General features: G+C 44.7%; 2 protein-coding genes and 4 pseudogenes across 3 annotated transcripts; 1 reads left to right on the top strand and 5 right to left on the bottom strand.

The window, feature by feature from the left end:
- Positions 1-4,950, bottom strand: part of LOC136490052 (disease resistance protein RGA2-like) — a 10,006-nt pseudogene extending 5,056 nt beyond the window's left edge.
- Positions 4,951-35,165: 30,215 nt separating this feature from the next.
- LOC136488441 (disease resistance protein RUN1-like) lies at positions 35,166-37,687 on the bottom strand (annotated as a pseudogene).
- LOC136488440 (putative disease resistance protein RGA3) lies at positions 37,290-40,469 on the bottom strand (annotated as a pseudogene).
- A 4,506-nt stretch (positions 40,470-44,975) lies between these two features.
- LOC136490051 (disease resistance protein RGA2-like) lies at positions 44,976-51,076 on the bottom strand. 2 transcript variants are annotated; one of them, XM_066486547.1, is made up of 5 exons: positions 50,739-51,076; positions 50,015-50,277; positions 49,790-49,926; positions 45,461-49,429; positions 44,976-45,348 (listed from the first exon to the last, which is right to left on the bottom strand). In XM_066486547.1, the coding sequence occupies exon 4, from the start codon at positions 49,401-49,403 to the stop codon at positions 45,510-45,512; it is 3,894 nt and encodes a 1,297-aa protein (XP_066342644.1). In that variant the 5' UTR covers positions 49,404-49,429; positions 49,790-49,926; positions 50,015-50,277; positions 50,739-51,076; the 3' UTR covers positions 44,976-45,348; positions 45,461-45,509. The 2 variants fall into 2 exon arrangements, with proteins under 2 accessions (XP_066342644.1, XP_066342645.1); XM_066486548.1 differs by having other exon boundaries at positions 50,015-50,274.
- Positions 51,077-51,961: 885 nt separating this feature from the next.
- Positions 51,962-52,957, top strand: LOC136488439 (uncharacterized). Its single transcript, XM_066485371.1, has one exon. It carries the CDS (start codon positions 51,962-51,964, stop codon positions 52,955-52,957), a length of 996 nt encoding a protein of 331 aa, XP_066341468.1.
- Positions 52,958-68,036: 15,079 nt separating this feature from the next.
- On the bottom strand, positions 68,037-71,744 carry LOC136486244 (disease resistance protein RGA2-like; annotated as a pseudogene).
- Positions 71,745-72,089: the final 345 nt, after the last annotated feature.

The following is a 72,089-nucleotide window of genomic DNA, read 5'->3' as shown; positions in this document are numbered from 1 at the left end:
CCTCCCGATTTCCGAGGAACTGCGACTCGACGGCGAGCCAGGCGTGATGAGCTGTGGAGCCCTGGGCACGGATGATCTCGCCAAGATCGTCCGTGAGCGTGGCGATGATCCAAGACTTGACGACGCAGTCCATCCGGGCCCAATCGGGGGAAATTGGGACTGGAGGCTCTTCGCGGACATGGCCCTGAAGCGAAAACTTGCCGAGGATGAGCAGGAATTGATCGCACCAATGGTTGAAGTTACCGGAGTCGACGTCGAGGACGGTGGTGACGTGGTTCCGGATGTTGCTGACGGCGACAGCCTGGGAGTGAAGCTGGAGCAGCGCCACGGCCTCGTGGTGGAGCATGGCCGCTCGGAGATCGGCAGGCGTAGAGGCGCCTCCAGGCGGTGGAGAGGCGCTGCCCGATGGCTCAGGTGCGAGTGCAGCAGCGGCGGCTGCGCGTTCCATGGCCGCGCGCGCAAGGGCTTCGCTGGCGCGCAGGGCGGCGTCGTCTCGCTCCTTGGCCACGGCTGCGGCCTGCTGCTCGGCCTCGAGAGCGCGTGCCAGAGCAGCATCACGCGCCTCCTCCTTGGCCACGCGCTTACGCTCCAGGCGCTGCGCGGTGGCGGCGGCTTCGCTGGCCTGCTCATTGGCGAGGCGCCGAGCGACCTCGTCACCCTGGAGCGAGGTGGCGGAGCTATCTTCGTCGCCCTTGGGGGTTGGTGGAGGGGACGACCCCATGGGCGGGCTGCGCGGCTGTTTGCCGGCGCGCGAGGGCGCTGCGCGGCTAGTGCCGGCGCGCGTGGGGTGGGTTGGGCAGCGGAAGACCTAACCTAGTCTGATACCATGAAAGAAAATATAATTGGAGGAATATTAATATATTGCATTGGGCCTCATGGGCTGATTATATAGAGTACATGGGACTAACATCTTACATGATTAGGCAATGTGGTACTATTCCTAATACTCTAACAGCCCCTAGGCTACCAGCCGAATAGGCTTGGTGCCGGCCCATAGCAGGCCCCTTAGGCGCCTATTCTAACAATCTCAATGAGTTTGTTACAGGAATATAGCTGCAAAGATCGCAGATCTTGACAATCACCAATAGATTGAGGTAGACTCCTAATGTCAGTAACCATCAACAGCTCTAGAGTTCTCAGCTTCTTAAGCTTGCCAATAGATTCAGGTAACATTGAAAAGCCTTTGCACTGCATAATATGAAGCGCCTGCAAGTTCCAACAGCTTGAGATAGCTTCTGGAAATTTCGTGCAATTAACATTACATATCGTTAGGTAACCAAGAAATTCAAACTTCAGTATGAATAGAGGGAATGGTGTATCACTTGTATAGTCCAGAACAACACTACGGATGTTGCAACACTTCTTCATTGGTTTGTCAAAAGATATGTTACCACCAGAGACAGAGAGCATGGGCCTTGTCAAATAGGTTACTGGAAACCTTCTCGCTAGTTGAAGTCAAAGATAAATATCGGCATCTGAGAATACAGTTTGGTGCCATATTCTTCTGTAGAGATGTCACCATTTCATGCTGTAAAATTTGTCGAGTGAGATCATGAATCAGGTCGTGCATCTTGTATACTAGTTGACAAGTGAAGATATTTCTTGGTGCATCTTGAAGAAAGCAGAATTTTGTAAGAGAATCAAAGTAAGCACTTCCAATATCTTCTGGCAGCTCTTCATTCATTGGATTAATGAATCTATGGGCTATCCATTGGGCAATCAAGTGGCCTTTTGTGATTTCATAGCCTTTCGGAAATATAGAGCAAAATGTAAAGCACTGCTTCAGATGATCTGGCAAGTGAAAGTAGCTCAATTTCAATGATGCAAACACTCTGTCTTTTATACTATCAACATTCCATAAGTTACTTTCTCTTATGGCCCTCCAAGTGTTTATTTCCCTCTTGTCATAGAGGACACCGCCTAGAGTTCTGATTGCTAGCGGCACCCCACCACATTTATTCACAATCTCTTTTCCAACCTGTATAAACTCAGACTCCAAATCATCCTCCACCAACGCAGAATTCTCTAGAAACAAGGTCCAACTCTCGACCTCTGATAAGAAAGCCAGGTTGAATATATTTCTAGATTTTGCTGCTTCTGCAACCTTTTGATCACGAGTAGTTAGCAGAATCTTGCTTCCAGGTGCTCCACAGTTCACAAGAACCATGAATTGTTCCCAGTCAAGCTTGTCATCATGCCAAGCATCATCCAGGACAAGAAGAAATTTCTTGCCTCTCAATTTGCTTGAAATTGCATGGACCATGTGCTGTTGGGCATGGAGATCTGATTTTTGCTCAAGGATAGTTTCAAAAAGCTTCCCGATAAGCTCTTCCACATCAAATTCTTCGGACACATGAACCCAAAATATTGTAGATTTGAAGTGCTGCTTTATCTTGTCATCTTGGCAGATTTGTTTGGCCAGCGTAGTTTTGCCAGACCCACCTAACCCGACAATAGAAACTATCCAGTCATTCTCTCCTTCATTAGATTCTATAAGCTTTGTTATGATGCCATCCTTCTCCAGATTCCTTGTGGGTATTCTCGATTGTTCAACATTGCTCAACAAGGACATCTCCCCATTTGTCCTCTTTCTACTCAGAGCATGGTGATAAGAAGGCAAATTATTCAGTATAGTGCTGACATCGCTTCTTTGCTTTACAATCTCAGAGAATCTCTGTTTAATTGCCTTGATCTTATGGGCCACCTTTTATTGGAATAGAAATGACTTTGGTTTTGCACAGAAATAATCAGCTATAGAACAGTTATCACCATTGATGCCCATCTTGTGTTTCTCGGCCTCTATCAAGACTTCATTCAGTAAATCATCAATATCATAAGCAACATTTTTCAATTTTAAAACCCATCGACAGGATGGCTCACTCTCTATTCTGTCACGAACTGTGAACAGCCAGCTTGTAATCTCTGCAAGTATCTCCTGGAGCTCGGAGAGGTCTTTTGTTACACCCATTATGGAGGCAAATTCACCGGCAATCAGTGGAACTAACTTGCTGCCTGTGACCTTCAACAGCCCAGATGCTAAGGCAGCCTCTAGTCCGGTCATATTTCATAAATTCTCTTGTGAAATCCCTGTGGACGAAATTGCAACCATCAGTCATACTTAGTTTTACAAGCTTCTGCGACACTGCTACTGTTAATGTACAAACATTAATTGTCAACAAGAGAATAAATAAAGTTATGAACTAACTGTCTGTGTGTTCGAGAAAATTCAGCGATATATGTGTAACATCATCACGAACCACAAGCATATATGTGAGAATACAGTCAAAGATCAGCATACCAAAGGCTCCAGAAAACCCGAGCAACAGCAATCAGACGTTTGGTGTGTACAGCCTAGAAAACACGGATACGTGGCTGAGGGAGCGTATCACGTATCGGATACGTATCCGATACGGATACGTATCCGATACGGATACGCGGCGGACACACGGTCGATACGTATTGGTGGAGTATCCCATTTTTTATTATTTTTATGAATTTTGAGTACGTTTCTGGATACGTTTCAGTCTATTGGATACGGCCCAGCCCAACAAGTTTCCCTCTGTCCCGACGCCCTACCTCCTGTGGTCGCGCCGCCTCCCGCGAACGCGCGCACGGAAGCCCCATCCCTGCTCGCCGGCCTCCTGCGACGAGCCTCCGCCCCGCTTGCCAGCCGCCGGCGATGAGCCTCCGGCCCTGCTCGCTGGAGACGAGCCTCCACCCCCACCTCCGCGCACAGCCTCCTGCGTACACGTGCGCCGCCTCAGCAGGGGATGCAGATGAGAGGATGATTCGATTCAGCAGCAAAGCAAGCTGTCTACTCTACTTCTGCATGTTCATCCCCTTCCCCATTCTTGATCTATTCTACTTCTGCAGTTCTTAATTTTGTCTGTTCCCCACTTCCCCTTCTTCATTAGTGTTGCCCATGCTTCATAGATGGCCTCTCCAAATTTTGTAGTGCTGCACTGCACAAGCTGAGTGCTAGTGCTAAACTGCTAATCCTAGCATAGGATCTGTGGGCGCGGCTGTGGTTAGGATCTCCTGTGAAACAAGAAACCAACAAGTTTTAGACTTTCACAATTTTAATTTGTATTATTTATTCAAAAATAGTAAAACGTATCCGCGTATCATGTTTTCTAGAAAATTGCCGTATCCACGTATCCGTATCCGTATCCGTATCCGTGCTGCATAGTGTACAGCACCCACTGAGAAGATTCAGACGGGGGGGGGGGGGGGGGGGGGGGGGGGGGGGAATCGATTGGTTACTGAGCAAATCACATGAGAAAGATGTGCAGAACTATTAATCGGACATTGTGCTGGATCGAAGTAGGTACCTTGAATTTCAGCTCAGACAGCTTCTTTCTCCTACTCCAAAATTCGAGGCATGGCACTGCACTTCACGCTCTAAACATCACAGAACTTCTGGGTTCATGAATCAGGATGCCGGAAATCAGGATGCCGGATGCAGAGCCGCAGAAGGTAGGTGATGCAGCTTAGGGAGATAGCAGAGAGAAAAATGGTGCCTTTGGTAGCTCCCGACCTCCAGTCATCCAGTGGCAGTGAAGTGAAGCCAGTTGTGTCCTATAACTTCAGTGAGGAAGAGGCACTTCAACAAGTCTGTGAACAAAGCGAAACTTCCCTGCCAAACACAAGTCTAGTCAATAATGATAAAGAAAGGCAAAGCGAAACTTCCCTGCCAAACAAAAGTCCAGTCAATAGTTATAAAAGAAAGGCAAAGCGAAACATCCTGCCAAACGAAAGCTTGAAACCGTACCTGGGCATCAAAATGGTGGGGCATGAACAGCACCTCCACTACTAAAGGCTAAAGCACTCCTCTTGCTAGTACTTGTTGTCGGTAGAAAGCAGAGTAGTGAACTAATGACGCGTCCATGTTACAAATGTTTGTAGATTTGTCCATCCATCTCTTGATTATTCTCCGGATCTTTAATTTGAATGTCTGCAGATGTACATGAGTTTGCACTTCAAAAACAATGGAATATTTTGTGACGTGCCTTTTGTTTGCTTATTACAATTGCACAGGGATTTCCCCTCTCCGTCTCCACTTTTCCTTGGCGGCTTGGCCATACGAGCCCAAGTTCAGCAGAAGTTCCACAAGCAGAAGTCAGATCATAAGAATGATATATAGTTAACAACCTCCCTTATCAAGTTAAAGCATCGACCGATGTGTATAGCCAGATAGTAGTAGTAAACAACCTTGTGATGACGTTGCTGGATGGGATGGGATCCTCCCGGAGGATGCTAACGCCCCACTAGCAGCAGCAGTCTTCTTGCTGCTGGATGCATGCCCTGAGGCATTCTGTCGAACACACGGCAGGCCGGTGTTTGGGTTTTCTCCACAAACCAAACAGCAGGCATGTTCCGCCGTTGGACCCTCTTCCGTGTTCCATCAATCGGTGCTGGACCGCTGGTGAAAACTGAAGCGCAGGACGGGTGAGGACGTGGACCTCCATTCCACATTCCATAGGCCGCACTAGCTGCCGGAGAGCGGGTGTGCAGTTGGACACGGCCTCGTCCTTCTTCAGCATTCCGTCGAACATGTAGCGGGAGCCGGTGCTACCAGCGCCCAGCGGGAGCAGGAGCATGAGGAGGCGGAAAGTTGCCCACGCCAGGAAGAGAGGATTGCCGTGCCGGACTTTCTAAAGACGAAGACTTGAAAATAAAGCCCATATAAGAAACAGTTTAGGCCGTTATTGAAAACATGAATTTTTACATATTTACCATCATGTGGATGGGAGTGGTATAAAGAATATCATATCAGTGACTCATGTGTCAGTGACACAGTGTAAGATGACATCCGTAATAGTGGTAAATATGTAAATGCCCCTTGAAAATACTATTTGGTAGCCTACTTCCTCCATTCTCTTATTTGCGATGAATCTGCTTTGATATGTGACATGTATTTTGTGGTGGATTTGTGATTATATGAACGGTAATTTTTCGATCCAAGTGTCCAGACTCTTTACTCGACTATCGACCGTCGCGGGCATGGGGCCATGTGACACAACCTTTATTTAATATATTCAGTCAATTCATCCATCGCCCACTCCACAATATCCGGTCAATTAATCCATCTCCCACTCCACCGCCCCCGCTCTGCTCCTCCCCTACCGCAGCTCCTGCTGCTCCCGCGCGCTCGTGCCTGCAGCTCCTGCCGAAACTCCCGCGCCCGCTGCTCCGCATGTCTGCCACGCTGCTCCTGTCGCTGCTCCATGCGCCCACGCCCGCTGCTCGTGCCGCTACTCCGAGTGCGCGTCCTGCTGCCCTTGACGTTGCTCTTGCTCCGCCGCCCGCTCTGCCCAACGATGCCGACAGGTGCTGCCAGCGCAAGGAGAAGCATCGGGCCTTGGCACAGAAGCCCTCCGACCTCGCCTCTCGCTACGATTGCAGCGCTCCAATACAGATGGCGGAGGAGGCCGCACCGGGATATGATGCATGCTGCAAGTGTACATTTGAAATGTCTCACATGTTATAGAGGTATGTTTCAAATGTTCCAAACAAATGTTGCAAAAGTAGCTCGGGATGTTCCATATGTTGCAATGGTTGTACACGTACGTTGCAAGCATATGTCCCCAATGTTTCATTTGTTTTTTCAGATGTATGTTGCAAGCGTGTTTATCTGGATGTTACATATGTTTCACACATATGTTGTAAGTGTGTTTATCTAGATATTGTGTATGTTTGTAATAGTTTTCAATTGTTTTTGTAACTGTTTCAGATATATGTTTCGAATGTTTCATCTGTCTTTTTTTGTATATTGCAAGTGTTGCACCTGAATGTTTCAAAAGTGGATCGGGTGTTGCACATAAGATGCACGTGGGAAGCGGGAGGGGGCGCAAGAGGTCCATGTGCGAGCAATGTTCGGGCAGCGTGGGCCCCTGCATGGGCGCGGGTGATGCAGGCACAGTCGAGCGACGTCTAGGTGGCACGGGCCCACGCGTGGACGTGCGAAAACGAAGGGGAAACCAACTGCAGTCGTGGGTGTCCTTCTGGACATCTGGGCGCTAGCGACGCCCATGTATAATGGATTCATAGTCTTATAAGTTTTTTTAAAATATTTTGGATTCAACCATAGCACGATTAGTGGGCTTATGAAATCACTAGTTTGGTTTTGGTGAATTGATGAAACCCTAAGTGTTAACCTAGTTTATCTAAGTGATCATAAGATAGGTAGCACTATTCCAAATGGTGGAGCAATGGTGAAGATCATGATGATGGTGTGACCATGGTGATGATCAAGTGCTTGGACTTGGAAAAGAAGAAAGAGAAAAACAAAAAGCTAAAGGCAAAGGTGAAACTTGATAGGAGCTTTTTGGTTTAGTGATCAAGACACTTAGCGAGTGTGATCATATTTAGGATCGATAACCATAAAATTAAGAGGGGTGAAACTCGTATCGAAATGCGGTTATCAAAGTACCACTAGATGCTCTAACTCATTGCATATGCATTTAGATTCTAGTGAGTGCTCACACCCTTGAAAATGTTTGTGAAAATATGCTAACACACGTGCACAAGGCGATACACGTGGTGGTTGGCACATTTGAGCATGGGTGGAAAAGTTGGTGAAGTGAAGGAGTTGTTTGTCACTAAAAAACAGTGACCGAACGCTGAACTCGTGTTGATCGGACGCTGGGTGTTGCAGCGTGCGTAGTTTTGTGCATCGGACGCGGGGCTGGCGCATCCGGTCACTAGATTGGCACGTCCGGTCCTTCATTGACTTCAGCGCGAGAAGTTTTCGACCATTGGGATCGGGTGGCGCTCGTTCAATGCGATGACACGTGGCATCGATCCCACGACCGGACATAGGGGGCCTAGCGTCCGGTCGTCGCGAGAAAGCTGTAGTGAGGAGCCCAACGGCTCTATTCGTGGGGCTCTCTATTTAAGCCCCATGGCCGGCTCAAGCTCACTCTCTTGGCCATTTGCATTAACATGGCAACCTTGTGAGCTTAGCCAAAGCCCTCCCACTCATCTCCATCATTAATTCATCATCTTTGTGAGATTGAGAGTGAATCCAAGTGCATTGCTTTAGTGATTGCATCTAGAGGCACTTGGTGTTCGTGTTTCGCTACAGGTTTCGCTTGTTACTCTTGGTGGTTGCTGCCACCTAGATGGCTTGGAGCAGCAAGGATCGTCGAGCAGAGGTTGGTGATTGTCTCTGGCTCCGATCGTGGTGATTGTGAGGGGTTCTTGACCTTTTCCTGGCGGAGAGACAAAAGGTACTCTAGTGGATTGCTCGTGGTTTGTGTGATCCTCATCTTGTATTGGTTGTGTGACACCCAGTTGCGGATTTGGTGTGTGATGCCAATTAGCGTGTGAACCTCTAAGTGAGTGAATTGCCACAACGAGGACTAGCTTGTTGGCAAGCAAGCGAACCTCGGTAAAAAATCTTGTGTCACCTTGTCCGTAGATTTCTTGGTATTTATTGTGATTGATTGTGATCATCTTGTGATTGGCTCTATCCTCGACCCAACAGTATAAACATCACATCCCCTATGTTGTATTTATATTTCTAGTGTTGCTTCGCTCTTTAGTGTAGTTAGTCTTAAGAGCAAGCTTGTGTTGAGTCTAGAGGTTAGTGAGACTCTTTAGTTAGTCTTTGAGAGCTCACTAACTTAGTGTAGTGGCATAGCCTTTGTGTGGATAGAGACTATAGATACTAGAATTATGGTAGGTGGCTTGCATTTTAGTAGGCTAGCGCAACATTCGCTTTGCCTCATATTTGTCTAACCGGTTTGTTAAGTGTTGTTGTAGAAATTTTTATAGGATATTCACCCCTGCTCTAGCCATTAGGACCTTTTAAGTGGTATCGGAGCCATGGTCACCATGATTTGAGGCTTAACAATTCGGTGTCTAAATGGCTCAAATCAATAACACCAAGAAGCCACCCCAATTTAATGACTCCAATTATCCTTATTGGAAGGCTAGGATGACAACATATATCAAGTCAATCAATAGAAAGGTGTGCAAGGTGGTGGAGACCAAGATTGAGATTGCAAATGAGGAGGCTCCCACCGCCGCCAAAGAAGTGCTACTCCAAAACAATGACATTGTTCTTAGTGCCATTCATGATGCATTGGATGAGGACATTTGAGCAAATCAAGAACATTAAGAGGTCTCATGAGGCATGGAAGAAGTTGGAGTCATTTGAGGGCACTCAAGCCGTGAAGGGTGCAAAGGCATATATTCTCAAGGAGAAGTTGGCAAGCTTCAAGATGAAGGATGATGAGAGTATGCCGGAGATGTTTCATAGGCTTCAAGTGCTTATCAATGATCTCAAAGCATTTGGAGAAGAGGTGAAGGACAAGGACTTCGCCCACAAGTTCTTGAGATGCTTACCTTTGAGATTTGGCACATTGGTCACTATTCTAGTGAGGAGTGGTTTGGACACCATGACACCAAACCAAGTGTTGGGAGATGTGATGACCGATGATACATATAGAGATGATAATGAGAAGGAAGAAAATAAGAAGAAGAAAGATGAGAAAAAGGATGACAAGAAGAAGAGTGTGGCATTCAAGGCCACATCATCCAAGGGTAAGGCAAAGCAAGAATCATCAAGTGAAGATAAAGACTTGAGCTTTGATGAGATGGATGATGAGAAGATGTCTCTCTTTATCAAGAGATTTGGCAAGTTCATGGTGAAGAAGGGCTACCATGCTAGAAGAAAGAAGGCCTCATCCAAGAACAAGGAAGAGTCAAGAAGGTGCTTCAAGTGTGGAAGCAAGGATCATCTTGTTGCTCAATGCCCATACAATAGCGACAATGGTGATGATAACAACAAGAACAAGAAGAAGGACAAGAAGGAAAAGAAAGAGAAGAAGGACAAGATGACCTTCAAGAAGAAGAAGAAGGGTGGTTCATATGTGGTCACTTGGGATAGTGATGCTTCCTCAAGTGATGATGATAGTGATGATGACAAGACCACCAAGAAGAAGGCTCTTGCAAGCATTGCCATTAATGAGAAGCCTTCTCTCTTTGACACTCCATCATGCTTCATGGCCAAGGCCACTAAGGTACAAACTTGTGATGATGGATATGATGAGGAACATGATAATGAAAATGAAAGTGAAAGTGATGATGATGAACCAACTAAAGATGAACTACTTGACATGTTAGATGATGCTAAGGAGCATTTTGACATTAAGAGAAGGGAATGCAAAGACTTACGTAGAGAACTAAAAGCCCTTAAGCAAGCCTTTGATGAGCTCAATACATCTCATGAGAGGCTAGAGGAAGCCCATGAGAAGCTTGGCAAGGCTCACAAGAAGCTTGAGAAAACTCATTCCTCTCTACTTGATGAGCAAAATGTGAAAGAGCAAATTAAAACATGTGATGTAGGCTTAACTTGTGATATAATTGATGAATCATTCTATAAGCCTATCATTGTTGCTCCCACTAACCCTTCTTGTAGCACATCCACTTCTACCTCATCTAGTAGTGATGGTTTCACATGTGATGCCTCACTAATGGTTGAGAATGAGACCCTCAAGAAGGAGGTCAATGAGCTCACTCATGCCTTAGGCAAAGCCTATGGTGGTGAGGACCGCTTGCTTATGTTGTTGGGTAGCCAAAGAGCTTCTCTCTATAAAGAGGGATTGAGCTATACCCCCAAGAAAGGCAGGGTAGCCTTTGCTCCTCAGAAGACTAGTTTTGTGAAGAACAATGGTTGGTTTTGTACTAGTTGCAAGCAAGTTGGTCATAAAGAGCATGATTGCAAAAACAAGAACAAAAATGCTAATGTATCCTCCGTTAAGTTTGTTCTTTCTATGTGCTTACCAAGGGTACTAATGGTGTAAAGGAAAAGTTCATTGGTGCACCATGGATGGGCTCAAAGAAGAAAGCCATTTGGGTACGAAAAAGCTTAGTAACTAACCTTCAAGGACCCAAGCAAGTTTGGGTACCTAAAAAGAATTGATCTTCTTTTGTAGGTCAATTATAAAGCTGGAGGAAGGCATTGGGTTCTTGATAGTGGGTGCACTCAACACATGACCAGTGATGCAAGAATATTCAACTCAATCAATACCAATGGCAATGATGGTTATAATAGTATCATATTTGGTGACAATGGCAAAGGTAAGGTCAAAGGGCTTGGTAAGATTGTAATATCCAATGACATGAGCATTTCCAATGTGTTGCTAGTTGAGAGCTTGAACTTCAATTAGCTATCTGTGGCTCAATTGTGTGATCTTAGATTCAAATGCATATTTGGGGTAGATGATGTAGAGATCATAAGTGTAGATGGCTCTAAATTGATATTCAAAGGCTTTAGATATGAGAATCTATACTTGGTTGATTTCAATGCTAGTGAAGCTCAATTGTCAACATATTTGTTCACTAAGTCTAGTATGAGTTGGTTATCACATAGAAGGCTTGGTCATGTTGGAATGAAACAATTGAATAGATTGGTTAAGCATGACTTGGTTAGATGCTTGAAAGATGTTGTATTTGAAAAGGATAAGCTTTGTAGCTCTTGTCAAGCCAGCAAACAAGTTGTAAACACCCATCCTAAGAAGAGCATAATGAGCACTAACAAGGCATTTGAGTTATTGCACATGGACTTGTTCGCGCCAACACAATGCACTAGCATTGGTGGAAACAAATATGGCTTTGTAATAGTGGATGACTATACAAGATACACTTGGGCATTCTTTCTAGTGGACAAGAGTGATGTGTTTGCAACATTCAAATCATTTATCAAGAGCACTAACAATGAGTTTGAGACAACCATCAAGAGGGTTAGAAGTAACAATGGTAGTGAGTTCAAGAACACTAGAATTGATGAGTTGTGTGATGAATTTGGAATTAGACATCAATTCTCGGCCACGTACACTCCACAATCAAATAGCCTTATTGAGAGAAAGAATAGAACACTTATTGATATGGCAAGGTCTATGCTTAGTGAGTACAATGTGAGTCAATCCTTTTAGGCCGAAGCAATCAACACGGCTTGCTATTGTAGCAATCGCTTATATTGTCACCCATTGAAAGAGAAGACACCATATGAGCTCTTAAATGGTAGAAAGCCCAACATTACAAATTTTTGGGTGTTTGGTTGCAAATGCTATATCTTGAAGAAAGGCACTAGATTGAGCAAGTTTGACAAGAAATATGATGAAGGATTCTTACTTGGATACTCCACAACAAGCAAAGCATATAGAGTTTAGAATTTAGCAAGTGGTACTCTTGAGGAAGTTCATGATATTTAATTTGATGAAACCAAGGGTTCACAAGATGAGAATGAGAACTTGGAAGATGTTAGAGGCATTCAACTTTCAAATGCCATGAAGAATATGGATATTCGTGAATTGAGGCCAAGGCAAGTGAATGATGAAGAAGATGTAACAACCCAAAAATCCATACACTAAAAATACCAACTACAAAATTTTTCTTAAAACTCCCATGTGTTGATGAGTGTCATGTATAGAAACCCAACCTAAGAGATGCATTAGGTCTAACCCCAACCTAAGTCATCACACAAGCATAGCATGCCATTGTTAATCATGTTTATCTAAATACTAACAAAAGAAACATAGCATATAATGTTAACTAAAATGGTGATTTGGATTTTCATCTGTTTTATGTAATGCCTAAAAACTCCTTTAAAGAAACACACCATAAAGTAATTATTATTCAAACCAAAGGATAAATGTTTAAAAAGAGAACTATTTCCATTTGTATATAACAAAACTACACCTATGTTGTTATACAAAATAGCTAAATGGTGCACCAATTTGGAATTCGAATTTCAAACCAAATTTGAATTCAACCAAAGGAGAAGAAAAAGAAAATAGAAAAAGGGAAAAAGAAAAGAAGAAGAAGCCACTCGGCCTGCCAGCGCGCAGCAGCCAAGCAAGCAGCCCCGCCTATGCACGCAGCAGCAAGCTGGCCCAACTCGTGCGGCCAGCCCAGCAAGCAGCCCAGCGCGCGTCGCCCACGCTCGCGCGCCTCCCCGCTTTCCCTTGCTGCCGCTGCCACTTGGCCCCGCATGTCAGCCGCACCCCCGCCACAGTGTCGTCTTCCCCCACGCCTCAACCGCCGCGCGACCGAAGGCCGACAGCGATGGCAGGGGCGGGCCAGGGGGTCACGCCCGGGGCATGGCCCTGTCTCCTTGGCGCCACGCCCACGCAACCACGCGCGGACCGTTGGATGCTAAGCCCACGCCTTCGATCGCCCTCGGTCTCCATCCGTCGTTTGCTGATCTCCATGGCCGAGCTCGGCTATAAAAGCCCCGGCCCTGGGAGCCCCTGAGCTCTCTCAACGCCCCGCCGCCACTTTGTGGCCGTCCACTGCGCACCCGAGCCAAGAGAGCAGAAGCGTGAGGAAGAAGGAAGGGAGAGGGAGGAGGAAGAAGGAGGCGCCATCGGAGCACCTCCGAAGCCGCCGGAGCAGGAGCCGACACCACGATCGCCTACAGCAGCGCTGCATGGCTTCCAGAGCTACATGGCCTCAAACCGCCACTGCATCACCACCCTATCTCCCCCGACACCAACGGTGAGCCCCCCCGGTCTCTCCCTGCTCGCCGCCGAACCTCACTGTGTCGGCCATGGCGCTCCACACCGGGAGCGCGTAGGCCAGGGCCATCTCCGGCCTCTGGGTACACACGCACCCATGCGCACATCCGTGACCACGCCGTGACCACCCCACCGGAGCCCCGTAGTGCTCCCGCATGCCTCGCCGTCGTCACCATGCCGCCGTGGCCGCCGAGGAGCCCCTACCGGCCACATGGGAACCCGAAGCCCCGCCTTGAGCCCTGGACGCCCTCGCCGCATCCCCACGGATCTGTAGAAGCTCACACGCCCCCACCGAAATGCCTCTCCGAGGTCGTAGCCACCTCATCGACGCCGCCATCGTGCTCGGAAGACCGCCGCCGTGGCCGGCACACCACGGGACCCCGCACGCCGCATTAACCCCACCAACGAAGACGCTGAGGCTCGGCGGAGCTTTCAACCGCATCAATTGCGCACTAGCGCCGCTGGCAAGGCTCACCAGGCACTCGCTGTTGGTAGGAGCACGCCGGGAGAGGAAACAGGGGAAATTCCCCTCGCCGGCCACACGCACATGCACCCGGTGCACGTGGACCACAGAGAGAGAAGAGAAGGGTGGACGCGGTCCACCGTAGACCTGCCTACGGTCCATGGACCAGCGCTCCTGATTCCATCGTGGACCACGAGCCATAGACCACAGCCCAATGGAGGCCCAAGGTTGTGACGTGGCTGCATCATAGCATGCCACGTGTCTGGGTCAGCTCGGCCCAGACCGGCCCAACCCGAGCCCACCAGAGCCCATTTGAGACCCAGTCCGAGTTGACCGTTGACCGGTCAACATTGACAGTTGACCTGGCCCCACATGTCGGGACCCACACGTCAGAAGCCAACACAGCCGGGGTGACGTCATGCTGACATCACGTTGACATCAGCTGCTGACGTCAGCAGCACTGGCCCCACACGTCAGTGACCCTGATCCATTGACTGTTGACTCACCCGTTGACTTGACGTTGACTTTGACCGGACCCACATGTCAGTGACCCAAGAGCCCCTGGGCCCACCTGTCGGAACTGATGACGTTGATGACGTCATGCTGACGTCAGCTGGACCCCACCTGTTAGCTCGAAGCTGAGCCAATGACATCATGCTGAAGCATGCCACGTGGACCAGTCACAGCGTGACACGTGTCAGCCTAGGACTAATTTAGCCTTTTTCCATTTTCAGAAATGATTTAAACTTCAGAAATTCATAATTAATTCATACGACCTCGAAAAAATATGAAACCAGGACCAAAATTCATCTAAAATCAAGCTCTACGCAATGAACCCATGTTTGAGTGCACTTGGCTCTTTTGAATTTCCATTGCTTCTTTGTGCTATTCTATAGACGTCGCTAACGCGACTATAATGCGATCGATGCAGACTCAGAGGAGAACCAGACGGATGAGGATCGTGAGTACCATGAGGAGTACAAAGACGACTACACTGAAGGTGCCACATCTCACCCAATCTTGTAGCACCTATTACGCATGGATAATATAGAACAGCTATTGCTTTACTTTACTGCTATGATTAGGCTATGATAGGACTTGCATGGTAGTATGCTTACTTGATGGCCTTTACCTTGATGCAACCTTACCCCTGCATACCCTACTATTAGGCTAGACACACGCTTACTGCTATATTTTATTGCTTATACTTCTACTACGCTTATACTACATTAATGCGTGGTGGGAACTAGTGTTATCTGGACTATGGGGAGAGTGCTGCGTGTGTGACTTGGGTGTGTGGAGGGTAAGGGTTGTGTCGACCAAGTTGGAGTATACGATGAGCCTGGGGCAAGTCTTGCCATGTGGTGCTACCTGGGCACCCCTGGAATGGATACCTATGGTGGGTAAATGGTATATGAGGTGGTCCTGGGTGTGAACATGTGATGGGAGGAGCACGGGGTGGAGGTGTTGTGGTAGCATGGTAAATGGAAACCCTGATGAAGACATTCTGGCTTGGTCAACCCTAAGGACTTACTAGTACTCAGATCCACCGGGAAACCTTACGTACCACTCGCCCTATGTGGTGCGGGACGGCCGGACTACTTGGTAGGATATTGCCACTACTGCTAGGTTGATAGAGGATAGTGTAAGGAGGTACGGGGCGTGAAGGATTTCCCCCACACCCTTCTAAGACTTCATGGAGACCTTGTGGACCTAGTTCATGACTCACAGTTTCAGCCACCCCAGACTAGACTTGGGGTGTACCAGGGCTGAATGGTAGGGTGGCATTATCCTAGGCTAGCAAGCGGCCGGAATCAGCCCAGTTGACGACGGTCAGCAAGGAAGGCGGATCTTGTGGTTATGTAAAACCTCTGCAGAGTGTATGGTTGATCGATCAATACATATGCCGACTTGTCGGCTATGAACCTTTCCTGGGTTTCACTTAAACTAGATAGAGAGATAAGTCCTTCTCTTCTTTCCCCGTGAGAGAGTGTCGGTCGTAGCCAGGGGCTATGGGCCTTGAGACAGTGCTGAGAGGGAGTTGGCCTGTCGACTGAGCGATGATATGGTGTTGGTGGAGATGGTGGTATATCGATCCCAGGATCAAAACCTGGCTCTGGATGGAAATGGGGTGGAATGGGTGTGGAAATGGTGTTAAAACTTGACTATACTATTGTATACCTGATATGCTAAATACATAGGAAACCCCAGCCATATAGGTTCCTTTTGATTATATTCAACTTGCATCCAATTTCCACAAAGCAATGCTCGTAGGGTGGGAGTGGCCAGTACAAATCGTACTGATAAATTTTGGCACACAGGTTCTGCTGAGGAGTATAGCTCTGAGGAGTTTGATGGTTGAGGGGTTCGTGCCTATGCTCGAGTTTGGCAATCTTATCTTCAAGCTATTCTGGGTGAATGCTACTTTTGTTTCCGCCAATGCGGCAATGTAATAATTTGTGTAATTCTGCACTATTTGTACTCTGATTTTATCGTTGTATGGATGTGATATTCGACTGGGATTTGGGTAATATGATCTACAACGGTCTTATTACACTTTGACTCTGTGGATTTCCCTTCGCGGAAATCAGGTCGCTTCAGTTGGTATCAGAGCCATACTTGACCATAGGACGAAACCCTTAGAAATGGACGATAGAATAAGACGTGAACAGCCCTTCTTTCGGTTATATACCGACCCTGCATTTACTTTCATGCAAGGCTTATCTATTATTGACCTGCTAACACCTGTTCCTTAAAACATGCAGATGGCAACGAACGTCGACTGGTCGCCTCTAGGACCGCTACCTCTGGACCACGCCAAGCTTACCTTCGACCTACGTGAGCTCGGGGGTTTTGCACAGACCCTCTGCCGAGTTCTCGTCACGTTAGGTGTCCCCGGCGAGCTTGTGAAGGTCACCTACACCGGGAAGCCAGCTCAAGAAGGAGGAATGAAAGGACCGATTGTCACCTCAGTTGAGTTCCTAGCTAGCACTACCTTACCTTCTGTCCCAGCTTTCACCGAGTTGACTATAGAGGACACAGTCGAGGAGGGACTGCAATCTATCTCACACAAGGCACTTCACAGAGTGATGAGGGACCACTACGAGCACCTGAAGATGACAGAGTTCTGTCTACTTCCCCAGGCCCTCGACCTCAGCCTTACCCCTAGTGAGTAGAGCTTCGCGGCTGGTAGAGTTATCTTTGCTGAGGAGGACAGATGCCTTCGTGTCTCAGCTATCCACCTACTGGAGCAGGACATGTACGTGACCCAGCTAGAGAAGAGGAGATGTTAGGACTAGGCCCTTCTATGGGAGTACCAGGAGCAAGACTCGTAGGGAGCACAGGAGTGAGCTAGTCTACTTGAGACAATCGCCAAGCTACAGGACGAGCTCAACTGTCGTGAGGAAGTCCATAGAACCGAGGTCGCTGACTTACAGGACAAAGCAGCCAACCTAGGCAACAGGAACTGCTACCTCGACAGCAAGGTCTTGGAGTTGCAGAGAGAGTTGGATGACAAGAAGGCCGAGTTCAACCGTAGAGGAGACAGAGAGAGATCCAAGGGGATTGATATGCTAAAAATCCAATCTCGGAACAAGACCATGACTCAAGATCTAGAGGAGTTCAGGAGGAAGGCCGTTCACAACCAGGGTCACCTGATCGAGGCACTCAGGCAGAATGAGTACCTATAGGACAAGTGTGAGAGGACATGGCAGGCTCGGCAGAAGTCTGACAGGAAGCACCTTAGGGAGATGAAGGGTATGTGGGATCAGCTGCCCAAGGAGATTCATAGCAAGACGAAGCCTAGGATAGAGGAGTTTGAGTTAGCCCCGACTCGCCTCAACCTAGACACCTGCCCTACCCTACCTGGAGCCAAGCCTACTAAGGAGCTCACCGAGGCCTTGAAGTACGTGTCCCGACTTCACAAGTCTAACGAGGAGATCGAGATCGAGAACAGTCGTATTCCAGCTGTGGTGTACAAGTTAGAGTAGATGACCCTGCATGGTCATGAGTCATGTCAGTGGCTTCCATGAGTTGTACCCCATGATGTACCCCTTATGAGATGTAACATGAGGCACTATGCATAGTACGATTCTCGCACGTCTTCAAGTGTAACTACTGGAGATGATGCTATGTAATAAAACCCATGTAATGAATGTTTTGGATCTTATTGCATCTTATGAATCTTATTGCTTCTTTGTAATGAGTGTTGGATAGTATAAATGTTTTCTTTAAATCATCAAAATCATGTAATCATATTGAATTATAAGCACTTATGGCACAGGCACTAAATTCTCTATGATCCGTGTTGCAGATGCTGAACCACCGATCTAATCGCTTAATGAACCATAGACGTGCGCCCACCCCTGAACCAGTTGAACCAAATGGGGGTGTGGTAGCAACAACCGTGGTCGTGGCCATGGCCGTGGATGTGGAGGGATACCCTTCAACCTAGAGAATACCCCATCACCTGAGGAGAACCTTCCTCCACCACCGCCAAACCTGGCAGAAGTGATGGCACAACAGACCCAACTTCTTGTAGCTCTGGTTAACGGAGCAAACCGTCGCTAGGGAGGTTAGCAGAATGACTTCCAAAGGAAGCTGGAAGGATTCCTGAAGCTAAGGCCACCTACCTATGATGGCACCGACCCTAACCCGCTTGTAGCCGATGACTGGCTCAAGGAGATGGAGAAGAAGCTAGACCTCACTACTTTCACCGACGATGAGTGTGTTGGAGCAGCCGCACACCAGCTCACAGGTGCAGCACGCGCCTGGTGGGACAGTTTCAGTGATTCCCATGAGGACCCTGCTAACATCTCATGGGAGGAGTTCGTCGAAGCATTCACTAAGTATCACATTCCCAAGGGTATCATGGAGGCCAAAGCTGAGGAGTTCCGCAACATCAAGATGGGAAAGGACAGAGTGACTCAGTACATTACTCGCTTCACCAACCTTCTTCGCTATGCACCTTCCTATGTTGTGAACTCTGAGAAGGAGAAGTTGTACTATTACCGCAAGGGACTTAACCCACACATCAAGCTGAAGTTTGGCGGTATTGAGAGCAACACGTTGCGTGCTCTGGTGGATCACTGCATCCAGATCGAGAAGGATCGTACTGAAGCTGGAGAGGAGTACAGGGAGAGGAAGCGTAAGCCTGAGGAGTCCTTTCGTGGCCGTGATCGCAAGAGGTTCCACAGAGATGCACCACCCAGGGAATGCTCTCGCCACAACAGGGATGACAACCCTAGATTGAGTAGGGGTAGTGGAGGCTACACCGCCAAATACTCCCGTCCTGCTCAGGATCGTTACACCCGGGACCATTATGCTCAGGACCGCAACACTCAGGACCGTTTCAACCGTCCCCGCTCAGCGAATGAATGCCCAGCATAGAACCGCTCCGCACCAAGCACTGGAAACTAGAAGGCACCCACGCCAACCCCTACAGGCAGTACGCCTTTCACCTGCTTCGCTTGTGGCCAGCCAGGTCACAAAGCCACTGAGTGCCCATAGAACTCAGTTGCTTAGAAGTCTTAGTTCAAGGGATCTGCTACCCATGGACATCTCAACCATCTGGACGTCGAGGAAGCACAGGCTGCTCCTGATGTTGTGTACAGTATGTTTTTAGTTAATGGCAATACTGCATCAGTTCTATTTGACTCTGGAGCAACTTGTTCTTACATACCATCCAAGTTTGCACGAGAGCATGACCTACCTATAACCCCACGTAGAAAGCCTATCATCACCAGCTCACCTTTAGGAGACCTAAAGTGTACCCACATCTGTAAGGGAGTGAGTCTTACCATTGAGGGTCTTATCTTTAAAGCTAACCTAACCCTGTTACCTTCCACAAACCTAGATGTCATCTTAGGTATGGATTGACTAACCATTCACCGAGGTATCATATCATGTTCACCTAGATATGTCCAAGTGACCCACCCATCAGGCCAAGTCATTAGATGTGAACCCAAGTCCGGAAAGTCCACCTCTATCTTGTGTGTCCTTAAAGCCAGTTCAGAATCACAGAAAGAGGAGAAGACAGTACACGATGTGCCTGTGGTCAGAGACTATCCCGATGTATTCACTGAAGAATTACTGGGTATGCCACCAGACCATGATGTAGAGTTCATCATTGATCTTTTGTCGGGAACAGGACCGATTGCTAAGAGACCCTATCGCATGTCAATTGATGAACTGGCCGAGCTCAAGAAACAACTTGATGAGCTCATCTCAAAGGGATATATTAGACCTAGTGCTTCACCCTGGGGGTCCCCTATTCTGTTTGTTAAGAAGAAGGATAGCTCAATGAGAATGTGCATCGATTACCGGAACTTGAACGCAGTCACCATCAAGAACAAGTACCCCTGCCAAGGATTGATGATCTGCTTGATCAACTTCGAGGTGCCAGGTATTTCTCCAAGATTGATCTCAGATCTGGCTATCATCAGATGAAGATTCGAGAGAGTGACATCCCGAAGACAGCTTTTGTGACTAGGTATGGGTAGTTTGAGTTCACCGTGGTGTCCTTTAGACTCACGAACGCTCCCGCCTACTTCATGAATATGATGAATAAGGTTTTCATGGATGATTTGGATAAGTTCGTGGTAGTATTCATTGACGACATCCTTATCTATTCATCCACCACTGAAGAACACGAACATCATCTGAGAACGGTGCTTGAGAAACTAGCCCAACATTAGCTCTATGCAAAGTTCAGCAAATGCGAATTTTGGCTACAGGAAGTTGCCTTCTTAGGCCATGTACTATTAGCTGAAGGTGTCGCAGTTGACCCGGCCAAGATCGAAGCTGTGAAAGTGTGGGATCAACCCCGTAATGTGATAGAAATCAGAAGTTTCTTGGGATTGGCTGGATATTATCGCCGATTCATCGAAAACTTCTCCAAGATAGCCTGTCCAATGACCAACCTTCTGAGGAAGACTAAGGAGTTTGAATGGACGCCCGAGTGTGAACAAAGCTTCTAGGAATTGAAACAGAAGCTTACCACAACTCCTGTGCTAGCATTGCCTGATATCAGCAAAGATTTCGTGGTCTATTGTGATGCATCCCGTCAAGGACTTGGTTGTGTACTGATGCAAGATGGAAGAGTGATAGCATATGCGTCTCGACAGTTGAAGGAACACGAGAACTGTTACCCAACCCATGATCTTGAGTTAGCAGTAGTTGTGCATGCCTTGAAGATCTGGAGACACTACTTGATAGGCAACAAGTGTGATATCTATACGGATCACAAGAGCTTGAAGTTCTTTTTCACTCAGGAAGATTTAAATATGAGGCAACACCGATGCTAGAGTTGATCAAGGATTATGACCTAGAAATTCACTATCATCCGGGAAAAGCTAATGTAGTCGCAGATGCTCTCAGTCGCAAGAGTTACTGTCACACTTTGATCACTGAATCCGTACCACCTGAGCTCAAGGAAGAGATTGCTAATTTCCAACTTGAGATACTACCGCATGGCTTGTTGAATGAGCTCCGCATACAGTATGGTCTCACGGATCATATCCGTCAAGCTTAGAAAAGTTATGAAGAGATCGAATATCTCCGTGGTTTGATGAAACTCGGCTATAAGACCAACCACCAGGAAGATGAACAAGGAACCATCTGGTTCAAGAATAGAATCTGTGTTCCATCTGATCTGGTACTATGAGAGGAAATTCTGTCAGAAGCTCACGATTCCAAGTACTGTATTCACCCTGGAGGTTCAAAGATGTATCAAGACTTGAAGAAACAGTTCTGGTGGAAAGGCATGAAGATAGACATTACAGGACATGTGGCACGATGTGACACCTACAATAGAGTCAAGGCTAAACATCAAAGGCCTATAGGATTGCTTAAGCCTCTTGACGTTCCCAAGTGGAAATAGGAGAGCATATCCATAGATTTCATAGTTAGATTGCCCCGTTCACAGAAAGGCAATGATTCCATCTGGGTGATTGTCGATCGTTTGACCAAAATTGCACACTTTGTACTAGTTAAGACCAAGAACAATGTCAAAAAATTAGCAGATCTATATGTTGAGCATATTCTGAGACTGCATGGAGCTCCTTCTAGTATTGTATCTGATCATGGTCCTCAGTTTGTGTCCCGATTCTGGGAAGCTCTGGACAAGTCCATTGGAACCAAACTTGATTTTAGTACCGCTTATCACCCATAGACAGATGGACAGACAGAGCGAGTAAATTAGGTCTTAGAAGACATGCTTCGCACTAGTGTACTGAATTATGGCTCTGATTGGGAGAAATGCCTACCCTATGCAGAGTTCTCTTACAACAACAGCTACCAAGCCAGTATCAAGATGTCGCCATTTGAAGCTCTGTATGGCAGACCATGTAAGACACCTTTGATGTGGTCCCAACCGGGAGAAAGATCATTCTTTGACTCCGCTAAGATTCAAGATGCAGAAGGAGTTGCGCAAGTAAAGGAGAATTTGAGAATTGCTCAAAGTCGATACAAGAGTTATGCTGACAAAAGGAGAAGAGAACTTGAGTTCAATGTGGGAGATTTCATCTATCTCAAGGTATCCCCGCTACGTGGAACTATCAGATTCCATGTGAAAGGAAAGCTTGCCCCTAGATTTATTGGCCCATACAAGATTTGCAAGAGGATTGGGAAGCTCGCCTACAAACTTGAGCTACCCGAGGAATTGATGGGTGTACATCCTGTATTCCATGTCTCACAGCTACGCAAGTGTTTGAGAGTGCCCGATGAAGTAGTTCCAACTGATACACTTGACATTCAAGATACACTTGAGTATAAAGAACATCCTATCAAAATTCTGGGTAGAGATACCAAAGAGACTCGAAGCAAGACCATTCCTATGTGCAAGATCCAATGGAGCAATCACACGGAGAGAGAGGCAACATGGGAGAAAGAGTCTGACCTCCGGCTATGATATCCTTACCTCTTTGAAGAGTACGTTACGATTTAATCTCGGGGACGAGATTCTGTTAAGGGGGTAGGACTGTAACAACCCAAAAATCCATACACTAAAAATACCAACTACAAAATTTTTCTTAAAACTCCCATGTGTTGATGAGTGTCATGTATAGAAACCCAACCTAAGAGATGCATTAGGTCTAACCCCAACCTAAGTCATCACACAAGCATAGCATGCCATTATTAATCATGTTTATCTAAATACTGACAAAAGAAACATAGCATATACTGTTAACTAAAATGGTGATTTGGATTTTCATCTATTTTATGTAATGTTTAAAAACTCCTTTAAAGAAACACACCATAAAGTAATTATTATTCAAAACAAAGGATAAATGTTTAAAAAGAGAACTATTTCCATTTGTATATAACAAAACTACACCTATGTTGTTATACAAAATAGCTAAATAAATTCCTAATATATATAAAAGAATGTGGTGGGCCTCATATCTAAAACCCCAATGAATATGGTGCACCAATTTGGAATTGGAATTTCAAACCAAATTTGAATTCAACCAAAGGAGAAGAAAAAGAAAACACAAAAAGGGGAAAAGAAAAGAAGAAGAAGCCTCTCAGCCTGCCAGCGCGTAGTAGCCCAGCAAGCAGCCCCGCCTACGCGTGTAGCAGCAGGCCGACCCAACTCGCGTGGCCAGCCTAGCAAGCAGCCCAGCGCGCGTCGCCCACGCCCGCGTGCCTCCCCGCTTTCCCTTGCTGCCGCTGCCACTTGGCCCCGCATGTCAGCCGCACCCCCGCCACAGTGTTGTCTTCCCCCATGCCTCAACCGCCGCATGACCGGAGGCCGACAGCGATGGTAGGGGCAGGCCAGGGGGTCACGCCCGGGGCATGGCCCTATCTCCTTGGCGCCATGCCCACGCAACCACGTGTGGGCCGTTGGATGCTAAGCCCGCGCCTCCGATCGCCCTCGGTCTCCATCCGCCGTTCGCCGATCTCCATGGCCGAGCTCGGCTATAAAAGCCCCAGCCCCGGGAGCCCCTGAGCTCTCTCAACGCCTCGCCGCCACTTTGTGGCCGTCCACTGCGCACCCGAGCCAAGAGAGTAGAAGGGCGAGGAAGAAGGAAGGGAGAGGGAGGAGGAAGAAGGAGGCGCCATCGGAGCACCTTCGAAGCCGCCGGAGCAGGAGCCGACGCCACGATCGCCTACAGTAGCGCTGCACGGCTTCCGGAGCTACACGGCCTCGAACCGCCACTGCATCACCACCCTATCTCCCCCGACACCAACGGTGAGCCCCCCCGCCCGGTCTCTCCCTGCTCGCCACCGGACCTCACTGTGTCGGCCATGGCGCTCCACACCAGGAGCGCGTAGGCCAGGGCCATCTCTGGCCTCTAGGTACACACGCACCCACGCGCACATCCGTGACCACGCCGTGACCACCCCACTGGAGCCCCGTAGTGCTCCCGCATGCCTCGCCGTTGTCACCATGCCACCGTGGCCGCCGGGGAGCCCCTACCGGCCACATGGGAACCCGAAGCCCCGCCTTGAGCCCTGGACGCCCTCACCGCATCCCCACGGATCCGTAGAAGCTCACACACCCCACTGAAACGCCTCTCCGAGGCCGTAGCCACCTCATCGATGCCGCCGTCATGCCCGGAAGACCACCGCCGTGGCCGAGACACCATGGGACCCCGCACGCCGCGTTAACCCCACCAACGAAGACGCCGAGGCTCGGTGGAGCTTTCAACCGCATCAATTGCACACCAACGCCGCTGGCAAGGCTCACCGGGCGCTTACCGTCGGTGGGAGCACGCCGGGAGAGGAAATAGGGGAAATTCCCCTCGTCGGCCACACGCACATGCACCCAGTGCACGTGGACCACACAGAGAGAAGAGAAGGGTGGACATGGTCCACCGTAGACCTGCCTGTGGTCCATGGACCAGCACTCCTGATTCCACCATGGACCGCGAGCCGTAGACCACAGCCTAGTGGAGGCCCAAGGTTGTGACGTGGCTGCGTCACAACATGCCACGTGTCCGGGTCAGCCTGGCCCAGACCGGCCCAACCCGAGCCCACCAAAGCCCGTTTGAGACCCAGTCCGAGTTAACCATTGACCGATCAACGTTGACAGTTGACTTGGCCCCACATGTTAGTGGCACAGACACTCTGGACCCACATGTTAGATGGTGACATCATGCTGACATCACGCGGGACCCACACGTTAGAAGCCAACACAGCCGGGGTGACGTCATGCTGACATCACGTTGACATCAGCTGCTGACGTCAGCAGCACTGGCCCCACACGTCAGTGACCCTGATCCGTTGACTGTTGACTCACCTGTTGACTTGACGTTGACTTTGATCGGACCCACATGTCAGTGACCCAAGAGCCTCTGGGCCCACCTGTCGGAACTGATGACGCTGATGACATCATGCTGAAGTCAGTTGGACCCCACCTGTCAGCTTGGAGCCGAGCCAATGACATCATGCTGACGTCAGCATGCCACGTGGACCAGTCACAGCGTGACACGTGTCAGCCCAGGATTAATTCAGCCTTTTTCCATTTTTAGAAATGATTTAAACTTCGGAAATTCATAACTAATTCATACGACCTCGGAAAAATACGAAACCAGGACCAAAATTCATCTAAAATCAAGGTCTACGCAATGAACCCATGTTTGAGTGCACTTGGCTCTTTTGAATTTCCATTGCTTCTTTGTGCTATTCTATAGACGTCGCTAACGCGACTATAATGCGATCGATGCAGACTCGGAGGAGAACCAGATGGATGAGGATCGTGAGTACCGTGAGGAGTACGGAGACGACTACACTGAAGGTGCCACATCTCACCCAATCTCGTAGCACCTATTACGCATGGCTAATATAGAACTGCTATTGCTTTACTTTACTGCTATGATCAGGCTATGATAGGACTTGCATGGTAGTATGCTTACTTGATGGCCTTTACCTTGACGCAACCTTACCCCTGCATACCCTACTATTAGGCTAGACACACGCTTACTGCTATATTTTATTGCTTATACTTCTACTACGCTTATACTACATTAATGCGTGGTGGGAACTGGTGTTATCTGGACTATGGGGAGAGTGCTGCGTGTGTGACTTGGGTGTGTGGAGGGTAAGGGTTGTGTCGACCAAGTTGGAGTATACGACGAGCCTGGGGCAAGTCTTGCCATGTGGTGCTACCTGGGCACCCCTAGAATGGATACCTGTGGTGGGTAAATGGTATATGAGGTGGTCCTGGGTGTGAACCTGTGATGGGAGGAGCCCAGGGTGGAGGTGTTGTGGTAGCACGGTAAATGGAAACCCTAATGAAGACATTCTGGCTTAGTCAACCCTAAGGACTTACTAGTACTCAGATCCACCGGGAAACCTTACGTATCACTCGCCCTATATGGTGTGGGACAGCCGGACTACTTGGTAGGATATTGCCACTACTGCTAGGTTGATAGCGGACAGTGTAAGGAGGTACGGGGCGCGGAGGATTTCCCCCACACCCTTCCAAGACTTCATGGAGACCTTGTGGACCCGATTCATGACTCACAGTTTTAGCCACCCCAGACTAGACTTGGGGTGTACCAGGGTTGAATGGTAGGGTGGCATTATCCTAGGCTAGCAAGCGGCCAGAATCAGCCCAGTTGACGACGGTCAGCGAGGAAGGCGGATCTTGTGGTTATGTAAAACCTCTGCAGAGTGTATGGTTGATCGATCGATACATATGCCGACTTGTCGGCTATGGACCTTTCCTGGGTTTCGCTTAAACTTGATAGAGAGATGAGTCCTCTCCTTCCCCCGTGAGAGAGTGTCGGTCATAGCCAGGGGCTACAGGCCTTGAGACAGTGCTGAGAGGGAGTTGGCCTGTCGACTAAGCGATGATATGGTGTTGGTGGAGATGGTGGTATATCAATCCTAGGATCGAAACCTGGCTCTAGATGGAAATGGGGTGGAATGGGTGTGGAAATGGTGTTAAAACTTGACTATACTATTATATACCTGATATGCTAAATACATAGGAAACCCCAGCCATATAGGTTCCTTTTGATTATATTCAACTTGCATCCAATTTCCACAAAGCAATGCTCATAGGGTGGGAGTGGCCAGTACAAATCGTACTGATAAATTTTGGCACACAGATTCTGCTGAGGAGTATAGCTCCGAGGAGTTTGACGGTTGAGGGGTTCGTGCCTACACTCGAGTTTGGTGATCTTATCTTCAAGCTATTCTGGGTGAATGCTACTTTTGTTTCCACCAATGCGGCGATGTAATAATTTATGTAATTCCGCACTATTTGTACTATGATTTTATCGTTGTATGGATGTGATATTCGACTGGGATTTGGGTAATATGATCTACAATGGTCTTATTACACTTCGACTCTGTGGATTTCCCTTCGCGGAAATTAGGTCGCTTCAGAAGATGATCAAGTACAAGTGCTCTCTAACTCAAATGTGCAAGATGATACAAATCAAGCAAGCACAAGTGGCTCTCATGACAATGTGCAAGATCAAGTGGCTAGTACATCATCTCAACCCAATGATCAAACAAGTGCAAATAATTAAGTTCCAATACTCCATCCAACCAATATTGCAAGAGATCATCCATTGGACACTATTATTGGTGATATCTCAAGAGGTGTACAAACAAGATCAAGATTAGCATCATTTTGTGAACATTTCTCATTTGTATCATCTATTGAACCAAAGAAGATAGAAGAAGCATTGATGGATGTTGATTGGGTCAATGCAATGCATGAAGAATTGAACAACTTCATAAGAAATCAAGTATGGGAGTTAGTTGAGAGACCAAATAACCACAATGTGATTGAAACCAAATGGGTCTATAGAAACAAGCAAGATCAAGATGGGATAGTCGTAAGGAACAAAGCAAGATTGGTAGCACAAGGTTACACTCAAGTGGAAGGTCTTGACTTTGGAGAAACATATGCCCCGGTTGCTAGATTGGAAGCAATTAGAATCTTGCTAGCCTATGCTTGTGCCCACAACATCAAGCTCTATCAAATGGATGTCAAGAGTGCATTTCTCAATGGCTACATCAATGAAAAAGTATATGTTGAGCAACCTCCTAGTTTTAAAGATGACAAGAAGTCCGACCATGTGTACAAATTGAAGAAGGCATTGTATGGATTGAAACAAGCACCTAGAGCATGGTATGAGAGGTTGAGGGATTTTCTACTCTCTAAAGGGTTCATGATGGGCAAGGTTGACACCACTCTTTTCACCAAGAAGATTGGCAAGGACTTGTTTGTGTTGCAAATCTATGTTGATGACATCATATTTGAATCAACCAATCAAGACTTTTGTGAAGAGTTTGGAAAGATAACGGCTAATGAGTTTGAGATGTCCATGATTAGAGAGTTGAGTTACTTCCTTGGTCTTCAAATCAAGTAATTGAAGAATGGTATATTTGTGAGTCAAGGCAAGTACATCAAAGACATGCTCAAGAAGTTTGGCATGAATGAAGCAAAGGCCATAAGTACAGCAATGGGAACAAATAGCAATTTGGATAGTGATGCAAGTGGCAACATGGTGGATTAAAAGTTATATCGGTCTATGATTGAAAACCTACTCTATGTGACCGCATCAAGGCCGGATGTGATATTTAGTGTGTGCATGTGTGCAAGATTCTAAGCCTCACCAAGAGAAAGTCATTTGAAGGCTACAAAGAGAATATTGAGGTACTTGAAGCATACACAAAATGTTGGTTTATGGTATCTCAAAGGAGCAAAGTTTGAACTTGTTGGATATTCGGACTCCGACTATGCGGGATGCAAGGTTGAAAGGAAGAGCACCTTGGGCACATGTCAATTGTTGAGAAGATCACTTGTTTCATGGTCATCAAAGAAGCAAAATAGTGTTGTATTATCAACCGCCGAAGCCAAATACATATATGCCGGTAGTTGTTGTGCACAAATACTTTGGATGATGGCCACCTTGAATGACTTTGGAATCAAGTTCAAGAAAGTGTCATTGCTATGTGACAATGAGAGTGCAATCAAGCTAACCAACAATCCGGTTCAACATACAAGAACAAAGCACATTGATGCCCGCCATCATTTCATAAGAGATCATCAACAAAAATGGGACATCTGCATTGAAAGTGTGGGCACCAAAGATCAACTTGCCGACATATTCACCAAGCCATTGGATGAAAAAAAGTTTTGCAAGCTAAGGAATGAGTTGAACATATTGGATTTCTCAAATATGTGCTGATGCACCCCCCACTTATATGACATGCCTCTCCTTCGAGCAATCCAAGGTAAAAGTTAATTGGCATGCATACATTCCTTGCTAAGGATTTGTTTAGTGCATCTAGCCATTCATCATGTCTTATAGTCTCATTCATGAAAATCAAATGAATTTGATGCTTGTATGGTACCACTATTGCTTCTATGCTTGACTTGATCTAGTGGTAGCATATGACATGTTTATGGGCTTGTGAACCTAGTGTTTGATCTAGAAAATAAGCTATGAGTGTTTAACTCAATGTGGTACAAGATAACCCTTGAAATGAGATGTGAAGAAGCTTGTCCTTGGATCAAATCGAGTTAAATATCTTTGGCAAGTGTTCTAAATTGGACCAAATTTGGGAAAATGATCCTCACCCCATTGATCGACATTGATAATCTTAACCTATCTAAAATTGAACCTATGTGGTCATTGATGATAAAGGGGGAGAAGTAATTCACAAAGATAGGGGGAGAGAAACAAAGATAGAGTGAAAAGATGACAAAGGGGGAGAAATATGAAAGTAAGGGGATTAATTAAAATTTGAGCACACAAGTAGGGGGAGCAAGCTCATAAACTTGATTGATGCATTTGTATGTGCATTTTCATATGTTTGCTTGCATGGCACAAGTTTTAAATTAAGATTCCATGCTTGTGTGGTGTATGCTAGTTGTAGGTTTGAATGATGAAATAAAAAACTAGCATGCATAGGTTGAGTAACTAGACGTGTTTATTTTGTGAAAACTAGACCCTTGCTTCTAATGTTGATCTCATGGGGTATTCTAGTTTTTGTGTATGTCTAGTTAGTAATGGTGCTAAGGATGGTATATTGGTGCATTCCGATTGGTATCATGCTTCAAAGGTCCATCTCTTATACCTTATCATCATTTGGTAGACATTACTCTCCCACAACTCAAATCCATGCATATGTGCAAGCTTCAATCCAAACTCTTAGCACATATGTAGGGGGGAGCTAATGCTACCATTTGGGGTTCATGAAACTTGTCCATATCCTTTTACACATGGTAAATATGCTTGGGCAAGCAACATGGATTCAATTGAATTTCAATTCATATTTTTGTGAAAGGGTTGTCATCCATTACCAAAAAGGGGGAGTATGAAAGCTCTAGTTTGGTTTTGGTGAATTCATGAAACCCTAAGTGCTAACGTAGTTTATCTAAGTGATCATGAGATATGTAGCACTATTCCAAATGGTGGAGCAATGGTGAAGATCATGATGATGGTGTGACCATGGTGATGATCAAGTGCTTGGACTTGGAAAAGAAGAAAGAGAAAAATAAAAAGCTCAAGGCAAAGGTGAAACTTGATAGGAGCTTTTTGGTTTAGTGATCGAGACACTTAGCGAGTGTGATCACATTTAGGATCGATAGCCATAAAATTAAGAGGGGTGAAACTCGTATCGAAATGCGGTTATCAAAGTGCCACTAGATGCTCTAACTCATTGCATATGCATTTAGATTCTAGTGAGTGCTAACACCCTTGAAAATGTTTGTGAAAATATGCTAACACACGTGCACAAGGCGATACACTTGGTGGTTGGCATATTTGAGCATGGGTGGAGAAGTTGGTGAAGTGAAGGAGTTGTTTGTCACTAAAAAATAGTGACCGAACGCTGAACTCATGTTGACCGGACGCTGGGTGGTGAGTCTAGTCATTTATAAAATTTGGTGGCGCCTTCGATCTCTATCTGTTGCTTGATCGGACGCAGGAGCTGAATGTGACCTGACGCGCAGAGGGTGTGTCCGGTCGTTCATGACCGACGGTGATGTAAGCGGCTGAATGAGCGTGGTGAAGACCTAACGCGGTGGCACGTCCGGTCGCGTGCACCTGACGCGTCCGGTCATGGTTTTGACACTCGGGGAGCTCTCTAGAAATGACCTGAAACACGGGCGCTGTGGTTGATCGGTGCGTCCGTTCGTGTGTTGCAGCGCGCGTAGTTTTGTGGATCTGACCCGGGGCTGGCGCGTCCAGTCACTGGATCGGCGCGTCCGGTCCTTCATTAACTTAGCGCGGGAAGTTTTCGACCGTTGGGATCGGGTGGCGCACGTTCAAAGCGGTGACATGTGGCATCGATCCCATGACCGGACGCAGGGGGCCTAGCGTCCGGTCGCCCTGAGAAAGCTGCAGTGAGGAGCCCAACGGCTCTATTCATGGGGGCTCTCTATTTAAACCCTATGACCGGCTCAAGCTCACTCTCTTGGCCATTTGCATTAACATGGCAACCTTGTGAGCTTAGCCAAAGCCTTCCCACTCATCTCCATCATTGATTCATCATCTTTCTAAGATTGGGAGTGAATCTAAGTGCATTGCTTAAGTGATTGCATCTAGAGGCACTTGGTGTTTGTGTTTCGCTATAGGTTTCGCTTGTTACTCTTGGTGGCTGCCGCCACCTAGATGGATTGGAGCAGTGAGGATCGTCGAGCGGAGGTTGGTGATTGTCTCTGGCTCCGATCGTAGTTATTGTGAGGGGTTCTTGACATTTTCTCGGCGGAGAGACAAAAGGTACTCTAGTGGATTGCTCATGGTTTGTGTGATCCTCATCTTGTGTTGGTTGTGTGGCACCCGGTTGCGGGTTTGGCGTGTGATGCCAATTAGCGCGTGAACCTCCAAGTGAGTGAATCGCCACAACGAGGACTAGGTTGCCGGTAAGCAAGTGAACCTCGGTAAAAAATCTTGGGTCACCTTGTCCGAGGATTTCTTGGTATTTATTGTGATTGATTGTGATCATCTTGTGATTGGCTCTATCCTCGACACGACGGTATAAACATCACATCCCCTACCTTGTATTTACATTTCTAGTGTTGCTTCGCTCTTTAGTGTAGTTAGTCTTGAGAGCAAACTTGTGTCGAGTCTAGTGGTTAGTGAGACTCTTTGGTTAGTCTTTGAGAGCTCACTAACTTAGTGTAGTGGCATAGCCTTTGTGTGGATAGAGACTATAGATACTAGAATTGTGGTAGGTGGCTTGTATTTTAGTAGGCTAGCGCAACATTCGTTTCGCCTTATATTTGTCTAACCGGATTGTTAAGTGTTGTTGTAGAAATTTTTTATAGGCTATTCACCCCCTCTAGCCATTAGGACCTTTTAACTTAACAGGCAGGCACAGCACGGTTAAACTCACCTAGTGTCGTGCTTGGGTTGAGTATTGAGCCCATGGGCGGCACGACGCAACCCGCATAAGTAATCGGGCTCCTTAGCGGGCCATGCTTAAACGGGCTAGGGCCGTATCGGCCGTGCCGCCCATTTAAGCATCTGTAGCCTAAGCCAAGGCTGTCGACATGGCGTGCGAGGTGATCAATCCAACATGGGCCCCTAAATTTGGGAAACAGGGTCCCGAGTTGTAGCTTTTTTAGCTAGCCTCATCCACAATCGTGCGAGTGCTTGGGTCCTACGAGATCATTAACTCAGCAAATCGCATACTCATAGTCGAGGGCGTGCGTGCGTAGCCGTGTAGGTGCTTGCCCCTTTGGGCTCTGGCCCTCTGTGCCCACTCGAGCACTAGTGGCTATTCATATGTTGGGTTGCTGATTACCGAAGTGTTGATCTAGGGTCTATTTGGCACAACTCAACTTTATTAGTGAATAAGCTTTTGTTGACTTTGGCTCCAAAAGTAGCTTTATCGGTAAAGCTGATTCTGTTTTAATAAACGTTTGATAAAACAGCTTCACAGGAAAGATAGCGCAGAGAGAGAGAGAGAGAACTAGGAGACGAAGCTAGTATTTTCAGCTTCACCTGGGAAGCTTTGCCTCTGAGAGGAGCTTAAAAACAGTTTTTAGGGAGAAGTTATCTCATCAGGGCCTGTTTGGTAGTTGAAGCTGAAAACAGCTTTGCCAAGTTAGGGTAGAAGCCCTACCTAACAGTCCCTAGTACGCAACTAGGCCTCAGTGACACCCAACGGCTAACGCTGCACCGTCCTAGAACTGCAAAAGCAGTGAAGCAGCAATCAAGTCCCTATTCCTGGCCTGGCCTCCCGTCTTGGCCGCGATGGGTAGATCTATTCTTCTCGAGCCAAGTAGCCATATCAGAGTACTACCACTGTACAAATACACCGATGGACAAGATTTGTTTAGGTAGTTAATTTTCATTTAGAAGTTACGTAAGGACTCTATAGGTCCCCTAGATATATTTTGAAGTTAACAAGTATGGCTCCTCATCCTAATTTTACTATTGCATACAAAATTTTTCAACAAAGTAGCTTTTCTAAGCTGAAGTTATTCAAATCCAAGTTGCAATTTACTATGACACAAGAAAAACTCAATGAATTGGAGATAACTGTACTTGAAAGTGTGTCTTCAATTTATTGGTCATACAAATTTTGTAAACTTTAGGGGCCCAATTTAAATTTTTCTCTAGAGCCTCAAATTTCTGGAGACGACCCTGGCCTAAGCACACTTGATTCGACCATCCAAATAGTATGAAACAATGGCAACTTGGTTCATGGGGAAATACTAAAATAGGAAACCTTCTACTTGGTGGAGGAGTTCCATAGTGCACAATGCTAAGATGACGGTGGTCACTAGTGTTGGTGGCTTGCATCAATTGTCTTGGCCGCGTCAATGCAGACAGGGAAGGTTTAATAACCAAGGAGCTTGAGGGGCTGTTTGCGAGAGCTCCCAGGGGCTCTAGTTCCTCCAAATCGCGCACTATTCATGGTACTGTTTATTGGAGATGTTTTTCTCTTTCTTGTCCAAATGAACTAGGAGCCAGGAGGAGCCACTATTTTTGGCTCCTCCCACTCCGGTTCCTCCACACTGTAGCATGGAGCCAAAACCACGAGGAGCCCGGCCAAACAGGCCCTAAACATGGATCAGGTGATATGTTTTGGTAACTGACACCATAAAGTCATCCTCATCTTCGGGAGATGCTCTCTCTTGAGTTCTCTTTAACTATCACATTTAATCTTCTGCATTGTATTTAACTTGTGCAATCTTTACATTTTTCTAGATTACTATAGGCTAATTGATAGTTTTGGCTCCATGTTCTAAAATTCTATGGGTTTTTTTTCTATTTTTCCCAAAAGAAACTCTATTAGGGTTAGATAGGTAGAGCACACTAGAAAAAACTAAGACTTATGGTTTTTCTAGTGGAGATTAAGAATAGCCCTAAGTTTAAGTTATAAAGAACCATTTCAGCTACTCCTAAGTTCTAAGGTTTCCCAACTTTTGGATGCTCACGGTCCAATTAATTTATAGGCAGCTAGAACTCCTTATTCCCTGCTGGAGGCAGAGGAAGGCACTGTTTCGCACTCATCAGAGCTGTATGTACTGGCGAAGCTACATTCAAAATAAGGGGGGGGGGGGGGGGGGGGGGGGGGGGGGGGGGCGTTGTTGGAGGTGCAAACGTACTCCCTAAAAATGTTAAAAGCAATGACTATGTCTAAATTTTCACCCTATACCCTTGTTGCATTTGAGTATCCTCACTAATTTGCTTCAGCTTCATCATTAGCTTTTTTTTTCTATATGGTATGAATTATGATGGTACCCAAAAAACTTTTTGGCTATCAAGGCCAAACCTGAGAAGAGGGCGCAACTGTCATTGTGGCGAGACACTTACACATAATGTCTTCCTTTTTTGCTTTTGGGCCTAGTTGCCTTGTAACTCTAGTAGTAGTTAGTTGTTGTTGTATCTTTTCTTCTTCTCTTTTTTTCCCTTTTATTCGTCCTGCTCCACCCTTCCCCTGTACATTTGTATCTGTGTTGCTTTGTTTCCTCTTTTTATTAATGAAAAATTAAAAAAAATAGGTAGGGGGCTCCCCTGCTGACCTTTCAAAAAAAACTTGTTGGCTTGGTTTTCACTTAAAAAAACTTTCTAATAAAAAATGCGGCAAAACTTTGCCGTCCTTTCGGAAAAAAAATGATGGTGCCCAAAGGACGTGGTGCCGGCTTTGTACACCTTGAGCAAAAGGAAGAAAAAAAATGATGGTACCCAAAGGACGTGGTGCCGGCTGTGTACACCTTGAGCAAAAGGAAGAAAAGATCAGTTCAGCATGCACTTGTAAGCGACTAATGGATTCAAGTTATCAACGTCCAAGTTATTATTTCCATGCAGCAAATTGTTGAATTTGTAGTCCTTCGGGGGCAAGTGCAATCCATACAGCTCAATCGGAAGATGAAGGACCAAGTTACATGGAGGCTCGGTGCAGTGTGAGAACTCGGCACAGTCAGCATACGTCCCAATTACAAATTCTTTGCATTGGCGTTTCACTTTTCAGATTCGCCTTTGGACTGTCGAGCATGGGGATCTGAAATATAGATCAACTGGCAGCACAATCCATCTTACTTCTCGTGAGACCTGTACAAGCACAAGATAGAGCGGTGAGTCAGAAGTCATTTATTGGGCCTTTTTAATTGCTGAGCTGAGGGCTTTGAAATAGACATATATACTATCATTACCATGTGCAAGAACTTAAGCGAAATATTACTGTACCTAATAAGATCACGAGACTGAAGTTTATCGTTGTCAGAACAAGCATGCATGAGTTTTTTTTTTCTCTGTGCTTGTATTCGTAAAAGTGTGGACAGATCAGGGTTCTGAATTTCGGCCAATTTTCATTATATTGATGACCTCCGGTAAATATACATACAGGTACTTTCGGTTCCATTTTGTTTATTTTTTCTTCAAATTCTAGCCAGTCCCCTCCAATATTTATGTCTTAACCGATAAGCTGAACCCTGCAACCGATGCTTCTTCCTTGAAAGAAGATGAAGCCAGATTTTTTTCCATTTGCTAAAAAAGTATGGAACATGTGATGTACTAGTTTGTTCTAGTGCCATCAGGCAGGAAATAAAAGTAGTGACAGCATTGGTAATGGGATGCAAAACTCTGACAGAAAACTGTATTTAGAATGCAAAACTGTGTTTAGAAGGCACATCGCAAAACATTGTCCCCTACCACACCACTAGGACTACATACACCACCAACAAACAAAACATGGTAGCATGGACCTATATAATAAAACATCTAGCAAAATAAGTTGAACTAGCAAATTAGTTAGAGATGAAATGTACCGAGGGGTTTGGATGCTTCCACGTTGGTGTGTCCAAGGAGAGAAGGCGCCGGCCCTTGATCAGGTCCCTTAGTCATATATCCTGACACTAGGAATGTGAGAGACAAGCTGCCAGTCGGGCCCCACTCCTTGCTCGTAACGCCTAGCAAAACCAGGGGAGCCAACAATGTACAATTCCTGGAGAGCAGTAAGGCATTTTATGGATTGGGGCAGGAACTGAAGGGCACGACAATGCTGAATCCTAAGCTGCCGATGTGCAGAGAGTTGTCCAATCCACTCCGGCAGCACAGTCAGTTCATCACATAGTCCCAGGTTGACGTGCTCAAGGGAGGTGAGGTGCTGAATCACGTCAGGCAACTTCTTCAGATTGTCCCAGTGACAAATGCTCAGCGAGACGAGGGACGTAAGTTGCTTTGTCGACTGTTGGAGATCGTCAATTAATGGGGTCACAAAGACCATAAGCCTTTGCAAAGAGCGCAGTTCGCCAAGCCAGTCAGGCAGCACGCCAAGGGCCTGGCATTCCATTATCTCCAACTGCTGCAGGGATAAGTTTTCAAAGGATCTCAGGCAATTCTGTCATGTCATTGCAGTACTCAATGTGCAAGATCTCCAGTTCAGAGCAGTGCTGCAGGTGCTCCCAGCTAGATGATGATCCTGTCAGTTGTAGTTTCTTGAGACGAAGGGCTGCTGAATGCACGTTGCCGGATGACGAGGATTCATCGGCAGATAGAGGAAGCCGCCGATAGGAGAAGCTACTTGGGGATAGCAGCTGCTCATTGCTGTCTTCAAAAGACAACGTTCCCAATGAAGGTGGGAAGTAGGGCTTTACATTAAGTTTTGGGCAGCCTTTTATGCATAGCTCAGACAGGACAGGAAAACAGCATTGCGCTCCAAGTTCTTCCCCCTGAATTTCAAAATCACTTGTGGTAGTCCACAGCTCCTCTAAATTAGCCATTCTGAGCAGGTTCAGGGACTCCAGCGAACCGAACACCAAAAGTCCTCGTATATACTTCAAGTTTCGAAATCCTTCTAGTGTCATATTTGTTAGAGAAACGAACTGACATATGCTGGTTTGCTTTTGTAGAATAGAGGGAATCACCACACACCCAATGTGGGTGGGGAGCCTTTCATATATAGGGCCAATTAGGCACACATGGCAAGTACAAATATAGGAGGTGAAGAACGGCGACCACTGGTTGAAGTTTGGGTGGTTCAGCTCCAAGGTCACCGGGACATGGGATTTGACGGAGATTGTCGCGTAGGGGGCGACAAGGATGGCGGGGGCGGAGATGGAGTCCGCAGCCGGCAGGGTTCCAGAGGAGTGGGAGGCACTAGTGGCAGAGGAGGCCGAGATTGTTGGCCTGGGAAGAGAGAGCCGTTGGGGAAGAGACAGCCGCTGGTGGAGAAAAGGTGTGGGAGGGAGGGAGAAAGGGAACTAGTTCTCTGATACCATGTAGAATAGAGGGAATCACCACACACCCAATGTGGGTGGGGAGCCTTTCATATATAAGGCCAATTAGGCACACATGGCAAGTACAAATATAGGAGGCTATTACCTGTACAAGGAAGCTATCCTAATGTAAGGAAACTAGGTTATACATAGCAACTAGCCTATCTAGGGGATCTCTCTAATGATCCTGATATATACATATCCTAATAGCTTTATCATTTTCTCTCCACAACAAGAAGAATCATTTTGCTTCATCATCCAAGGTGGCAAACAGAGGCCTCTGTAACCGCAGATTTTCAAGGAATTAATTTGCGATAGTGGTTCAAGAGCATTAAGTACACCCTGGTCTTGTTCCACATCTGATACTAACTCTTCCTCGGTTTGACTTGAAGACCAATCCAACTCCAAACTCCATATATTCTTCCACTTCAACATGGCCTTTTCTGCCTCACTTGGATCCTTTAGATTTTTAAGGTTGCTAATTTCCACATAGCCACCTATCATATCAAGATTTTCAAGCTCTGAGATCCTTGCATCATCTTCACCACACCCAACAGCAAACCGGCCTATATATCTTAAGCGAATCAGCTGTCTAAACCCTGATGGCATGCATTGTAGTTTGCTGCAACCTGCTAGATTGAAAACCTCAAATTTTTTAAGTTAATTATACCTTTAGGCAACTCCACTAGCTCCTTGCAGTTATGAAGGTCTATATGCTCTAGAGTACCAATTCAAGTAACCCATTGGGGTAGCACAGTTATTTTGGTTTCAGAAAGGTCAAGAGTATGCAGGATACGACAGGCAAATGTGCTTGGTAGATCTCGGAGATCCTCACAACCATGTAAGCTGACTGTCCGTAAGCTGCTTAACTCCCCATTGAAGTCTAACAATAGTTGTTGCAAAGAGAAACATCCGATTATATGAAGCACCCTTAGGTTTCCCAATCTGCCCACAGAGCTTGGTATCTCTCTGAGCTTTCACAATAATATAGTTGCAAGGACTGAAGATCTCGGCAGTTACCAATGGACTGAGGCAAAGTCTCGAGATCAGTAATATAATTAAAATCTAGAGTGCGTAGCTTCTTAAGTTTGCCAATAGACTTGGGTAATGTGACAAAACCTTGGCAACTAATAAGATGGAGTGACTGCAAGTTCCAACAGCCTGAGATAGCTTCTGGAAGTTTTGTGCAACTAACATGATGTATCTCAAGATATGCAAGATGTTCTAACTTCAATATGAATAATGGAAACAGAGTATCAACTGCATAGTCTAGAACAACACTGTGGATGTAGATACCCTTAACAAGATTATCAAATGATGGGTTGCCTCGAGAGACATATACAGCACGGACCTTGTAAAATAGGCCCCTTTCAACCTTCCCCCTATAAGATGTCAAAGATAAATATCTGCAGTTTTTTGAACAATCTGTAGTCATATTCTTCGGTAGAGATGTAACCACTTCATTCTGCAAAATATATTGAGTAAGATCATGAATCAGGTCATGCATATTGCATTCTACAGTTCTTTGTGGCCAAGTTTCAACTGGATCCTGAAGAAAACCAGCTCTTATAAGGGAATCAAAGTATTCGTTTCCAATATCACGTGCTAGCTCTTCCTTCTTCAACTTGATGAATCCGTGGGCCATCCATTGTTCAATCAAGTAGTGTTTGTTGATTTTACAACCTTTGGGGAATATAGAGCAAAATGTAAAGCACTGCTTCAGATGATCTTTCAAGTAAGTATAGCTTAGTTTCAAGGATGTGAACACTCGAGCTTCTATATTCTCTTCATCCCATAAATTACTCTCTCTTATGGCCCTCCAAGTATTTATCCCCCTTCTTTCCTGGAGTACAGATCCGAGGGTTTTTATTGCTAGTGGCACCCCACCACATTTCTTGACGATATCTTTTCCCACTTGAATAAAAGCATAGCCCAAATCTTCCTCTACCCAACCACAAGTCTTTAGAAAGAAGCTCCAGCTCTCATCCACTGATAAGAATGCCAATTTAAATATAGCCTTAGATTCCACTGCTTTCGCAACACTTTGATTACGGGTAGTTAGAAGAATCTTGCTTCCCGGTGCACCATTGTCTAAGAGCACCATGAAATTTTCCCAGTCATGCCTATCCTCATGCCAAGCATCATCCAAGACAAGAAGAAACTTATTACCGCTCAATTTGTTTGAAATCACACGGAGCACGTGTTGTTGAGCGTGATTATCTGACTTCTGCCCAATGATAGCTTCAAATAGCTTGCTTATAAGTTTGTCCCTGCAAAATTCTTGTGACACGTGGATCCAGAATATTGTATCTTTGAAGTGCCCCTTTATCTTGTCGTCATTGCAGATGTGTTGGGCCAACGTAGTTTTGCCAGAATCCCCAAGCCCAACATCAGCAAGTTAAGGCACGGACGGAACTACGGAATTGTAGCAAGATAGTAGTAGTAGTAGTAAACAACTAACCTTGTGAATGACGGTGATGGATGGGATCCTCCGGGAGGACGCTGATGCCCTACTAGCAGCGGCCGGCCGTCTTCTTGCTGCTGGATGCATGCGCTCAGGCATTCTGTCGAACACACCGCAGGCCGCTGTGCCAGACTCCCAGGGTTTCCCCCCTAAACCAAGCAACAAGCATGCCGCCGTTGGACCCTCTTCCATGTTCCATCCGTCGGCGTTGGTGATGCGCAGGACGGGGCGCCGGGCACAGACGGTGGACCTCCATTCCACGTTCCGCAGACAGAGGCGCCAGCTGTCGGCGGGCGGGCGCGCAGGTCTACAGCTGTTGAGCCAGAGAGGAAAGCAAGTGATGCGGGAGTGCGCCTCGTCGTCCTTGTGCATTCCGTCGAACAGGTAATCGGCGCCGCCGCGAAGGTGCAGACTGCAGACGGAAAATTTGATCGAGATAGGAAAGGAGCAGGACTATTACTTCCGTCGCATTTCTCGTTTGATCAAATCTATAGAAAGAGCTAAATCTATTTTTTTTAAAAAAATTCAGCTGATAGTGGACATCATAGTTTATATTAAAAAAATATTTCATAAATTTTCATCATTATTTTGATAGTTTATTTAATAAAAATAAATACTAGAAATACAAAATTATATGAAGCATAACAATGAAAATTTGGTAATGTATTTTTCAACATAAAATATGATCTCCTCTATCACACCACAATTTTTGAAATCAAAATTCAAGTTGTGCATATAGAGAAACAAAAAAAGACAAATCTTGTTAAGGGTTAAACTAGACCAACTAAAATAGTTGAAAGGAGCAAATCGAACCAAATATTAGTTTAGGACGTTATCTGAACATTGCTCAAATTACAGAAGTTACCACAGCCGAATAGATGTTACACTTTATGGACATGGTGTTAGAACATGAACAAAGAGATAGCATAGATATTTTTTTATTCATTTTAGGTCTTAAATTTATCCTTAAATTTGCAATATTGGTCTCCTAAGAACGCGACCATGTTAGATTGTTTTGTGTAAGCACCCGGACGTCTGGAAGGACGCATGCGTCCGGACGCCTGCGCAGCCAGCCCCCGTCCGCTGATTCTTTTGCCACCCCGCACGCGTAGCCCGCCCCGCCGCAGCGCCTGCGTGTCTGGACGACTCATCTCGCACGTGCAGCGCAATCTGCCGCCACGATTCGAGGTCGTTCGCCCCGCCCCGCATGCGCACCCCGCCCCCGTCGCACCTCAACCGCTTGCCCCAGCGCGCCCCATCCGCCGTTCCTCAACTCGATGCGCCCCTGACTCTCCAAACAATATAAAACATGTGCAACATGAAACACTTAAATGTAACATATGTATGGAATAGATGAAATATCTGGAACAAACACTTGCAATGTATGTGTAAAACATATGCAACATCTAGATAAAACGCTTCCAACTTGCAACATGATAACACTTACTGCAACATAATATTGAAACGACTGAAACATTTAGAACATATTGCTGCAACATAGCAACATCCAGATCAAAATGTTTGCAACATACGTGTAGAATAGATGAAAACATTTTGAACAAACCTCAGAAAAACTTGCAACATATGCAACATGTGTAACATCCCTAATCTACTTTTGCAACATCCATATGATACAATTGCAACATACCTCTGAAACAACTGAAACACTTGAAACATACGCTTGCAATATACGCTTCCATCACAACATCTCCTTGCTGAGGTCGCGCATCGCGGCGGCATGATCTTCTTGTGGGAAACAATGGCGTCGGTAGCACCCCATCAACACCTCATCACGCGCAGGGGACAAGGCACGGCGCATAGCAGCGGGGGCGCGGTGCGCAGTGAGCTGGAGCGTGGCGCGACGACAGAGGGTGCGCGACGCATGATGGGGTGCGTGGCGGGAAAGACGACAACAGCGAGCGCATGACACAGCAGCACGTGATGGACGAGCACAGGAGTGGGAGATTTTTTTTGAGAGAGATGGGGAGATGCAGATAGGAAACATGCCTGTTGGTCCGGGTGCGCGCAGGGCCAGGAAGCTAGTGTCCGAATGCACGCGCAGCCTGCTGATTTTTTTACTGCCCTGCATGCGCACCCTGCCCCATCGCAGCGCCTGCATGTCCGAACGACTCGCCTCACACGCATAGTCCGCCCTGTCCGCCTCGATTCAAGGCTGTTTCGCCCCCCCCCCCCCCCCTCGCACGGGCAGCCTGGCCTCGTCGCGCCTCGACCGCCGGCACCCAGCGTGCCCCATCGCAGGACACCGGCGCACTGTGCTCCCCTCCGCCAACCCCTAGCTCGTCGCGCCCCATTCCCAGGCGCCCTTGCCGTGCCACCATCACTCCCTGCGCCCCCTGACTCCCTAAACAACATGAAACATGTGCAACATGAAACACCTAAATGCAGCATACATATGAGACAAATGAAACATCTAGAACATACATTTGTAATATATGTATGAAATATATGGAACATCTAGAAAAAAAAACACTTGCAACTTGCAACATGATGACACTTATTGCATCATAACACTAAAACACCTGAAACATTTAGAATATATTATTGAAACATATGTGTGAAACAAATGCAACATATAGATTAGAATGCTTGCAACATACGTTTGGAACAAATAAAACATTTTGACCAAACCTCTGAAACACTTACAACTTATGCAACACTCTCAATCTGTTTTTGTAACATCAATATGAAACAATCGCAATATACATCTGGAACATCTAAAACACTTGAAAATACGCTTGCAACATGCGCTTTCATCAAAACATCTTGTTGAGGTTGCGCGTCGCGGCAGCCACAGCGCTGACAACGGCCACGACCTTCTGGTGGGGAACGGCAACATCGGCAACACCTGGGCAGCACCCCAACAACACCTTGGCGCGCATTGGGGGACGGGGCACGGCGTGCAGCAGCGGGGTGCGGTGTGCAGCGAGCTGAAGCGAGCGCGGCGGGGGATGAGCGTGGCACAGCGACGAAGGGTGCGCGGTGTGAGATGGGGTGCGCGGTGGGGAAGACGGCAGCAGCAAGTGCACGATGCAGCAGCACACGATGGGCGAGCTCGGGAGTGGGAGATATTTTTAAGAGAGATGGAGAGACAGAGAGGAAACAGGCCCGTTGGGCTGGTTGTGCGCAGGCCCAGAAAGCGGCATCTGAATGGATGGACGGACGGCCGCTCGCTCCTGAGCACAAACGTTTGTGTATCTAAGTATCTCAAGTTCACACAGTACAGAGATTGGAATGACTGATTTGGTAAAAACGGAGGACAGATCACATCCGAACATGGTGATGTAATTTGTTAGGACTCCTGTAATCTGCTTGTGCATGTCCTATGACACCGTTGATCAAAAGAAGACCTGTATCGACAGACAAACTGTCAGAGCTGCTATGTCCTTCCACATGGATTTTATGATAAAACAAGTTAACAGGGATTGCTGGCATGCTGCCACATGGTCTGCACTCGGCCCCTTATAAAGTTATATAAGCTTGTATGTCCACATGAGAAATATGTGAGAGAAGATGCCACCCGTCCCCAACTTCTTTCTTGTAACCTGCCAAATGAGGGCAGCCAGCGTAGACAGGACAGAGAATTAGGGAAACAATAATATTGGATACGCACTCCTTCCTCTGTAATAACTTCAGTCTTCAGAACCACATCCCATAATCTGCAGCTCCTCCAAATTAGGCATTCTGCACAGTTGGAGCTTCTTACAATCACCTGTTGTTAGCCCAAATCTGATTATTATTACAACCACCTGCTAGAGCGAGCATGGCCTCCGGTGGGCGAAGCTTGACTGAACAAGTCCATGTAACTGAACTCTAAACACTCATAAATAGGACCGAAATTACTGTTTACTCAAAGTTTAAGGTGGGCAAGAGAGTATGGATGAAAATGACAGCATAGAGAAACATCCAACCAAACAAAAACGGTCGTTTTCAGCTGTAAAACTCCAAAACTAGCTAGGAATGTTAGAACTCCCAACTATTCAAACTGTTCACAGATTCTATTCATTTCAACAATAATGATAGTACATTGTTAGTCATATTACTACATAATTCTAAATCAATAATCATATGTATAACAATGGTATATAAGATCAACATGGGCTTAATTATTACTCATACACAATTACACACAACTTTTAAAAGTTGAATATCAACTATGACAAAACTATATTACATATCATTGGTCATATTAATGTTATTAGTATATAAAAAATAATTAAAATTTTCTTTATACATGATTAGTAACGACAGTGCTATTCTACACCCTAGGTGCTGACTATAAAAAATACTGAGTACTACTGAACCACGTTCAGTATGAGTCAGTAATACACCCAGCATCAAGAAAATACTGATACTGACACGCGACTAGTGAACGATACTGAATTCTGTTCAGTATTATAGTTTGGTGATATTAAAATTAATATTATTAGTCATTACTTTAAAATATTTTCAATTGATGCATATTAGTATTATTGTAAAATAAATTCAATTAGTCAATGGCCGCAAGATTAACTTTTAAATAATTTCACCTAATACTGTAATCTTCACGAATATGGATATGCAACCATTTTTCCGAATATGATGGAGAATTGGATAGAGAAAATAATGAAAAACATATTTGAATACATCCATTTTATATTTTTATTGGAAACGAATACAGATACATCAATATTATAAGTTTTATTGTATAGTTCTATACAGATTCAGATAATTCAGATTTTCAGACATCCAATTTCCACCCCTGACCTCAAGGCTGAACAAAAGTACTTTGTAGAACCATGGTATTTTCACCACCACTTACATAAAGCGCAAGAGTATGCTCATCATTTGTGCATATATACACACACAAAAAAAAAAAAAACAAGTGTACAGGCTGAACAATTACTTAAAAACATGTCCTTTTCTAACCATAGGTCTAGTTACCAGAGTAAGCCTATCATGAGTTTTAATAAGATCCATTCATCAAATGGAACGGATATAAGATTGCCCATACATGTAGCAATCCTTGCCAAAAAAAAAGGTTTCTGAACAGTCCAGCTGACTGGACACTGCATCCTTCTTAGTCCTCGAAACTGAAGCCTGTACGAGCACACGTATTGAGTCAGGTTGCAGCAGACACGAATTGGATTCCATCAGGCTGAAGATCACAGTTATATAAATAACACAATTACAGAGGACATGTGCGACTTTGCTCTACTGCCTGCCATCAGGGAAGACCGAGAAGTAACACGCTCTGGAAATAGCGCAAGAAACAAAGAGTGACACAAAATCAATCAGCACAAAACACAAAAACAACTCAAAAACAACAAAGCTGCAAATCGGAATCAGTAGTGGGTAGAACGTACCAATGGTTGGAATGGATGCTGCAACGTTCGCGTGTCGACTTTCAGCCTCCTAATATATGCGAATATTAGGAATGTGAGAGATCAGTTGCCAGTCCGGGCCCACTCCTTGCTTGTAACGACTAACCAAACCAGGGCAGCCACCGATGTGCAATTCGCGGAGAGCAGTAAGCCGTTGTAAGGACTGGGGCAGGCATTCAAGGCCAGGGCAATACTGGATCTGCAGAGTACGAAGTGCCGAGAGCTGTCCAATCCACTCCGGCAGCTCAGTCAGAGCATCACATAGTACCAAGTTGAGCAATTCAAGGGAGGTGAGATGCTGAATCACGTCAGGCAGCTCCTTCATCTCGTCCCAACGACAAATTTGCAACGAGGTAAGGGACGTAAGGTGCTTTGTTGATTGTGGGAGGCTGTCAATCATCGGTGTCATGAAGACAAACAGGAATTGCAAAGAACGCAGTTCGCCTAGCCACTCGGGAAGCATTGTAAGGTTCTGGCACCCTGTTACGCACAACGCCCTCAGGGAGGTGAGGTTTCGAATGTTATCAGGTAATTCTTTCAGATCATCGCAGCAGTCAATATGCAAGGTTTCCAGTTCAGTTTGGCTCTGCAGGAATTCCCAGTTAGATGATGATCCCATCATTTTTCTTAGTCGTAGTTCCCTGAGACAACGCGCTGCAGACTGCTGATTGCAGGATGACGAAGACTCATCAGCAGGTGGAGGAAGTGGAAGGGAGAAGCTACCTAGGGATAGAAGCTGCTCGTTGCTTTCTTCAAAAGACAATGACACTAACGATGGTGGGAAGTAGGGCTTCACATTCAATTTTGGGCTGCCTGTAATGCGAACTTCAGACAGGACAGGAAAACAGTATTGTGCTTCTGATTCTTCCCCCTGAATTCCAGAACTGCTTGTCGTAGTCCACAGCTCCTCTAAGTTAGCCATTTTGACCAGAGAGAGGGACTTTAGCGAACGAAACTCCTGAAGTCCTCGTATATACTTCAAGTTAGGAAATTCTTCTAGTGTCATTTTTGTTAGAGAAAGGAACTGACATAAACTGGCCTGCTTGAACACTATACCAGCACAGAAAGAAGAATCATTTAGCTTTGTCATCCAACATGGCAAAATGGAGCCTCTGTAACCACAGATTTTCAAGTTCTCAATTTGTGATGGTGGTTCGAGAGCATTAAGCACACCCTGATCTTGTTCCACATCTGATACTATCTCTTCTTCGGTTTGACTTGAAGACCTACAGATTTTCAAGTTCTCAATTGGTGATGGTGGTTCAAGAGCATTAAGCACACCCTGATCTTGTTCCACATCTGATACTATCTCTTCTTCGGTTTGACTTGAAGACCAGGTCAACTCCAAACTCCATATATTCTTCCGCTTCAACATGGCCTTTTCTGCCTCACTTGGACCCTTCAGGTATTTAAGGTTGGTGATTTCCATACGTCCACTTATCATATCAAGATTTTCAAGCTCTGAGATTCTTGCATCATCTCTACCACACCCAACAGCAAACAGGGCCAGATGTCTTAAGAGAGTCAGCTGGCCAAATCCCGATGGCATGCATTGTAGTTTGCTGCAACCCACTAGATTCAAAACCTCAAGATTTTTCAAGTTAGCTATACCTTTAGGCAACTCCACCAACTCCTTGCAATTATGAAGGTCTATATGCTCTAGAGTACCAATCGATGTAACCCATTGGGGAAGCACAGTAACTTTGGTTTCAGAAAGGTGGAGAGTACGAAGCATCGGGCAGGCAAATGTGCTTGGTAGGTCTTGGAGACCCCAACAACCATGTAAGTTGACTGTCTGTAAGTTGCTTAACTCACCATTGAATTCTGAAGGAAGTTGCAAAGATGAACATCTGAGTATATGAAGCACCCTTAGGTTCCCCAGTCTACCCATGGAGCTCGGTATGTCTCTAAGCTTTCCACAGTAATTTAGTTGTAAGAACTGAAGATCTTGACAATCACCAATGGACTCAGGTAAACTCTCAAGATCTGTAATATCATTCAGCTCTAGAGTTCTTAACTTCTTAAGCTTGCCAATAGATTTAGGTAACACCACAAAACCTTTGCAACTAATAAAATGGAGTGACTGCAAGTTCCAACAGCCTGATATAGCCTCTGGAAGTTCTGTGCATGTAAGCTGATGGATTTCAAGATATCCAAGATGTTCTAACTTCAGTATGAATTGTGGAAATAGAGTATCAACTGCATAGTCTAGAACAACACTGCGGATATAGCAAATCTCATGGTTATCAAATGACGGGTTACCTCCAGAGACATATACAGCACGGACTTTGTCAAATAGGCCCCCCTCAACCTTCTCACTGCAAGACATCAACGACAAATATCTGCATTTTTGTGACCAGTTATGTGTAGTCATGTTCTTTGGTAGAGATGCCATCACTTCATACTGTAAAATATAACGAGTAAGATCATGAATCAGGTCATGCATCTCGCATTCTACACTTTTTTCAGGCCAAGTTTCAACTGGACTTTGAAGAAATCCAGCTTTCATAAGAGCATCAAAGTATTCATTTCCAATATCATGTGCCAGCTCTTCATTCTTCAGCTTGATGAATCCATGGGCAATCCATTGTTGAATCAAGTAGCCTTTATTGATTTTGTAGCCTTTGGGGAATATGGAGCAAAATGTGAAGCACTCCTTTAGATGATCTTTCAAGTAAATATAGCTCAGTGTCAAGGATGCAAACACTCTGCCTTCTATATTCTCTTCTTCCCATAGATTATTCTCTCTTATGGCTCTCCAAGTATTTATTGTTCTGTTTTCATAGAGAACAGATCCAAGAGTTTTTATTGCTAGTGGCACCCCACCACATTTCTTCACGATATTTTTTCCAACTTGAATATAAGAAGAATCCAAATCTTGTTCCACCCAACCACAACTGTTTAGAAAGAAGCTCCAGCTCTCATCCTCTAAGAAGAATGGCAATTTGAATACATCCTCTGATTCCACAGCTTCCGCAACACTTTGGTTGCGAGTAGTTAGAAGAATCTTGCTTCCATAGGCACCATTATTTAGGAGAACCATGAAATTTTCCCATTCTTGCCTATCCTCGTGCCAAGCATCATCCAAGACAAGAAGAAACTTCTTTCCGCTCAATTTGTTTGAAATTGCATGGAGCATTTGATCTTGTGCATGGACACCAGAGTTTTGCTCAACGACAGCTTCAAATAGCTTCACAATGAGTTTATCCTCGCAAAATTCTTGCGATACATGGACCCAGAATATTGTATTTGTGAAGTGCTCCTTTATCTTGTCATCATGGCAGATATGTTGGGCTAAAGTGGTCTTGCCAGAACCACCAAGCCCAACAATAGAAACTATATGATTACATTCTCCTTTGTTAGGTTGTACAAGCTTAGATATGATATTGGCCTTCACATGATCCCTTGATGGTATTTTTAAATCTTCAACATAACTCAACAAAGACTGATCTGATGTTTCCTTGTTTCTGCTTTGAACTGGTTGATCCACTTGTAAATTATGTAGTGTATTTTCCATCACAATTGTATCAAATGTCACCTTGATTTCATCGATCTTATGGGCCACCTTGTGTCGGAACAGAAGCAACTCCGGTTTTGCAGAAAAGTTGTCAGTTATAACAGGCTTATCATGGTCGCTATTTACCTTGTGTTTCTCATCTTCGATGTAGACATCATCAAGTAAATCATAAATCTCATTAGCAAGACTCCTCAATTTCATCACCCCTCGACCAGATGCTTCATGGTCTATTGTTCTGCCACGAACCACAGACAGCCAGCTCATAATCTTTGTATGTATATCCTGGAGCTCGGAGAGATCCTTTTTTAAACCAGTTATGGAAGCAAACTCACTGGATATCAGTGAACCTAGCTTGTTTCCTGCAACCGTCAACAGTCCAGATGCTAAAGCACCCTCAATTCCAGCCATATTTGGAAGGCTCCCACGCCAAACCCCTGTGGATGAAGTTGCAAAATGAATGGTTATACGAGTTTTGCCACCTCAAACTAATATGGTTGATGTGCTAATACAAGCAATATTATTTCAGCTCTTGAATGACAAAACAGATGTAAAAGGTCTGAAATTAGGAACTAAGGTTAGCTATCTGGATAGTATATAGGAACTCACTGGGAAAAAATGGTCCTATGGCATTTTATCTTACATGGGAAAACAAAAAAAAAGTTTGGAATGGATGTTGGTCCTTGCTCTCTGTACAGAAGTTCTAGATTAAGCAATTCCATGCCACATGGTTATGAGCCACATATGAAAGGATACACATTGATGCAGCGACAGAGAAATAAGTTGTGTACAAATACCTCTGCCGATGGTCAGAGCAGAGCAAGAGCAACAGATGTATCACATATGTGACACGACACTAGTGCTTGTTATGATGTATCACATATGACACTAGTGCTTGACCAGGTACTCTAATTTGTGGCACTCACTAAGAAACCTGAAAAACAATTCAACATCGTTAGCTAGAAATTTAATCAAGGAAGACAGTACGAAGATATATTGGCAGAAGGAATCAGAGCACGTACGTAGAATCGAAGCTCCAATCAGCTGCCTGATCCTATTCCATTCCCCTGATACAGCACTGGCTTCGGTGGTTCAGGATGCAGAGTTGCAGACAGTAGGAGCCTAGGAGGTGCAGCTTAGCTGGATGCCTGGATGGCAGAGAGATGACCCCGGTAGTGCTTTTGGTCGCTCCAGTTCAGCGCTTCGGGGTCAACTATCCTTGCACGGCACATATTTTCTCTGGATTATTGGCATGAAGGACACATGCAACTACTCTTGGAGCCTACTGCAATCAAGGAAGTGGAAAGGAAGCCATCATGAAAATTCGTTGCCAACCAAAATTCAAACCATAAAGACTTGAGCTGCGGGGCAAGACAGCCCTAGACATTGCATTAAGACGAATTCCTTCTCACACAATGCAGGACGACTAAACTTCCAAACCCTGCCCTACCCATACACAGTGGTATCGTAGCCCATATGAGAGCCACGACCGGGAGCAGACCTTAGATCTATGTTTCGGCGTGGGACAGATGAGGTGATTCGAACTAGATCATCTCAGCCATCTAACCATCTCAGCAGGCCCTTTCGCGTCAAACCATTATTAGCGTCAATGGAACCAAAAGTTGGTCCCACACCACACCACACGACTTGAAATTCGGCGAAACGGGATTGCCCATTTGCAAACTACACGATGAGGGAAGATAGATTTCGCGAAGTGATCCAAATAAGTGAATACAGCCACTATACCTGTGCGTTTGATACCTTCACGGATGGTTGACAAGTAGATGAACTCCTTGGCGCTCTCTCATCCGTCGACGTTGGTGATGCGAAGGCAGGACAGGCAGGCGAGAACTTCCACTTCCAGAAGCCCCAGGCCAGCTAGCAGCGGTCGAGGACGCAACTACGCAAGTACCCATGCCTTATATCCGCCAGAACCTATGCTCTGACACGATCCTCCGTCCTTGGGCTCTCCGTCGAGGGGGTCCGCAGCCATTCCCTCGACCTTGCCGTCCTTGCTCCTTGGGCTTTCCGTCGAACAGGCGGCAGGCGCGTGTGCTGCCTGGGCGTGCGGGGATAATCGGACGAATGAGCGGAGCCAAAGAACACGGTGGGAAGAACGAGGCGGCCGTCAGAAAGGATATTCAGGACGCTTCGCCTCACCACATTGGACGAGACTCGAGAGCACCGTTGTCTCCACTCGCGGTGGCCGCCGTCGCCTGGATAAGAAGACCGCGCAACCGGACGCGCCGGACTGTTGACACAGGGAGCCGAGTTATTTAAAGCATAAAAACATATTATATTTAATTACTTATTTTTATATTATGTGAGATCAAGTTACTGTATTTAATTATCGAAAAAAATAATATTTTAATATTTCAGCCATTTTTATATGGGAATTTGGTGTTCTAACCCTACCACAGGTGCAATAGTGATTTTACTGCGACGCCTGCGGCAGCGTCCGGTTCGTCCCGAGCAACGGCTGTGGCGGCGGCCGCAAGGTGTTCGTCGAGGATGAGGGCCGCGTCGTCCGCTGCGGTTAGTGCAATGAGAACAGATTGGTACGCAACGCTAACTGCTGTTCTTGATCGCCAACGGGGATGGGCGGCAATCGTCTGTGTTGGAATGTAATATGGCGTGTGGGCCTGCCTGGCCTCCCACAATGCCTATATATGTAAACGCTGATCATACACAGTAATACATTGAGTATTCCCTAATCCTACTCTTTCATGGTATCATGAGACGATTCCTTCCTTGCTTCCGCAAACCCTAATCACGCCGCCGCTGAACCCACGTTCGCCGGCCGCCGTCGCAGAGCCCGTCCCGCTCGCCGGCCCCTCCCATCGCGCGCGCCGTCACAGAGCACGACCTGATCCCCCCGCGCTACCCGACGCGACGCGATCCGCTGACTCGCGAAGTCGCGATCCACCGCCCACATACCTGAGACCGCATCGTCCTGCTCGCCCTCTCCTATGGCGGAAACTGACGCCGAACGCCAGGCTCGCGAAGAACGCGAGGAGCGCGCCCGTAGGGCAGAGGCCGATCGTGTTGCGGCCCTCGACGCGTACGAGGCCAAGTACGCCAACGTCCACGCCGCCGCCATCTCCGTCCTCAACATCAAGGTCCTCGTGCCCCTGGTCTTGGATCGCGCCGCTGACAACTATAACCGGTGGCGGTCCATGTTCCTCGTTGTCCTCAGCAAGTATGCCCTAACGGACCACGTCCTCTCCGACGTCGTCAACACCGATCGACCGGCGTGGGTGCAGATGAACTGCACCATGCTCACTTGGATCTACTGCACCATCCACACCGATCTCCAGCAGTCGACGATGAACCGCAAGCCGAACGCACGCGGCGCATGGACCTACCTCGAGAACGAGTTCCTCGGCCAGCGCGAATCGCGCGCCCTACTACTCTCGGCGGAATTCCGCACATTGAAACAAGGGTCGGCCTCCATCACCGACCTCTACCGCCATCTTGAAACGATGGCGGCAACCCTCAGCGACTTCGGCGATCCGATCGGGGATCGGACCTTGGTCCTCACTCTCCTTCGCGGGCTCAATGGCAAGTTCCGGCCCATGGTCTCCAACCTCAAGATGCGGCAACCCTTTCCCACTTTCGAGAAGGCTCGCACACTCCTCCTGCTCGAGGAGATCGACATCGACGACGTTGCTGCAAGCGAAGCCGCCGGGGCATCGGACCCGCCGGCATCCTCTGCGACAACCGCGCTCGTCACTGCCCCGCACCCTCCTGCTGGGCGCTCCTACGCAGGCCAGGGCCAGGGCGGCCATGCCGGCCATGGCCAGGGCAGCCAGGGCGGGCACGCTGGCCAGGGCGGCTCACAGCGCACTGGCCGTTGCCGCGGTGGCCACGGCCGCAACCAGCAGCAGCAGGTCTCCAACACTGGAGGCGGCTCTCGCTTCCCGACACCGTTCTACAACCCATGGATGGGCACTGTGCAGCTCTAGCCGTGTTTGTCGGGCGGTCCAGGGATGCCGTTTCGACCTTCGCCGGCTGCCTTCACTACTGTTCCTCAGCCGCAATAGCAGTACATACAGTAGCCGTATGTGCAGCAGCCGTACACCCTTGGACCTCCTCCAGGGTTCGGCTACGAAGGACCATCGCCGCCACAGCAGCAGCAGCAGTGGACGCCCATGCAGGGCGCGTCCTGGGATCCATCCGCCCTCGTCAACAACTTCAACACCATGACGCTGACGCCCCCTTCATCGGCCGAGTGGTACATTGACTCTGGCGCCGGTGCCCATATGGTCAACAACGCTGGTATTCTTTCTACCTTTCACCATCCTTCGTCATCTAGTCCTTCATCTATCATTGTTGGTAACGGAGCTTCGCTTCCCATTACATCTATTGGGTCACACTCATTCTCCACCACACGACGTCCTCTTGTTCTTTCTAATGTTTTAGTGTCACCAAACATTATTAAGAATTTGATTTCCGTACGTCATTTCACCACTGATAATAATTGTTCCATTGAGTTTGACCTGTTTGGCCTCTCTGTGAAGGACCTTCAGACACGGAGCGTGATCGCCAGGTGCAATAGCACGGGTGACCTCTACCCGTTCTTCCCAGCACCATCCAGCACTCCTACTGCCCTCGCTGCCACCACGTCATCCACCTCACTCTGGCATCGTCGCCTTGGTCATCTCGGACATGCGGCTCTTTCCAAGCTTATTAGTTCCAATGCTATTTCATGTAATAAGCGCCATATTGATCATGTTTGTCATGCCTGTCAGCTAGGTCGCCATGTGCGCCTACCTTTTAGTGTGTCACACTCTCGCGCTGCACATCCTTTTGATTTAATACATTGTGATCTTTGGAGTTCTCCAGTTGTTAGTGTGTCGGGCTATAAATATTATTTAGTCATACTTGATGACTGCGCTCATTACACCTGGATGTTCCCATTACGTCTCAAGTCCGATACTTTCAGTGTCCTTTCTAACTTTTTCTCATATGTGCGTACGCAGTTCGACTCCACCATCAAGGCAGTTCAGTGCGACAACGGCCGTGAGTTTGACCACTCCTCGGCCCGCACATTTTTCCTCACTCATGGAGTCATCTTCCGAATGTCGTGCCCATACACCTCTCAGCAGAACGGACGTGCCGAGCACACCCTTCGCACCGTGAACAACATCGTGCGATCCCTTCTGTTTCAGGCAAGCCTTCCTCCAGTTTATTGGGTTGACTCACTCCACACTGCCACCTACCTTCTCAATCGTCACCCCACCAAAATCCTAGACGGCCGCACCCCTTTCTTCGCTCTTTACGGCACACAGCCTTCCTACACTCACCTTCGAGTTTTCGGCTGTGCCTGCTATCCCAATCTCTCGTCCACAGCTCCACATAAATTATCACCTCGCTCCTGTGTTTTCCTCGGGTACTCATCCGATCACAAAGGATATCGATGTCTCGATCTTCATTCCAATCGGATCATTGTCTCCCGTCACGTTATATTCGACAAGACTTTGTTTCCGTTCTCCGAGATGTCCACCACCCCCAGGACCCAAACACACTTGCGTTTTTGGATGATGCTGATGATTCCTCTTCGCCTATGTGGCCAAGAGTTGTGCCTGCAGGTACTCGTCTCCCTGGCGGCATGGATGCTGCACCTGGGACCCCTGGTGCCTCTCCTGCCGGCGGTGCGGTGCCTGACACGATGTCAGGTACTACCGTGGCCCCCTCAGGTGGCGCTAATTCCACCGGTCCGGCTGGTGCTGCTGCCCCTGCGGACTCAGCATCCTAGGTTGTTGCCAGCGGCGCTAGCTGGACCACCGGCAGCACAACCATGATGACTCCGGAGGCGATCGTTCCTGTCACTAATGCGCACAGCATGCGCACCCGTGGCAAGGACGGTTTTTGGCAACCCGTGGATCACCTTAATCTCCACACGACGGCTGCGCCTACCAGTCCAGTACCTTCATCCGTCCGTGCCACTCTTTCGGATCCGGCCTGGCGTCTTGCTAAGCAGGCCGAGTTCGACGCCTTGCAGGCAAACGACACCTGGACCTTGGTGCCTCGCCCTCCTGGCGTCAACCTCATCACCGGCAAGTGGGTTTTTCGTCACAAGTTCAAGTCCGATGGCTCTCTTGACCGCTACAAAGCCCGGTGGGTGCTTCGCTGTTTCACACAGCGTCCGGGCATTGATTATGATGAGACCTTCAGTCTAGTTGTCAAGCCAGCAACCATCTGGATGGTACTCACTTTGGCACTGTCTCGCTCCTGGCCGATTCACCAACTTGATGTGAAGAATGCATTTCTTCATGGCACTTTGACTGAGACAGTCTACTGCGCACAGCCGACTGGGTTTGTCGACTCCTCCAAGCCAAATTATGTCTGTCGCCTGAATAAGTCACTCTATGGGTTGAAGCAAGCTCCTCGCGCCTGGCACAGTCGCTTCGCCTCTCACATTACCTCACTCGGGTTTGTTGAGGTCAAGTCCGACACGTCGTTGTTCATCTACTGCAAATGTGCTGACATGGCTTTTCTTTTACTCTATGTTGATGACATTGTTCTCACTGCGTCGTCTCCTCCATCGGATTATCGCAGCACTGCGCCAGGAATTCTCCATGACAGACATGGGGCCTCTTCACCATTTTCTGGGTGTCAGTGTTCAGCGCAGAGGTGACAGTTTATTTCTCTCTCAGAGACAGTACATGCTGGACATTCTGGGCCGCGCCGGTATGAGTCACTGCAAGCCAAGCAACACTCCTGTGGACACTCACTCCAAGCTTTCTGCTGATGGTGTTTCAGTCGCTGATCCAAGTCAGTATCGCAGTCTTGCCGGGGCTCTTCAGTACCTTACCTTCACCAGACCAGACATTGCGTATGCTGTTCAGCAGGTCTGTCTGTACATGCATGACCCCGAGAACCTCATTTGAGCGCTCTGAAGCGCATTCTCCGGTACCTTCAAGGTACATTGGATCTCGGTCCACATCTCCACCAGACCTCTCCAGCTGATCTCACTGTCTACACCGATGCAGATTGGGCGGACTGTCCTGACACACGCAAATCCACCTCGGGTTATGCGGTGTTTCTCGGGGACAATCTCATCTCTTGGCCATCCAAACGTCATCCTACAATGTCTCGGTCCAGTGCAGAGGCGGAATATCGAGCAGTCGCGAATGGAGTTGCCGAAGCCTGCTGGTTGCGCCAACTTCTAATAGAGCTTCGCTACCCACTCCGTCGTGCTACAGTAGTCTACTACGATAATGTCAACACCGTTTACCTCTCTACCAACCCGGTTCAGCATCAGCGAACCAAGCATATTGAGATCGACCTGCACTTCGTTAGAGAACGAGTCGCCCTCGGTGAAGTCCGCGTCCTGCACGTTCCCACTTCATCCCAGTACGCCGACATCTTCACCAAAGGTTTGCTGACGTCCGTGTTCACGGAGTTTAGGTCCAGTTTCAATGTTCGCGGTGCTCCCAATTCAGACTACGGGGGAGTATTGGAATGTAATATGGCGTGTGGGCCTGCCTGACCTCCCACAATGCCTATATATATATATAAACGCTGATCATACACAGTAATACATTGAGTATTGCCTAATCCTACTCTTTCAGTTCGCCGTTCCATTCCCGCTGCTAATCCAAGTGGTAGAGGCTGTAGAGATTATCTAAAAAAAGGAAGAGGGGGCCTTTCGGTTTCCTGGCGTGCGTCCGATCCGATCATTTTGAGGATCGGATTTGCTACCCGGTAGAGAAGAACAGCTTGTTCTTGACTCGTTGCTGCAAAATTGGCTTCTTTGTATATCCATCTCATGTATCAAAGATTGACACTGCTATTAGTTCAACTAATGCAATATGTGTGATATTAATTTGATATTAATTTGTAGTGCAATATTAAATTCTGTTTATATGGATGGTTAGCTGAAGTGTTGTCGATTTTTTTTCTAAAAATTGTTGAGATTTGCACTGATTGAATTGTATAATTCTATATCAAAACTGTCAAATTGTTGATTTGAAAATATGGGTAAAAACACAAATATCAAAATAAAATAGGGGTAAAAACGCATGAGAAAAGTTGTCTCTTTGTCTAAAAGTTAACATCGTTAGAGAGACTTTACATAGTAAGGTAAAGCCTCCCTTATAAAATCACAAAGTTAAGAAAATAAAGACAAAATCACAATTCCGCTTTAAAACAGGGGAAGAAATGCTTAAGTCCCTTTTATATTTATGCAAAAGCATGTGTTAAATAACTTAATGTTACTTAATTTTTTTTTCTGAACTATGGTATTCATATTTTATGTTTCCTAAATAGTGTGCTAGTCATCAATGCATGAGATTACATCATTTTTCATTTTTATAACAATTTTATCTATTTTTAACATATTAACTAAGCCGAAACATAGTTGTATTTTCTGCACTCTCATATTCTCTTCTGTGTACGAAACTTTTACCACTTATATATCTAGTGATAGATGAGATTTACTGTATAATTTTCAAAAAATTCAGATAAACACTATAATTTTAAATAAATAAAATATCATAGAGAATTTTCCCACCCGTCAGTTTCTACGAGCGATGGACATGACAGCTGACCAAACCTGACGGGTCATTCCAGTTAGGGATGAAAACGGTACGAAAATATCCCGTACCGAACCGCATCGTTTTCTATATTTAATTCGATCAAATTCGTATTTTCAGGTAAATTCGAATTCGGTTCGAAATTTGGAACACCGAATTCGAAATCGGAATGAAAACGGTTTGGACATTTTTCCGACCGCTTTCTATTTTTCTACTTTTAATTCGGAATATCCTGAATTCGAAATTCGGTTTAAACCAAATTTGACCCACTAGAAGTCGAACCTTAAAAAAATTGTATCTTTTTCGTATGATCTCGGATGAAGATGTTTTTTATATGAAAATTGTAGCTCTCAACGAGATCTACAACTTTTTAGTTTTTAGTTTTTTCATTTGAGGTCTTTAAGATATTCAAAAGAATTAAACAAAGTTTCAGCGGTATATTAATCGCGTACAAGTGCTTGTTGCCTTAGAAAAATCATATCTTCCTTACATTGTATCGAATGGAGATACTTTTTAAGAAAGTTGTAGAACTTGTTGCCTTAGAAAAATCATATCTTCCTTACATGTAAGGATGAAAACGGTACGGAAATGTAGAAAATATCCCGAACCGACCGCTTCCGTTTTCTATATTGTAATACCGTTTTCGACTGTTTTCATCGTTACTTACATGGTGTCTTATATTTAGTATTTATTTTTCGTATACTGATTGTATTCGATATAATTCCGCTCGAATTAGTTCGTTTTCGAAATTCTCGACATTCCGTAAGTTCGTATTCGTTTTTGTGTTCGGCTTTACCATTTTCGCTGTTGTTTTCTATTCAAATATAGAAGTAGAAAACGGTCGAGAGATTTTCCGACAGTTTCCGACCATTTTCATCCTTAATTCCAGTCAATACTACTCGGCGCACTCTGTCGTTGCTGCTGTCCGAAGCGAGGTGATTAGAACTGTCCTTGGCAGGCCCACTAATAGTTATAAACAGCCTATGCCTCCAACAAGAAATTAAAAAAAACGAAGAAGACTTGAAGTCGTCTCCCGTATTTTTTTTGACAGCAACTTCGATATATTAATTAAAGTAAAGCAGCGTTACGTTACATGAACACCTTCAGAAAAGCTGATTAAAAGATTACACGTCCTCAAAACGCTCGAAGACGACAGCGCGCACCAAGGCCAAGGAGAAACTCGGTTGCTCAGCCAATGCCGAAAGGCCTTGCTAGTTTGAGCTGAGGTATGGGTGAGCTTCCAACTCCTTCGTGAGAAAACATCTCCTTTCGTGAGAAAGCATGGACTGAAATATAGAAAGACAGTAGTACTTCATCCATGCCAAATTATAAGACGTTTTAGCTTTTATAGATTCATAGCTTTTGCTATGCACCTAGATATATTATATGTGTATGTCTAAATACATATCAAAAGCAATATATCTAGAAAAGCTAAAATATCTTATAATTTGGAACAGAACAACCCTGAGGATGACAACCATGGATGGGAAGCTCCAGGAGGACGTCGCCCTACTAGCAACGGTCGACCATCTTTTTGCTTCTGGATGCATGCCCTCAGGCATTCTGTCGAACACATCGCAGGCCGTTGTGCCAGACTACCGGTTTTCCCCCTAAACCAAGCAACAAGAATTCCACCCATTGGACCTAGAGATGACAATGAGTACCTAAAACCCAAAATCCAACGGGTTTTTACTCCATTAAGGCAAGGGTATGGACCAATTTCTCTATGCGTAGGTCTGTTAATAAGCAAAAAGTTAGACTCATCGGGTTTGTGAGTTTTTTTAAACCCGATCTATCGTAATATCGTAATAGAACATGCATCTCGTACCAGTCAACAATACTTTAAACTTTTTAAGTGGAATGGTCCATTTAGTGGCTTACGTCCATCCCATATCAACAAAAAATAGCAGAAAAAAAAGAGAAAGAAAGAAGAGCTGCTCCTGTTATGCATGCTTTTGTTTGGTGCATGGGCCGAACAGTCGAAATGTTTCGGCCCACTCGTGTATGCACATTACTCGTTGCTGCTTGTGAGTTTACTACCACACTGCTTACACAGAAACAAATGTAGTGAGGTGGTGCACTATAAAGGAGACTAAGGGATGCCTATCTATATCTATATATAGGTAGAAGCAACGCAGCAACCAGTTATGTGCTGACGCATGAGCCTTGCTGCTTAGCCTTTATTGAGAGTGGTATTAAAATAGAGAATTGATCACTACTTTGCTCGGGAGTAGTTTTATAGGCCCTGTTTGCTTGTGTTAAATTTGGCTTGTTTTTTTAGTCGGAATAGTGTTTTTCTCTCACAATAATTCAGTCGGAACAGTATTTTTTAGCCAGTTTTAGACCAGTGAACGGGGTCATAAATCACGTTGTGTATGTGTATATACTTATTTATCAATTGGAGTATGCTGACGTACTAATATTAAGATACTCTGTATCTTTACTAGGTAATTTTTTTTAAAAGAGCACATATATTTTAATATATTATATAATATTATGATAATAGGATATAAAATAAGTATAATCATATACTTTAAGTATACATACATATATAGTATCATAGATGGTCTAGTATGATGATATATTTTATCTATATACATTTTGTTAGGCCATATACGCTCTAAATCTAGTCCTTGGGAGTAGAAAATAATTTCATATATATATATATATATATATATATATATATATATATATATATATATATATATATATATATATATATATATATATATATATATATATATATATATATATAGCCTTGCTGCTTAGCCTTTACTGAGAGTGGAATTAAAATAGAGAATTGATCACTACTTTGCTTGGGATGTTGTTCAAGATTTTTATTTGGATTTATCTGAGTTAAATATTAGATATTAGATATCAGATGGATATTGTAGCACCCGGTTTTAAGGACAAAACCAGATACACACCATATATAAGCCCAGCAAATCAAATCTCACATATAGCTACAAATAAAGGTTATATCAATAGACAATGCTTAATATATAACATACTTAGTATAAATGATATAACCTTAGACAACAAACAATAGAAAGATAACTCCGATCTTCGGGTGAAGACTCTAATTCTACAGGTACAACTGACTGGTTGATCACAAGCCTAATTTCTCCAAACTCTAACAATCTGGTACCCATCCGGAATTTTTTCAAAGATTTAAAAAGTAAAGCAAGCGTAAGTACATGTCGTATTCAACAAATATAATATGGGGTTCATGAGGCTCAAAAGGCTAACACTGATTTAACTGCAATTAGCTTTTAATAAGTCATCTTTTAGCAATTAGGTGGCAACAAGTTTATTCACAAACCCATATAAACACATGATCAGGTAAACATGAATAATGAATAGCATAAATAGTAATCATTAGTGAACATCTTCATCATCAGTATCATCAGTGTTCATCATCTATTCCATAAGGGTCCAAGGCCGCTTGTGACCGTGAGCACGGCTGATATACCAGTTTTACACTCTACAGAGGTTGTACACTTTTACTGAGTCGTGATTTACCCTTTCGCCCGAGGCGGCCAACCTCTTGACCTACTACCAAGGAAGATCGGCAGGGTTCACTATGAAGTCTTTGAAAGGTTCGTCTAACAAGTTCGGGCCGCTAAGATTTCCCCATCAATAAGCATGAACCCCCTCCAAGGAGTGACTAATAAAATACCAAGAAACCAAAGTGCACCCTCTTGGCAGGCCGAGATCATACCTGCCGGAGCCCCTCTTGCGCCATAAAGGTAACCACTAACAAGCTAGAAAATGTCCTCATACTGAGCTAAAGCCAGAGCCATGTAGCCCTCACAGCTGTACTGTAAGTCCCGGATATTCGCTTATAGATAAGTCCTTATGGAGAAAAATCTAGAGCACCATAAAATAACCTAATGCTCTAGCCCCCTTGTTCCATGTTGCTAAAAAACATCTTTTAATATTTATTGCATAATTCATTAATCAAGTTACAAGATCATGGTTTTAGTTGAGCACTAGCATCATACTACCCAATGCAATAACCCATAGGAATCAAGGAATCCAGGATATCAAATAGCTAGAAAAATTACTACGGTTGTCGAGGTAGACACATGCATATGATTAAAATGATATTAAGGTGAATAGGACAACAAGAAAGATCCCATGCTATACTTGTCTTAAACTCAAATTCTTCTATTGAATTGTAACCTCCAAATGACTTCTTTTGGATCACCAACTTCTTTTATATCACCAACGCAAAGCTTACCGATTGGACATGATCATAAAGCACCACACAAGCATCCATACAATCATACATGAAGCAAACAATAGAACTAAATTAGAACAGTACATCAAACATATAAACCAGCAAGTAAAAAGGTTCTAAAGATGTTCCGCACGTTATTACAAACACACAAACGCGAAAAAGCACGCTAATCGAAGCTATAACGGAAAAGTTATGAACTAAATAAGATTTCCTTTAATAAAATAATAGATTAAATTTTAACCTCAAATTTTAAAAGTTAAAAATATATTTAACAGTAGGGTGAACATGTAGATTACTCAATTATGAATCTAACGCAACTTGAATGGATCAAAACAGAGTTAAAACGAAGATTTTATGGCCTAAATAAGACTAGTGACAAAACTGTAAATAGATGAAAGCGTATTTTGGATCTAACCGAAGAAACTACGTTTTTAAAAGAAGAAAACGTATTCTAAATCTAACAGAGGGATTTTACGCTTTTTGAAAGAGAAAACATATTCTGAATCTACTAGAAAGAAACTACGCTTTCGAAATAGAAAAACGTATTCTGTAAGTGCGCCATGGACTGCAGGGTATATTACACGAAACTGCAGGGGCTCTTTTGCAAATAAACCCGACGATGGGGTACGGACGATCTTGGACTATTGATTAAATCTGGACGGCCCAAATTAGAAAGGAGGGAGAGAGAGAGCCACCGTCCAGAGAAGAAAACCGACGCGACGGAGTTCCATTACCAATGGCGAGAAGCTCCCCGGAGCGCTTGGTTTGGGCCCCGGAGGCCATGGTTTGACGAGTCGAGAGCACAGGGAATAAGAGGAGAAGACGACGAACTCACCTAGGACCTTCTTGCGGTCGACAGCGGGTCTACGACGTCGGACAGCGCAGCGGCGACGGCGACGGCGGGAGAAGGAGGAGAAAAATCTAATTTACTACACAAGAGATTTTCCAAACTAGGGGCTCCCGTTACGGTAGTTTTGGTGTGCTTTATTCAATGGGTTGGTACATATTTATAGGGAGAAAAACTTTCCACATCTACATCAACTAGCAATATGGTACTAATTAATGTTGCACCCTCCACATTTACTAATAAACCTAAATAATCATTAAAGCCCATTAGTAAATAAATGCATGGGCCTTTGAGATTTATTAGGATTATTGTACATGGGCTTTGAGAGTTGGTTGGAAAATGAGATATATTATTTATTTTTGGAATTAATTAATTTCGCGAATAAAATAATTCTAAAAAAATCTAGAATTGATATTTAAGCCACCAAAAATACCCCGGGACTTCCGAAAATTTGGGGAAAATTTCTAGAGACACTTTGGAACACGATGAACCCAAATAAAGTATTTGGAGCTCATGAAAAGATTGTTGGGAACTTGGAACATAAAGATTAAGGTGAAGGAGGTAGGAATTAAATTTCAGAAAGAAGCTGGAAAATTTCTAGAGATAGATATTCGTCTCCTAAACGTATTTTTTTTAAAAAAATCACATTTTGCATATAGAAACACAAGGTGCGACCGGCATAAATGCAACAAACACGTTTCTACCTTAAGATAAATTTTAATCTAATGAAAATTTATTATTTCCTCATGTTTTCGTGAGCATAAAAATACAAAATTAAATCATTTTAGCTATATTTCAAGATAAGCAAATTTTAGGGTGTTACAGATATTAACCATCTTATATTCGTTTTTGGCATCGAATATAAATATTTGAATTTGTATATAATACTAGCAAATGTACCTGTGCGTTGCAACGCAACACAATACTTTGAAATCAGATTTTGTATCATCCTAAACGCGAGTTATCCTAACTCGTATAGTGCGGGTCATGAGTCTGAGTAGATATGTAGGGCGTGATCTTATCCTAACTTGTATGGCGTGGGTAATGAGTCCGAGTAGATACGTAGGGCGTGACCCATTACGTATTGACATCGGACTCTGTATTTATCATCACTAGAAATGAGTTGTCCTACCTCGTATGAGTAGGGGTCAAAAGTCCGAATCACATATGAGACACGAAGGGTGTGAGTGCAGTTTGGAAAGTAAAAAAGGACAGAAGTCCAAGCAGTTAGGGGGAGTTGGACGAAAAAAAATAGATAGAGATGAATTTTGTCTCTTTAATATTAGGCTAGCAAAATATGTCCGCGCGTTACGACAAGAGAAAAAAACGAGTATCAAGATCCATAAAGAACTCACATTAAAAATTCATACAAAATTTAGCCGTTACCAAGATACGTGGGAACATCATAAAAAGCCACTCGAGTCGAGAAGCGTCCTTTCGAGACGATTTGTAGTTGTTGCTAAGTGGATGCAAGCAGTTCCTAACGCACTAATTAAAACCCTTAATTTTCTATTGCCGTCGACTTGCAAGGATTGTTGACATCATTGATGCACAATCTTGAAGACATGTTACCGTGTGACGTACTTGCAACTGCTGGGTCACCACCTCAAGAACCCACCAGTACATGTCCTTCAAAGAAATTGCTCATACCACATTAATGTTAAGTTATTTATTAATTAGCCAGAGATAGGTAGAATTCCCCTTAATTGTTGATGTATCTGATTGGCACTCATATAACAATTTGTATAGATGATATGCTGAAAAGGCCGATCCAAACATAGGCCAAATGTTATCTAGAAAAAGATTTACATTAGAACTCAAAACTGTTGGCTTGACGTAGTGGTATGGAAGTGTCATCGGAAGTGTCATCTAGTTCCATGATGAAGTCTTGTGTTCAAGGCCTAACATAGTTTTATTTTAGGGTATCTTTTTACCTCATCTTGTGTTGTGAAGTGGGAATTAGGGAGGGCGGAGCCGGAGAAGGAGACTAGGGGAGAAAGCATTAGGATCGCATAAGACCAGATGAATGAGGAGGTGGGTTGTGCGGAAGAAAGCATTAGGATTGCATAAGACTAGATAAATGAGGGGGTGTAACGAAAAATACGGGAAGAGAAATGAGGGGGCATAAGACTAGATTTGGACATTTGTTTGGGTTTTCGAGAGAAGATTCTCTTTCGTTGGTCAGAAAGTATTTGTATCATTTACATCCCTAGGTGCGTGTCTGTTGCGGGCACCGGTGACTAGTTAAAAGGGCATGAGTTTGGACACAAAATTCAACTCACGATGGATCATGAGTTCTTTAGCGGGCAGATTTTATATTCATAGACATGAGTTTGGATTGACAAAACCCAACAGATTTGTGTGCATTGCCATCTCTAGTTAGACCATCTTGCATGTTCCATCCGTCGCCGTTGGTGATACGCAGGACGATGGTGGACCTCTATTCCACGTTCCGCCATGCCGAACAGGTAGGTAATTGGCGCCGCCATGCCGGTGCAGACTGCAGACGGAAGAATTGATCGACGAAAAGAGCAGGACTATTACTTCCATCGCAATTCTCGTTTTTGGATAAATCAAAAGACTTAGTTTGACCAAATCTATATAAAAAAGGTAAATCTAATTTTTGCTGTTTTTATTTTTCTCTCTCTCATTTTCCAAGAGCTAAATAAAAAAAAATTAAAGTTTTTTAGAGATATTTCCACGAGCGCTAAATATATTATTTGAGTTTCCCATGTCTCCAGTCTATTTATAGGATTTATTTTTGGAATTTTAACAAGTTCAGATATATTTTTTTGGTTTAAAAATCTTATCAAGTATTCATTGGGTTTTTTTATAACCATATAAAAGAATGATGAAACCACATCGAAAACAATTCCTAACCCAGAAGGGAGGTAACGTAAATTGTTTTGAGATGAGAGAGTATGAGATCAGGCTTACAGTCCAAGAAGAAAAATCATCGGATTCAGAAAAGTAAAATGAACTTTCCAACATGAACAGAGGACCACCAGACTGAGACGTGAGACGACAATTTTGAACTAAGGCAAACGTAAGAAACAATTCAGGTCCAGATTGCAAAACACCGTTCATTGCATTCAAGCCATTCTTTCCTCTCAGTTGAAATTGCAGCGAAAATAATAGTTACGGGATCTATTGATATTTATATGGGAAAAAGGTCGGTCTTTGCAATTATTCGAATTTCCCACCTTTACTATCAAATATACACCTTTGCTATTATGAAATATAATCTAAAGTAACCATAAATTATCATCTTACTACAACTTTACTGTTACTAATTAATTAGAGGTTTCACACACTAGACGTGCAAGAAAAAAGATGAATCCTAAAATTCATACAGTAATTAGAAAACACTTGACTTTTAATTTGGTAGATTTTAATCATCTATTCTGTTTTGTGAAAAAGTTACCACCTCTGGCATTATGAAAAACTAACCTCCTAATTTGCATCTAAATTACCCACCTTTGCCATTATAAAACATAATTCAAAATAACCCTTTTGTATATATGAATTACCCACCCCTATCATTAGCAAAGGTAATTCAAAATAATCCAATAACTTTGAATCTGAATTATCCAACTCTATTATTATTAAAGGTAATGCAAAGTAACCCTACATTTGTATTCAAATTACCTATGTATGCCAGTATTAAACAAAATATAAAGTAACCTATTTTAATTTCTATCTAAATTATCCACCTTAGTCATCATAATAAATAATAAAAAGTATCTATCAAATCTACATTTAAATATTAATATAAGCCATCCGCAAGAAATAATTCGACCTACTATAAATAATTAGAGGCTCTAACAGAAACTATACTTTAATTCGCACCATACATGATAGAAAAATAAATTCTAAAAATTCTCACAATAATTAGAAACATCTAGCCTTTAGGGCACTCCCAATGTATAAATCATCATAGTTTCTACGGACATTAATTGTATTGCCACCTAAGCATTTTGCTATGTGACAAGGTAGTTATTGAAGAGAGAGAGCAAAAATCATAGAAACCGGGTCTAAGTTAGAAACTATGTGAATCAAGACATAAAAGGATGTGATTGGTAAAGAATAGAGAAAGAATGCATGTGATTGGATAAAAAATTGTACTGTATAAACTATCCATTGGGGACCATGGTCTCTATATGTAGTGTCTATGGAAATTAATAGGTATAGAAACTATATGTAGTTTCTAGCATTGGGACTGCCCTTAACTTGGTAGATTCTAATCATCGTCGACAATAACCGAATCTATCCTATTTTATTAAAAAAAACCTACCTCTGCTATTATAAAAAAATACATAAATTAACTCTCTAATCGGTTTCGGATTACATGATAGATATAATGATATAGTATATTTTTTGCATCACTTAGAGTGTTATAGTAATTAAGACCGTAAACTAGGACCTAAGCTCTATAATTTTTTGTATAACAAAGGAGATTTTCAGGTTAAAGTTAAAAAAAGTACTAAAGATCAATTTAACATATGTATATAACAATATTTAATCAACAATTTATATCAAAATTAGAAAAGCTAAAAAATATTCATATGTCGTGATAGATGAGCTAAGTCAAGAGACGATTTTTTTTTGAGGTAGTAGAACCGACTTAATGTGAGCTAAGCTTTTAACTACACATATCAAAGATACATAGAAGTATGATACAAAAGAGAAATTGACTACAGAGGTTACCACAGCCGACTAGATGTTACAGTATGTGGATCAGGGTTCAAAATTTCGGCGAAATTTCGGCCGAATTTCACGAAATTCGGTAATTTCGGTGGTGGCCGAAAGAAAACTCCGAAATTTTTTAATACACTAATACATGTGCTATATAACTCTAATCTTATATTTTTCTATTGTTTATATTGCATATTCTTCTATTTAATAGATATGTAGTCATAAATCATACTAATATTTGTTTAGATCCAATTTTTTTTAGAAAAAACATACTTCATGTGCTAATCTCTAAAAAAAATTCAGCGAAATTTCGGCCGAATTTCGCAAAATTCGGTAATTTCGGTGGTGGCCGAAATTTTGGCGATACCGAAATTAAAAACCTTGATGTGGATATGGTGTTAGAACATGAACAAAGAGATAGCATAGATATATATTTTTTTATTCATTTTAGGTCTTAAATTTATCCTTAAGTTTGCAATACTTATCTCCAATAAGATCGGGACCACGTTAGATTGTTTTGCAGTATCTAAGTATCTCAAGCTCACACAGTACAGAGATTGGAATGACAGATATGATAAAAACAGAGGACAGATCACATCCGGACATGGTGATGTAATTTGTTAGGACGTTCTCAGTACTACCTTGAAACAGTCCCAACCCTTTTCTAATAATCTGGATGCTGGCATGATGCTGCCACATGTTGTCTGCCCTCGGCCCCCTCAAGCTTGTATGTCCACCTGAGAAATATGGGAGAGAAGGTGCCACAGGTCCCCAACTTCCTTTTTGTAACCTGCCAAATGAGGGCAGCCAGCAATGGACAAATACTGGAGTCTGTTACGGCGTTGTATGGAGTGGGGCAGGGATTCAAGGGCAGTGCATCTTTCAAGAAGAAGCCGTCGAAGTGCAGAGAGTTCTCCTATCCACTCCGGCAGCACAGTCACCGCGCTGCATTCTTCCAATCTGAGCGTGTGAAGAGATGTGAGGTGCTGAATCACCTCAGGCAGCTGGTTCAGATTGTGCCAACCACCGATGTGAAGTCTCACGAGGCATCTAAGGTGCCGCATTGATTGAGGAAGGCTGGCCATCAATGGGGTTTCCAAGACAAGCAGCTGTTGTAGAGAGCTCAGTTCCCCAAGCCACTCAGGAAATTTGACAAGATTGGAACATTGCTTGACTTCCAGCCGCTTGAGGGACGTGAGGCTACAAATGCTCTCTGGTAATTGTGTCAGGTCATTGCAGAGGCAGATTTCCAAGCACTCCAGTCCGGTGAGATGATGCAGTAATTCCCAGCCAGACATTGATGCCGCCATTCCTTCTAGTCTCAAATCCTTGAGGTGAGAAAGCAGATGGGAGGGCGAGCTTTCCGGAGATAGCAGCAGCTCATAATTGCTATTTTTCAATGATAACCTCTGCAAAGAAGACGGGAAGCATGGTTTCACAACCAATTTCGGGCAGTCCACTATGATCAGAGTGGACAGGAGGGGGAAACAATAATATTTCTCTGGAACATCAGAACCACATGCTATAATCTGCAGCTCCTCCAAATTAGGCATTCTGCACAGTCGCAACTTCTTCAGTAAAGGCAATTGCACAAGCCCTCGCATATGCTTCAAGTTTGGTGATTGCTGCAGCTGTAAATTTGTTAGACAAAGGAACTGAGACAAAGGAACTGAGTCACTTTGCTTCGTCATCCAACGCGGCAAACAGGGACCTCGGTAACCTCTTATGACCAATTCCCTAATTTGAGATGGTGGTTCAAGATAGTCCAGCACAACCAGGTCATGATTCATGTCTGATACTGAAGCCTCTTCCATTTGATTCTGGGACCAGTTCAACATCAAAAACTCTGTATTCTTCTGCTTCAAGAAAGCATTCTTCGCATCACTTGGATTTCTTAAATATTGAAGGTTGGTGATTTCAAGGCGACCACTTATCATTTTAAGATTTCCAAGCTCTAAGATCCTTGCATCATCTACACCAGCCCCAATAACAAACAAGCCCAGCTTTCTTAAACAAGTCAGCTTTCCGAATCCTGATGGAAAGCAACACAGTTTGTGACAACCAATTAGACATAAAACTTCAAGCCTTCTTAACTTCACTATATCTTCAGGAAGATCCACTAATTCCATGCACCAACTAAGGTCTATACATTCTAGATTATGGTTCAAAGTGACCCAGTTAGGTAGTTCTGCAATATTGGTATGAGAAAGGTTCAGAGAACGTAAGGTGTGACAAGCAAATGTGCTTGGCAGGTGTCGAAGACTCTTACAACCAGCCAAATTAATTGTCTGTAACCTGCCAAAGTCCCCAATCAATTCAGTTGTACCGACATTATGACATTTAACAACCTGAAGCACCCTCAGGTTTTCAATTTTACCAACAGAGTTTGGTAACTCTCTGAGCTTCTCACATCGATATAGTAGCAAGTATTGAAGATTTTGACAATCACCAATTGATTCAGGTAAACTCTCAAGGTCAGTACCCTGCAACAGCTCTAGAGTTCTCAGCTTCATAAGCTTGCCAATAGAGTCTGGTAATGTCACAAAACCTCTGCAATTTACCAAATGAAGCGTCTGCAAGTTCTGACAGCTTGAGATAGCTTCCGGAAGTTCACTGCATCTAAGATTATACATTTCAAGATACCTAAGAAATTTAAACTTCAATATGAACATTGGAAATGGAGTGTCAGTTGCATATTGTAGAATAGCACTGCGGACATAGCAACTCTTTTTAAATGGTTTCTTCAATGATAGGTTACCACCAGATACATAGAGAGCACGTGCCTTGTTAAGTAAGCTCCCATCGACCTTCTCACTGCATGAGTTCAAAGATAAATATCTGCATGTGTAAGTACTGTTTCCCGACATGTTCCTCGGTAAGGATGTCACCATTTCATGCTGTAAAATTTGTCGACTGAGATCATGGATAAGGTCGTGCATCCTGTATGCAGTTTGTTTAGTATGCTGACTTTTGAATGGTGATTCTTGAAGAAAACCCACTTTCACAAGGGAATCAAAGTAATCACTTCCGATATCTTCAAGCTGACATGCATTCATTGGATGGATGAAGCCATGGGCTATCCATTGGGCAATCAGGTGGTCTTTGTTGATTCCATATCCTTTTGGGAATATAGAGCAAATTGTAAAGCATCGTTTCAAATGGTCTGCCAAATGAAAGTAGCTCAGTTGCAACGATGCAAATGCTCGATCTTTTATATCCTGATGATTCCATAAATTGCTGCTTTCTATGGCCTTCAAAGTATTTATTTCCCTCTTGTCACGGAGTACACCCCCAAGAGTTCTGATTGCTAGTGGTACTCCACCACATTTATTCACAATCTTCTTTCCAACTTTTATAAATTCAGAGTCCAAATCTTCCTGTGTCCGACCGGAACTCTTTAGGAAAAAAATCCAACTGTCACTCTCTGATAAGAACTCCAAGTTTAAGATACACATAGATCCAACTGCTTCTGCAACCTTCTGATCACGAGTAGTTAGTAGAACCCTGCTTCCATGTGCACCACTGCGTATGTGAACCATGAATTGTTTCCAATCATCCCTGTCGTCATGCCAAGCATCATCTAGGACAAGAAGAAACTTCTTACCACTCAACCTTTTCGAAATTGCATTAACCATGTACTGTTGGGTGTGACGATCTGCTTTTTTCTTAGCAATAGATTCAAATAGCTTAACGATAAGCTTTTCCAAATCAAATTCTTGGGACACATGGACCCATAAAATTGAATCTTTGAAGTGCTCTTTTGTCCTCTTGTCAAGGCAGATCAGTTTGGCCAATGTAGTTTTGCCAGATCCGCCTATTCCAACGATAGAAACTATCCAGCCATTCAGTCCTTCATCAGACTCTATAAGGCTAGATATGATGTCATCCTTCTTCTTATCCCTCACGGGTATACTGAACTCTTCAACTTTACTTATGAATGACAACTCGCCAGTTATCGGTCTGCTTGGAACAGATGGATCCACTCCAGAATTGTCCAGTACAGTATTTATGTCACTTCTTTGCTTGACAATTGCAGCAAACCTCACCTTGATTCCCTTGATCTTAGAGGCCACCTTGCATCGGAAAAGAAATAACATTGGTTTTGCACAGAAGCAGTCAGCCATAGCATGATTGTCAGCATCGATGTCTATCTTGTGTTTCTCAGCTTCTAGGTGGACTTCATCAAGCAAATCTTCAATATCATACGCCAAATCCTTTAATTTTGTTTTCCAGTAAAACGATGGAACATTCTCTATTGCTCTATCTTCAAATTTGGAGAACCATCTCGTAATCTCATTAAGTAGTTCCTGGAGTTCATGGAGGTCTTTTCTCACACCCATTACGGAGGCAAACTTGCTGGTTATCAATGCAACTAGCTTGTTCCCTGTGACCTTTAAAAGTCCAGATACTAAAGCAGCCTCCATATTTCCCAGAGGCACGTGTAGGATCCCAGGTAGCTGAATGTTTCATAATAGAGAATTGCAATGAGTTTTACAAGCCAACAATAATATTAAGTACAGTGCTAAAATGACAAAACAAATTGTCAACTCGGAAATAAAAATATGAAAAATGAATGACCTCAGAAATAATTACTTTACATGAGTTGCATGGAAACTATATTCATATATTCAAACTTAGTGGTTTAACAAGAGAATTGCAATGAGTTTTACAAGAGAAGTTTTTTTTGGAGAACTATAAATGAATGTTCGGATTACATAGGGTAACAACTGGCAGCTAAAAATTAGCTTAGTCCATCTAAACAGAAAGACTAA

Source organism: Miscanthus floridulus, chromosome 10, assembly GCF_019320115.1.
Source record: "Miscanthus floridulus cultivar M001 chromosome 10, ASM1932011v1, whole genome shotgun sequence".
Taxonomy (NCBI): domain Eukaryota; kingdom Viridiplantae; phylum Streptophyta; class Magnoliopsida; order Poales; family Poaceae; genus Miscanthus; species Miscanthus floridulus.
This window is presented reverse-complemented; position numbering and strand designations above follow the sequence as displayed.

What these genes read in the sequence shown, in the direction of transcription:
- LOC136490051 (XM_066486547.1), bottom strand. Translation starts at nt 49,403, where the DNA reads ATGGCTGGAATTGAGGGTGCTTTAGCATCTGGACTGTTGACGGTTGCA.
- LOC136488439 (XM_066485371.1), top strand. Translation starts at nt 51,962, where the DNA reads ATGGCGGAAACTGACGCCGAACGCCAGGCTCGCGAAGAACGCGAGGAG.